This window comes from Xiphias gladius, chromosome 8, assembly GCF_016859285.1.
Source record: "Xiphias gladius isolate SHS-SW01 ecotype Sanya breed wild chromosome 8, ASM1685928v1, whole genome shotgun sequence".
NCBI lineage: Eukaryota > Metazoa > Chordata > Actinopteri > Istiophoriformes > Xiphiidae > Xiphias > Xiphias gladius.
In genome coordinates, this window is record NC_053407.1 from 30,757,424 (window position 1) to 30,829,512 (window position 72,089).

The 72,089-nt window shown below is 43.4% G+C and overlaps 1 protein-coding gene across 9 annotated transcripts; it reads right to left on the bottom strand.

Annotated features, from left to right (window-relative positions):
- Positions 1-6,924: 6,924 nt before the first annotated feature.
- On the bottom strand, positions 6,925-47,990 carry phf21ab (PHD finger protein 21Ab). Of its 9 annotated transcripts, none has more exons than XM_040132342.1 (19): positions 47,878-47,990; positions 38,527-38,566; positions 37,345-37,396; positions 36,879-36,968; positions 34,371-34,403; positions 34,113-34,178; positions 26,936-27,088; positions 26,240-26,476; positions 24,907-25,002; positions 22,814-23,155; positions 18,526-18,639; positions 18,378-18,429; positions 18,190-18,269; positions 16,590-16,650; positions 12,991-13,097; positions 12,395-12,550; positions 11,959-12,034; positions 11,763-11,866; positions 6,925-10,334 (listed from the first exon to the last, which is right to left on the bottom strand). In XM_040132342.1, exons 3-19 carry the CDS (start codon positions 37,384-37,386, stop codon positions 9,525-9,527), a joined length of 2,619 nt encoding a protein of 872 aa, XP_039988276.1. In that variant the 5' UTR covers positions 37,387-37,396; positions 38,527-38,566; positions 47,878-47,990; the 3' UTR covers positions 6,925-9,524. The 9 variants fall into 9 exon arrangements, with proteins under 9 accessions (XP_039988276.1, XP_039988273.1, XP_039988277.1 ...); XM_040132339.1 differs by lacking the exon at positions 47,878-47,990 and adding an exon at positions 47,601-47,839; XM_040132343.1 differs by lacking the exon at positions 47,878-47,990 and adding an exon at positions 47,487-47,522.
- Positions 47,991-72,089: the final 24,099 nt, after the last annotated feature.

Sequence of the window (72,089 nt, forward strand, 5' to 3'; positions counted from 1 at the left end):
ATGTAGTCGGTCCAGAATCGGGGTGCAGCCGACAATCCTTGGCTCTGATTTGACCGAGCTCGGAGACCAGATGCTCCGGTAGAGGCCGTGGTTTCCCCATAGAGGGGGTGGGTCAGCTATCAGTCCAGCCTCTGCGAACCATAGTTCTTCAAAGCCGAGGATTCAGTTTCCCTCCATTTCTGGGGGTTTACTCCCAGTATATCTCGCTGGGGAATGCTGCAGTCGGGGCCTTCGGGGGAAAACCCTGGGTCGAGTAGAGCCTTCTGCTGTTCATCTGGGTTTATGCCTCTTGTTGGTTGCTCCCCTGGTCTCAGGCATCTCACATCTGTCTGAGTCCAGTCCTCCGTGAGGTTAAGTTGCTTATTGGAGGGGTAGGGGTGGTGCGGGGTCGTTTCCTAGGGGTGACTCGGGAATCAGAGGGTAAGGGGGAACGACCTTCAGGGTAACCACGGGGTTGGAATCGGTGGTGTTGCTCTTCCTCTGTGAATTTCCCATCGAGCCGATCCCTTTCAGGCCTCTACGTAATCTTCCAGCAGGACGGTTTCAAGGTTTCCCTCTATGGGGACAGTTGCAGGCTTAGGCACGAGTCCTCCTGCGGGCGGGACAGTGGCCGTTCCGAGGTTGTGGGGGGTCTTCGGCAGAGACGCGATCACGCCCGGCTCGTGTCAGCCTTTCTCCTCCTGGTCCTGTTAGGTCCACTTCACGGGGTTCTGTTCTGGTCGCCCCGGGTCTAACTGAGGTCTGCGCGTAGAGGGGTCGAAACTGCTGCTACATTTTACTGCTAGTTCCACGATACATCCTTCAGTAAAAGAAATCCTGAGCTCCGCAGTTAAGCTGCCTCGTTGAGTTGATCAGTTCGTGTTCACTAGAGAAAACGACACCAACCGCGGGTTTCTCTTCAGCACCAGTTCAGTTTGGAACGATTGTTAGACACTACGTAAAAAATGCGGTAGGTATGATCTGTAAACGACTGGGGAGTCAGCTTTTCAACGGACTTACCAGGAAGTCTTCAACAAATGTGGTCTCCTTATTGCACCGAAAGAATAATAAATAACGACTTTGTGATAAACAAGGACCCTGCCAACTCCTCAGCAGGGAAAACATTTTCTATACTCCAAAAAACAAACAAAAAAGAAGAATGACAGAGGAACAGTGCGAATGGAAAAACTGTCAAAACGCTCAATATATGAGGCCTGAACTGATTTTGTTCCTTAATGTCTTCATGTAAATTGATTCTGTTGTTTTATTTATTTCAGATCAGAATTGTTGCGTTTTGCTTCTTTTCCAAGCCAAATAATATGCACTCATTTAGAGACACGAGAAAAAGATATTTGTCAATAAGGAAGTAAAAAACAACATCAGTCTATCGGTTACAAGAACACGGATAACTGACGGAGCTGTAACAGATGTTCCCCACTCTCCAGATGTTGCCACAGGACATGAGAGCAGGTAAAAGGGAATTTACCCCGCCTGTGCCCCGAGATGTATTCTTCAAAAACCCGTTCCTGGTGACTGTGGAGCTGCACAAACACTGGAGGCCGAACGCCGTCACGACACGACTCTAAAACCTTCCCCTCACACGACGAGCCGCCGCCTTTTCAACAAACCGACGACCATAATGATTTTTATACGAGTGTTCGACTCGTATGCTGAGACGTTTATCTCGGTGAGAAGGAAAATGAATAAAAAGAGGAAAACACTTAGCAGAGGATGGTTTCGATCCATCGACCTCTGGGTTATGGGCCCAGCACGCTTCCGCTGCGCCACTCTGCTGTACGAGGCCAAGGGAGCGGCGGTGGCGCATTTAAGCCTCTCAGTACCCGGGTGATCCTGCCCGACGGAGCTGCACCGCGGAGTCGAACTGCGGTTCGTGGGTTACACACAACCCGGAGGGGATGTTATCGTCATGACTGGTCCACAGACTGGACAAAAAGACTTTGAGTGTTATAATACACCATTCTTTGTCATATATATTCTTTATTTACAGTCTGCGGGCTGGTCCCAGACAGACTTTACTCGACAGTATTCGCCATGATGATGGAAGTACTCGGATACTTTTACCTGAGCAAAAGTACGCGCCCCACAGAGTAGAAGTACTCCGTTACAAGTAAAAGTCCTGCATTCAAACTGTCACTTCAGAAACAGCACGAAAGTATCAGCATCGAAATATTTTGAGAGTACCAAAAGTAAAAGTACTCGTCAGGCAGAATGAACACTGATACCCTCGTGTTCTAAATGTAGAAAGGCAGATTTCCCAAATTGTGCGTTATTGTGTTTTCGTGACCTATGAATCCTATTAGTATTTCAGGTCCCCCCCTCCTCCGGACCAGGGGCCCCCGAGCCCCCTGGGCCCCCGGACCCGTGCCCGGAAGGCCTGTTCAGCAATGGTTTCAAATAGTGCATAATAAATAATGCAGTGAGATGAAGTGGCAATTCATTTTATAATAATACCTGTAAAGCGTCACAGCAGAGGAAAACCAACAGGTGAGACACGGTGCTTTTCACAATTTATTAACAAAATGATAAAATAAATAAATACAAATTGATCAAATGCTCCTAATATCAACTCCTCCCCATGTTCCCTACAGTATTTCCTAAACACTGCATACAAAGAATTCATCACAGAAGAGGCTCAATACAGAGGTAAGAATCCCACCAGACCAGTCACAATGTCAGGCCAACAGAAGACACATCTGGAACAGAAGTCAAAAAAATAAACACATTCCTTTCCAAAATCATTATGAAAAAATACAAACAATTATACAAATATTCAGATTGTGTAATTACCAATTTACACATTATTCAGCACACCAGGTGAACTTTTTCTTTATTCATATCGCTACAATGCATCTCACCAAATGGAAGATAAAAAAAGACTTCTATTATTTTTCACTTTTTTTTTTCTTTTTTTTTTTTGCACTCAACACACCCCCAATGGAATTAGCTGTGGATGAGGTAAGAAGCTTCAGGTGTACAGTTGGGTCCGGACAGGATGGATGGTGAGCAGTAACAACGGACTGATGTCATGTATCGACAAAATACTAGAAGGCCACAATCATGACTTGATTGTTTTAAACCTAAAAACTGAAGAGCTACTTTACAGGATGCTTCCAGCACGATCCACCACAGAGGGAACTGGAGATGAACGTTTTCAATGCATAAAAGAGTTCCTCAGATACAAACTGATCAGCTCTCAGCTGCAGACACGCGCCGCCCTTCCAGCTTGGTGAACGCACACGATGCTGACAGAAGCAGAAATGAATTTCCAAATGATATGCATCGACTACACGAAAGGCTTCCCGACAGAAATGCGCGTTCGCAGTGTTCTTTGGATAAATTCACTTCTTAGAGCTTGACGAGATAGAAACCGAGGACTTTTCTCCAGAAGAGGACAATGACACAATTTAGACGTTAAGACTTGATCGAGCACCCCTCCCCCACCCCACAGCTCTGCTGGCATCCCAACATTCAGCATGGTGCATTAGCCAAGTTCAAATTAAAATCTAAATCCAAATGAGCTGAAACGGTCTCAGCTCCGTCCATAACACACCACGTCAGGAAGAAAGGTTTCCGTTCTAACGTGGGTGGCTACCGCGCTGTCGAACACCTGAACCGCACACCTCTGGCATCAGGATGCCAGAATGGTCAAAGAACAAAAAAGGTGACTTGAGTTTCACAGAAAACTTAAAAAACAAAAAGCAAATGCATATTAAAAAGGTTTGACAAATCTTGTATAAAAATTTGCATAAGAAGGCATGCGTTCCACCAGACTGAGTGGACAGATGTTGCTAATTGGGTCTAAGTCTGCCCATCGTCAGGGTGCAGGTTAGTTTGTTCGTTCCAAATGCACACGGGCTCCAGCTCACACGACCTGATTCAGCAAACTCATCCCTCCTCCCAAAACAGAAGAAGAAGAACCACAGCACAGAGGGAACGATGAACGATTAAAAATAAAACACGACGAGCTCCAGAGTCCAAATACCGGGATCCAGGCAGGACCAAAACGTCTCTGGGAACTCAAATCCGGAGCCAGATTCGTGACTGCAATTTGTGTTGCTGATAGATCCCGTTTTTACACTCCGATATTAATACTGGTCAAACCAAAAGTGCATCACATAACAACTGGCTGTCACGCTGAGCGAGATCTCGTCATCAAAGATCAATCAGTCAATCAATCAATCAATCAAATCAATCTCTCTCTCTCTCTTTGGAGCATTTTATTGACTGACGACGACCCGATATTCACCAGACTACCTCTGACCTTCGCCAGCGTCCGCAGTGATTTTTTTCCCCCCCACAAATGTAAAAGTTAAAATCACGTAAAAAGGAAAATAAAAACACATTTAAGGCAACTCCTATATTAAACGACAACAAAACACTATCTGGTCAATCTAAACGGCATAATATGAAATGTAGTTTCAACTTGCATTGACTACTGGCAGCCTGAGGTGAAGGGACCGGGTTTGTGCTCCGGAGTTTGGGGGAGCTTGGTGGGACGGGACAGACCGAAGGAGGGCGGGTCGGGCGGGAGGATTAGCTGGGTTAGTAAGGTTCTACAAGTCACAGTGCAAGTCAAGAGACAAATATTATCTGCTGTTTGAAGAAAGGCACTCTAGGTACCTACTGTACAGAGGGAAAGGTCCAGTTTGTCTGGAACTCATGTTCGGGCTCTTTCAGAGTAAAACTTGTTGAGTGAAGAGACTGGATGACTACTCTGCTCTATCCATGACTGAACACCGGCTAACATGTTGAAAAAGGAGACGAAGTCAACGTCCACCCGACACACAACAAAACACACAACAAATGGTTTTCGTAGGGAGCTGGGGACATACAGTATTAGTTGCCATTTCCTGTCAGACTTGCAGCTCTGTCCGCTCTTTTCCTTCCGTGTTCGAACGGCTGAACTCTTCGTTAGAGACAAATCACATTTATCAGACAACACTGTGGCCAAACATGTGGAAACGTTGCAGAGACTTTCCTCCGATTCATTTTTCTGGGATCTTCTGAATGAAGGCAGTTTGTACAGCTGATGTCAGAAAATTAGGTGTCAGATATGCTGATTCAGTCACAAGAGTCCATATGATATGAAAAGAGACACCTGTAACGGCATTTGTTGTAGCCGCCCAACAACGTATTCACCCCTGCTCACTTTGCTATCATGGGATGTCACTGTAGGTCTATGCAGAAACTTAGCAATAGAGAAATTCTTGTTTTATGAGGAGCATCACTGTTTCTCATTTAAGAATTCAATCCTGCTCCGTGTCTATCAAATGAGTCTGTAGCCATGCTAGCAGCTCTGAGGCCGTATTAAGTGATAATATCAGCGTGCTAATTAGCAGTAAACACAGTGTCCAACTGAGGCTGATGATAGCCTCAGTGGTTCTGCAGGTATATGTTCAAGAAGCAAAGTATTGGTCAAATTAAAAATGTTGATCTGATGATGGTGCTAGAGGAGAGGTCAGGGTCCCCTGAGTTATTCCGGTTCGTCCTGAGGGGACCGTGAACGTGTGAACCACATTTCGTCACAGGCCGTCTAACAGTTGTTACCGTACCTCTATAAAAACCAAAAATGTGAAACTCATGGTGGCGCTAGAGGAAAAGTCAGAGGGTCAACATAGTATGTAGGATTCATCCTCTGGGGAACATGAATATATGCACAAATGTTTGTGCTAACCAGTGGATGTATAAGATATATTTCACAGGATAAATGAAAATTTAGACCTTTCTGGTGACGATAGCAGAAATATCAGGGAATCACCAAATTTCTTTGGGATTCATCCTCTGGGCACCATGAATATCTGTACTAAAATTTATGCCAATCCATCCAATAGATATTGAGATTTCAGGCTCATGGTGGTGCTAAATAAAAAGTGCAGGGGATAACCAGTCAGTAGGTTTCCTCCTCTGGGACCATGAATGTTTGTACAAAATGTCATGAATTTTCCACCAATAGAATTTGAGATATTTCATTCTGGACCAGTGGTAGTGGACTGACCGACAGATCGACATTAGCATCTTAAGACAAAATGCTGCTAGAATGGCTAAAAAAAATTCATCAATAAAACAGTTAATAAATACTAATAAAAGCATTTCGTAATGATCTTCTACTTAACAAGGGTTGGAGAGTTGAGCCATGAACACCTCCAACACACTTCGGGGCTACTCAGGGGTGAATGCGTTTATGGACAGCTAAAAATTTAAGCAAAAAGCTCCAAAATCGTAAAAACGAAAAAGAACAAACAAACAAACAAACAAACAAAATGTTCCAGCACAACCAGAGGCACCGTTAATGAACAGACCAGAGTTTGTTAATGCCCCGTACCCAACAAGAAGCCAGAAGTCATGATTGGTTCACCAGACAAAGACAGACCCGAACTGACAGCCACCAAGCCAACGAATAACAGCATCACATTTCAGCCCAGACATGCTCCAGAAAGAAAAGAGATGCACTAGTCTAACTGTGAGGGGATGAAGGGGTTTCTGAGACAGCAGAAGCCCGGGCACTCCTCCCGAAAATATGAACTAGACTTGAGCCTAAATGTCAGACAGAGGTTTGTATTTCCTCCTAGAAAAATATTGGCAATGTGGGGATAAGTCACATCACAACAAAGAGATGCATACTCTGTTTAATTCCATATTAACATACAAAAAGCTCTTCAGCACTTCTTTGTAATGCAGCAAGCTTGTGCTTTAATCTCAGGATTTGTGGTATCGTCCTTTGAGATCCATCTGAAGGAGCAGGTTCATACAACAAATCCCTCCATTTCAAGGAAAAATAAGTTCCTTTAATGTTATTGTTTAATAAGCTCTCCTGTCTCAATCTGGGGACTTCCAATTTCTGAAATGGTAGCATCTATATCTTACAACGCCAATGATTTGATCTTTCAATACAGTAAGTGGACTTGTCCCTGCTGAATTTGGATACAACATCATTTTGGCAGTTCAGGATTCAACAGAAATGTACATAATGCAAAGATCACCACTTCAAAAAGAGGATTCCTTTTTGTGTTGATAATGCCAGTCCAGCAGGTTCAGGAACAGAAAGCACTTATTCTGAAGACTAGGAAGACCTGAATATCTTTTCCTATAAAAAAGAAACACAGCCCAGATATAGTTTGTGTGTGTTGACATTGCAATATTGCAATTTCACATTTAGTGCTCACAGTTGACACACTTGACTCACGAATGAAAACTCAATCACTACACTTGACCGACACCACTGAAAACATCTGTTAGGCTACCGCGCCTGTTCGACCTCGTCCTCCGTACCTGCTGAACGCGACGCTCAGCGTCTTTTCTGCCTGAGCTCAGGGATACCGTTGGGGAAGAGATGGATATGGGGAGGGTAACTGGGATTGTGGGTTGGTAGGGGACATTTGGGTCATTGGTCAACTGGGTGAGGGTTGACTCTTCAGTTTATTGGGTTATGGTTGTCAGGGTTCCAGGTGGTCAAATTGGACTGTTGGCAAACTTGAGAAACTAAGTTTGGGTTTTCGTCACTAGGGGAAGCTCATATTTTTATGTTGAATGAACACGATATAAGTTGTAGGCTGATTTGGAAGTTAATGATGTTGGTTTAAAAGGCTTCAAATGCTTCAGACGAAGTGCTTCTTTTATCGTCAAACAGCGTCTGAAACTTCGTCCACACCTTTCCGATGCCAGAACGGTAATGTTCTGTTGGTGTTTGGACGAAACTTTGCATGATCTAGTTTGTCTGAAGCATACTGAACCCCTTTGGGTTTAAGAGGGGGGGGAAGATAAGTTTGGGTTTTAGTCAGTAGGGAAACGGCTATGGCCACTTGTCAGTAGGATATGTTATGGTTTTTTGTTGACTGAGACACTGAGGGAAGTCAGTTTAAGTGTTCAGCCTGGGGAAGGTAATTTCTGGTTTTAGTCACTATGGCCAAATTACTGCTATTGGTTGATAGGAAAGAGTATGTTCTTCTGTTGATTGAAAACGGTTTTAAGTCACTGGTTGATGGGAAAGTTAGGGTTCATCGAGGTCATTTGGGATTTTTGGTTGTCAATTTATTGGGATAGGGTTGATAAGTTAGGTTATTTTGGTTCAGTGAAGAGGTTAGGTTAGATTTTGGTGAACTAGTAAGTTCAGGTTTAGGAACAGTTGTTTTTTTTTGTTGAAAACAGTTTGAGTTGTAGTTTGGTGAGAAGGTCAGGGAAGTCGATTAAATGGCGTCAGTTCGCTTAAAACAAAGTGCTTGTTGGATAGCTGAATGTCTGACGCTGAACTTCCCCAAGACCTTTACAAGTTTGGAATTTGGGGGCAGTGTCCGAGATTTGTAACTTTTTCTAAACCTACAAGTTAGTCAGATTGTGAACAATGGAGTGCAACACCATGAAAGTGTTTGAGAAGAGACTGTCCAAAAGTGAGCTGCGATACCCCCATTTCTAGAATTCATCGCATCTCGCTCCTCTCTACAGTGGCAGGCTTTCTGCCTCCTGGGCATTCGGATGACACAGGTCTGACAACGTTTTAAAAACAGACTATACAACAATATTGCTAACTTCACGCAGCCATTGGCTAGATGTGAAAATGTGTTTTTTACTAGGTGTGCTAGAACTGCGTTCATGGATTAGTTCATACGAAGTGTGCACCGATATCACCATTTCTAGGATTCACCGCATCTCGCTCCCCTTAACCATTGCAGGCTTTTAACCCTGCCTGCGAGTGTGGGCATTCAGGACGACATTTCTTACAAACTAGGTCCTTTGAAGCATGCTGAACTCTTGTGGATTAAAGAGGGAGGTGACATTGGATTGCTGGAGGACTGGGGAAGGCAAGTTTGAATTTTAGTCATGAGGGGAATGTTACGGCTGCTAGTCTGTATGGTTTTTTTTTAGTTAACTGAAGACAGTTTAAGTAGTAGGTTGAGGGGGAAGTTGGTTTAAGATCTGGAGAAGTAGGGGTTCATATTGACAGGGGAGGGTAAGGATTGTGGGCTAAGGTTAGGGTTAATAAAGGTTTAGGGTTGGAGGCTTGAAGATCAGGGTTGTGGGATTGCAGAAGTTAAAGGTTGTTCACATTAAGTTCATTGGGATGAGGGATGAACAGGTTCTCTTTTCAGTACTCTATCACAACACTGCTTTTTAGACCAGTAACCCCTGACAGATGTTTGGTTCCATGTTCTCAGTTATCTTCATAACCGTTTGAACCCATCTCCCCACCCCACAAAAGAACACAGGGGCCACTATAACAGGCACACACTGGTGTGATGATGAATTAAATCTCCCTTTGAGCATTCCCACCATTGACGTCTATCACTAATTGGCATGATGACACTGGTACGTAGGCCTTCCCGTACCCCAGTTCTGTGGGCGAACAGCCTACGTCTTCCCAGAGCCATGTGACCTGGGCTGTATATCTACCATTGACACAGTCTGACAATACAATGCAAACAAACAACATTTATACAGATTGGCAACTTCAGGGCACCGTATGGTGCAAGCAAAAGTCTTTTTTTTTTTAATATATATGTTTGAATTCCCGCAACTCAAGAGACATAGCATTACTTTTTATTGTCCAAACTGCTGACAAGAGCTGGCAAAGAATGCTGGGAGGGTTCTGAGGTTTTGCTGTTGTTGGTGTTGCTGCCGTCACTGTCAGTGACTTCCTCCTGTTTCTTCTCCGCTGCTGTCTCTGGAGGGTTGACGGCAGCCATCTTGTTCTCAGAGTTGGTGGTGGCGTTGGTGGTGCAGTCCCCTGCGGGAATGTGGTCAGGGCAGGCTGACTCAGCTGTACCGTTGGTGGTGGCAACAGTAGTGACCGCTGAGGCGGCGAGAATGTCAACCACCGGAGCCGTTTCAGGCTTGGCCACAACCTCCGACTGTAGACCAGTCCCTGCGTTACCCCCTCCCCCTGCCCCTACACCAGGCTTGGCCTTACCCCCTGCCCCTACACCGGGGCTGGTATCGGCTGCTAGGACTGCGCTGTCTTCCAGGACAGGCTGGCCGTCAGTGTCTCCTGCTGCTGCTGCCGCTGCTGCCGCTGCTGCTGCTGCTGCCGCCGCCGCCGCCGCCTGGTTGCTGCTTGCGGCTCCATGCTGCTCTTGTTTGTCGTTTCCATCAGTGTTGCTGTTTGCTGAGGAGCTCACAGCCTTCACTTTCTCTACAGAGTTGGCCTCTGGTGCAGCTTCAGAGCGGAGTGCGCCTTCAGCACTGTCCTGGACTCTGGCACTGACGTCTCTACCCTCTGTCTCTGCCAGAGCTTGGTTGAAATTGAAGGCTTGGATGAGGCGAATCAGGTGTTTGACTTTGTCCAGGGAAAGCTGCATCTCTTTTTGACGAGCCAGGATGCTGTTTTTGGTCTCCATGCATTTCTGATGGAAGGACAACAGGGTTAGATTTAAGAGAAGATGCCAGATGTTATTTAGGGAACAACCAAAAACAATTTGTTGAGAAATCTCCTAAAGATCCTGTGCCTCCAGATTTTGGGCTAACTAATCTTTATTAACTACCGCCAGTAGTTGATCCCTTTGGAATCCCTTATTAAATCTATTTAGGTTTAGCCTTAAACATTTCAAAGTCACTGAGTTGATAAATCTAGTTATTGAACCAAAAGATTCAACTGAGAGTTGAAAATTTAAATTTTGTGGTCTAAGAAAGGAGAAAATTTTCTGGGGCCAAGTTACGCTTCAACATTCACCACCTGTAGCTACAACTTGAATAGGAGGTCAACAACAGGAGATTTGAAATGCTGATTAAAATGTATCTGACAGTAGTGTTAAGTAGTGTTTCAAGTATTGCCCACCTTGTTTTTCATCAGTTTCTTTCTTCAAAAATCGAAGGTCCTGATTCAGAACTGTTAAGTTAATAAACTGAAATCATTTTTGTGTTTCGCTACAGAAGACTCAGTCGGTCTTGTTGAACTGCAAAAACAGTTCACTTGTGATTGTTAAAACTTCATCCATACACATGTTGACTAACAGTTGAGAAAAGGGTCAAATGTACATGTTATTTCGTACCTCTAGAATTATTTTAAGAACTGTCCCTGTGTATTTATGTAATTACTTTCCTTTCAAAGATACTCACGGCTGTCTAACGAGAGGCAGTTTCAACTCATTTATTATTACTCATTTATTTTCTTTCAAGACTGATGGGTAAAAACACTTTGCTTTATCCTGCAGCTGTTCTGTGGAACAACCTTCCTTTCGGCCTAAAACTGATCCTATCACAGCGCATATTCAAAGTGGCCCTGAAAAGATGGTTTCTCAGCGATTTGTAACCTGATTAACTTGATGAAGTGAGCTCAGAACACGTAGGCCATGCTTCTTCACCACTGTAAGTACTGTTTGTAGTTGTTGGTGTGTATGTATTTATTTTCTGTGTTGTCCTTGTCATGCTGTTTGTTGAATGTGGAGTACAGCAACAGAAATAAGCCTTCAGACTTTTTCCTGTTCTTATCCTTTTATCCTCCTAACTAGTTTTAGTCTGTGTGTTTGAATCATTAAATAAATTCATTCACTGATTTTTAAGGAACTATTATTAATTACCTACTTTTTATACAGTATAATCTGCTGCCAACGATCCTTTCAAACCGCAGCTGTGACGGTCAGAAGCACGCTACGTGAATGTTTTCGAACTCTTTGCTTGTAAAACAAGCGTGGGAGGGACAGAATTGATAAAAGACTAGGCTCTGAGCTCAGCAGGTCCGGGTATTTGGTTCTAAAACGGAACCGGCTACTGAAACCCTGTCAGTGGCCTCTTATTTTCTCAGTGTTGCTGAGCTGTCCAATGGTGTTTCTTACTGTTATGGAGTTGCTGAGCTGTTTGACTCTCTGTTCCAGCTGCTCCCGCTCCAGTTTCAGTTCAGAACTCCACTTCATCAGTTTCTGTTTCTCCTCCTCTTTAGCTGAAACAGAGAACGATAAAACAAAACAGTTAATCTCACTGCCCGCATTTGTCCCAGCAGACGTTGGAGAGAAGAAAATAATCTGACGGCACCTTCTTTGTAAGCGATGTAGGAATGAACAATAGCCAGGGTACCAGGCCAGGGAATGGCTTCTTCTTTTTTCAGGATCTGGAGAGAAAGGCTCTGAGTTGTCACAGATGTTGAGACTTAGAAAAGATTTCAGGAAGACAAATTTAGCCACCACCCTGTGGTGAGGCTGAAAAGGGACAAGCAATGGAGTGGATGGATGTGAGATGCCAATCTTTACTGACACAATGAGTGAGACAGAAGCACAAAAAAACAATACTGCATCATGTATATGCTTACAAAGGATTGAACAGTCCTAAAGTTCAGGACAGTGTGGCAGAAGGCCCATCAGCAGAAGAAGTTTTTACAGTCAAGTACAGCTACCAGCCCTGACTGGCCCTTCTCTGGACTGCGGTACCCCCTTCCCCCTGTCTCAGGATCAGTCTCGGCTGCTGCGGTTACCTGATCTTGACATTTTGGACAGATCCACATGCCTTTAGGAATGGTTTTCAGGGGTGGATCCAGGCAGTCCAGGTGATAAACACGAGAACACGTGTCGCACATGAGCAACTGGCCACTGCGTCTGCACACAGTGCAGAAATCCTCATGGATGTCTCCCTGTGAGGAAGAATTGGACCAATCAGTTTCCCCGCTCAACTGAGCCCCACCAACCATCTGTGGAGAGGCAAGGCAGGGGGAGGCACCGTGATCTGGTTTGGTTTAGTTTACAGTTGGCCTCGTTTTGATGTCTAATGGACATGGTGTGTTAATTTACTGAGCCCACAGAAAAGTTACTTGACATTTGGGGGTTAGGATGTGTTCTGAGTAGTAGTTATTAATAGATGCTCTGGGCTACAGGACACTGTTCACTTTGTAAGGCTGAATCAAAGTAAAAATCAACTGATGACTGATGATTATCACATGGACACAACAAACTAATGGACGTGTTTGTGGAGGTCTTGGGGTGCAAATGACTGACAGAGCTATTGGGCCAATAGGACTGTGTGTGACGGGGTGTCCAACCCTCTGAACTGTCCGTCTCCCCCATCGTTACTTACATCCCCAGAGCTGGGGCTGGGCAGGGGGAGGGGATGGACGGGGCTGGAGGGGGAGGTCGGGGTGAGGCTGCCCAGCTCCGGGACGCTGCTGTATTTGGGTGGGCGACCTGGGTGAAATGAGACAGACAACAAAGACGGAAAACAAAGAAAAAAAGAAAGATGGAGAGGGGGGAAAAAAACAAAAACAAACAGTCTGTATGACATACCTTGGAAAGGGAGTCTTCGTTGGCTAGCATGAGACAGGGGAGCGGTAAGGGAGGAAGAGGAGGAAGAGGAGGAGTCAGAAGCACAGACAGCAGTGTTAGTGCAGGAGACTGGCTCCATGCAAGCTGAAGCCGAGCACGAGTAAAAACCTACTGCAGTCGTCTATGAAGCGCACCACAAATGGACTCGTGTCAGATGTTAACGCACCTCGGGTTTCACTTATTATGGGCTGTCGCCAGCATTTTAGAGACACTGAGGCCAAGCCTTCCCGAGTGCACCCCCCCCCCTCCATTTTACCATACTGGCCAGAATGTAGCACGACCCCGTTTCCTGGTTTTGGAAAAATAGTCCAGTGGGTAAAGTCTTCTCCAGGGTTTCTGCAGGTTCACCAAATTAAATGTAAGACTTTTTTTAATGCCACATAGAAGGAGATTTAGTGCCTGCTACACGTCAAAGACCGAAGGAGGAACCAGCGGTGACGGCACGGCCTAGTATCATTTGTCATCATGTCACATTTTTTCACTACTTTCCAGCAGGATACAACAATAATTCCTAATGATGCGATAGATATTCCGACCTGGAACCGGATGAGCGGCAGAAAACGGAAGGAAGGATTCACCAATTAAATAAGTTAATGGAGGTTTTAGTTAAGATCTGGAGCTTTCCACTGTGAGCTGATGATCTTCCTCCTGCAGCAGCAGCAGTGACAGTGTTTGACTGAACCGCCTCCTGCAGCTCAGTCACTGTCAGTGTGGAGGTGACAGACGCAATGTAATACCTATAACCTAATGAAACTGTCTACAGCAGCAACTGACAAGATTCAACATTTTACATTTTGCACTTTTTGATCACTTCTAAAGCTTCTATGATAAAAGTGAATTCAGTGCTTTTGAAGACTTTTCAAGACCCTGTTTCTCTCTTTGCACGAGGCACTTCCATAAAGCAGGACACAAATCCCACACTTGTGCAACAGACCTCTGAAGTGGTCGGAATGATTTTCTCTGGATGTTTTTTTTTCAATTTTCATTCTTTCTGATCTGCTCATCATAATATTCTGCGATAGCTCTATTTCTTGGCTGTTTAAGAGATGATTTGATCTGTAGTCAAGATGCCGAGAGACACTTTCAGCCGGTTTTCGCATGTCAGGAGCCAGCGCGCTCCGTCAGAACCGCTTGTTTAACAGTCGACCAGCTTCAGAAACCCCGACCCCACACCTCTCCGACGTTGGATTAGAGGGGGCCTGTGTCTGACCATTTCTGTAACTTTCTGACACACTCTGACATCACACCCAGCTCACTCAGTGATTGGTTGACTGTGTGAGAAAGTCGGCGGGGTCTGAACTTTTCTCTCAGCTCTTTTTTTTCTTTTGATACACACCTGTTTCTGTCACTTTTCACGTGAACGACTGAGGACAACACTCTGAATCTCTTCAGGAGAGACCGTCTGAACAAGTGAGAAGTTGTCTCCATATTTAAACCACATCACGTCTCCCCCCAAAGTCCCGGATGAAGTACAGAAGACATGACCTCAGTGTGCTCGACGGTAGCTCCGGCCCTTTGTTGACATCCACATGCTCCATTAAGGCTACTGATGTGCTAAAATCTGACACTGTGAGTTACATTTTCAATTTTTTGCCTCTTCTCTCGAAAAGACTTAAAAGTCAAATGGAGGTTGTGCAGGAATTAATCAGTGTTACATGTTAAACCTCTCAGATTAGTCATTAAAATGGGGATAACACAGGAAGTGGAAGCTCCTGCAAATCAATTTTAGTATTTTGAGGTGTGATATTATAAAAGCCAATTCACGTTAGTCGTGTTATTCCCTACAGCCGTGTTACCATTCGTACAAATCACCACCATTTTATTCTGTTCTTTCCCATATTCTCAAATCGACTTCAAACATCTGACCAATCAGAGCGGCAAAAGAAAACCAGAGAAACTTCTGATGTACCGAAGTAAAAATATAAAACTGCAGGAAAAGGAAAAGACACAACTCATTTAAAAACCTCATTCATACCATTAACTTGTGATGTTGAACAGATGTTTCAGGAGTTAAATCCCGAGGACCCACGTACTTCTGCCTCAGCTAATGTCAACTAGATTTCAACCATTTCAACAGAGAAAACATCAGGTGTGAATGTTGAGCCAGATGTACACTTCTTCATCGAGGTGGTCCAGAGGAGAAAAACAGCCATCACTGTGTTGTTCAGCAACTAATGATTATTTTCATATCCATTAAAAAGCTGATTACTTTTAGATGTAATGATTAATCCATAAAATGTCAAAAATAGTGATGTGCACAAGCCGGTCACACTTCAAAAGCAGGTACGAGTATGTTTACACGGATTTCTACTGGTAGGTTTAATCTAACAGAGCAGCGTTCTGATCCAAAATGTTTGTCAGGGACGTGAACTATTAAATGATTATCTTGCTTAATGTTCTTTCAATTGAATAATCAATTAATCAACAAATTGTTTGTTGTAGCACCAACAAAACTAACAAAAACAAATATCGGGAGGTTTGATTTTATTCCAGAAACCGTAAAACTCGTGAAGGACTTATGGTTTCTCAAGGTCTGTCTTTTAATCTTTACAGCTTCTGTATTTTAAGATTGTTTTTGTGAGTGTGAATGAATTGTTTGCGTGTTTTTATGCTGCATTAAAAACCGCCCCCCTGGAATCAGATGAAGTATTTGGAATTCCCCTGAACATATGGATGGATGTGTTGTGCGTTATCAGAAATCATGTTTACCTTCTTTCATTCACTTTGTGAAACCGACCGCTTTGCTAGTTCACAAAATATAAATCTGGATTACTGAAAAAGAAAAGATTACACTGAGGTTCAGCCTTTCTTCGACCTGATCTCTGTCGTCTTCATTATCTTCAGTCTCTACTGGCAAAAATGAAAACGTAGGAGAAATACGAGCAGCCCAGACTGAAATATCACATTCCTTGTTGCATCTCCAATCTCTGATGTGGATTTTCATTTTTGAGGTGGTTCCTTTCAGCTCTCTGACAAACAAGTATAAATCTGGCTTTAGACATCAAACCTGACTGAAGCGACAGGAAACAGAAAGCAGCAGCAGGAGAGAAGACTTGTTTTACAGTTATTAGTACAGAGCAAGAGATGAATCTCTATTCTACTGCTGTCTACTCTTCTGAGTCTCCACCAGCGTTAACCTTTTCTCATCTCCGCTCTGTTTTCGACCCTATTTACTATTTTCTGTCACACTGCGCTGTTTCGTGTCAATCTCTACCTAATTCTGTTCTCGTGAATCTTTCTCAGTCTCTGTTCTACTAAATCTGAACCAGTCTCTACTGATTCTGTACCAGCCTCTACTCTGTTTCTACCCGTTTACGGGCGTCTTTGACCTGTAGACCGGTATTTCATACGCACCTCTCTTCCTGGTCCCCTGGTGCAGAGGGCTGTTCAGGTAACTCACTGCGCTCTTTTTCCTCTGAAAGAAAAATGGAAAAAAACGCGTTAATGAGGTATTAGTGTGATGTAGTAATTCATTGTTGTTTTGTTTGAAATCACACACTCCTGCAAACTCCAGACTTGACAAGTGGTGAGCTGGAAAATATGCGGGTGAAGTTCAAATCCCAACTGGAAAACTCTAGGAAGTACTGTGTTATTAAAATGCAGACACACTCTGACATCAAACTGAAGGCGTTTTTGGAGAAACGTGACGAAACTAATCGCAGGAAACACGCTTTGTTCTTTCTTCTGGGTTCATCATTTTGCTGAATCAACACAAATCGGTTCTGTAGAGATTGAGGCAAACGGAGGGACCTGAGTGTATGTTCCCATATAAACAAATCTCTCCAGGACAGACAGTTCATCCCGATGAACTTTTGTGGTTCATGACATTTCAGAAAACCACTTTCCGCTGTTAATTTCGTTAATGAAAACTATGACGCAAAATATTCCATGACGACCTTTTTTTGACGATGTAAACGAGACTAAAACTAAATAAGAGAAACCTTTGATACCGAGAACCACGACGAAATGAAATTTACGTTTTCATCAATTAGTAAAAACTAAACGATAATGTGAGAGATGGACGACTGACACATCTTATTCAACAACGTGCATCTGTGGAATCAGACACTGTAGCTCCTGGTCAGTGAAACGGTTTCCTCTGCTGTTCAGAAAGCAATTTTCCTGCTTGACATGATTTGTGAGGTCACAGTGACCTTGACCTTTGACCTTTCACCACCATATTCTAATCATTCAGTCCTCGAGTCCAAGTGAACATTTGCGCCAAATGCGAAGAAATCCCCTCAAGGCGTTCCTGAGATATCACGTTCAGGAGAACGGGACGGACGGACGGACGGACGACCCCGTAAAAAGAGAAGCCGACCAAATATGATCAAAACTCACACGGACTTCTGGACCCAGGGAAACACTACATCTAAAAGCAGCAGACCAAAGGCACATAAGCACAGATTCCTGTTTGGCCAGTCAAGGTCTAAAAATCTTGGGAACTAAATCATTTGTTTAAGTTTGATCGTATAGTTTTTACTTAACAACTGTGAAATACGTACATTTTACTACTGTAAATGCTTGAAAATTACTGGACAAACTGAACAAACCACCCACAGTCTCGGGCCAAAATACACTTCAGCATTTTACATTTGGTTCTATTGTAATTTCTCTTCTTTATATTTCACTTTTTCTGATTCCATTTTTTACTTGTATTCTGCCTTTTTTTTTTAGCGCGGCCTCAAGACTAATCCACTCTGCATTTCATTGCACCTGTGGCAAATAAAACCACTTCATTGATCAAGTGACAAATAAAACCACTGAATCTTTAATCTCTTTTTTATGCTTCTTGTCTGTAATGGCTTGGTTTTGGAAAATGGATGTGAGAAAATATCAGGATATTGAGGAATAACTTTAAAGTTGACAACACTTCTGGAATTGAGGGTTGGAAACAAAGACACCGAGCATGGACATGTTTGAAAATGTAATTTTCTGTGGTCGGTGCGCGTACCTCAGGTTCAAACACGGCTCCGCTGTACACCGGGTTGGCCGTCGTTCTCCTCTTTCGCTCCTGTCTTTTGCTCTGAATTTCTGCAAATTAAAACATCGATGTTTTAATGCAGAGACGTGCACGTGCATGGCAGCAGAAATATGAAGAGAGAGAGGCAGGACCCTCCAGTTGTCCAAGCAATCACTCACCCTCCAAGTGGTCGTGTGTTACAAGCCCCAAAGACACCATGAAGGCCAGTTTCTACGGGGGAAAAATAAAAACAGTTTTATTACCAGAACCGGTCGGTGACGACATACCGGACCCGTCACGTGTCAGTCCTCTGCCGGCAGTTCATACCTCTGGGTTCTCCTCTTTCTTGGGTCTGGGAGCTGGAGACAACGGAGGAGTGGAGGAGGAGGGGAGGCTGACAACGGCCTTCTGCTCAGCTGCACCTCCTGATTTAACAGTCTGCTGAGGGGCAGGTGGAGGAGGGAGGACGAGAAGAAGACAATGGCAGCTCTAAGTATGGAGAACTTACAATATTCAAATCAGAGACAAATTGCAGGGGGCATCCAGCACTCTGCAATCATCCCTGAGCCGTTATTTTCAATTCATTTTAGCTAAAACTTCAAACGCGCGTTTGGTATTTGTCATAAGAGGATGACGTCTCTTTGCCGTACGAGTTTTCTGAGTTCAAGTCCTGGAAAAGAGGATTTCATTCTCCTCTCTCGCCAAAACGACAGGATTGATTCGAAGACGTCATCATTCCTCAGGAGTATCACCACAGGCTGCACAGAACACTATGGCGCGTTTTGTATGACTGTTAGGATGAATTGCGTGTGACCGGGGAAAGAGTCGCACGTGTACCTGTACATTTCATCTGTTTGACAACCTCTTAGGTGGAACCCCTCAGTGTAAAATGACATTCATATCAAATTATCTATATCCTCGTTGATTTTGTCAAACCAAGAGTCCAAAACCCGAAGATATTCAGTTTCCAATGATATAAAACAGAGACAAGCGAAACCAGCAAATGATTTTGTTGATTATGAAAATAGTTGCTGATTCATTTCCTGTTCAGTTAACTCAATTAAATCAAGCAATTCTCAGCTCTCAGGACAATCCAAAAGACAACGATACTAAGTTTATTACTACGTAAGAGAAAGACAACCTGCACTTCACGTCATTTAAGAAGCCGGAACGAGGCAGCGTTTAAGCTTTAATTTCATGCTACTTTATGCTTCTACTCCACTTCTATGTCAAATACTGTACGTTTTGCTGCTCTGCATTTATCTGACAGCTGGACTTATTTTTTCAAACAAAACATATGAGGAGCTTATAAAATGAGTTGCCTTGTTGTAGATTAAACTGCCCATCAGCATATAAAATTAGAGCAGTAATCATTCGTAAATTCATTGGTAAGTCAAAAACTAAAACTACCAAAAATACTAGAACTGCAAAAACACCCAACATTTCATGGCTCCAGCTTTTCCTCATCTTAATCACAGTAAACTGAATAATTTTGAGGTTTGGACAAAACAAACATTGTGAAGGATCCACGTTGGGCTCTGGGTGACGGCATTTCTCTCTATTTTCTTACATTTGACAAACCAAACAATCTAAAGATCAATCAAGAAAATAATCAGCAGATTAATCCATTTTGGAAATAATCAATGTTACGGTCCTATATAAAAAAAGTTAAAAATGACTGCACATGCACCTCAACCAACTATGTTAAAATGCCACTCACACATTAATCCATGGGTAATAATGATCTGATGATATAACATATAATAGTGTAACAGTCATAGGGTTTTTTTTCTGCATTGAGTATTTTTCAATACTTTTAAGGACGTTTCCCTGACTTCTACTCATGACTTTTACTTCTCGGGGAGTATTTTTACAGAGTTGTGGTGGTACTTTTACTTAAGTAAAGGATCTGGATACCTCCCCCACCACTGTTTCTCTCTATCAATACTCTAATCTGTTAATCGACCTGTCGTTTCAACTTTAAACCCAGCCTTGCTGGAGATCAAACAAAGACTCCAGGGCCTAACTGGGTTCATCAAGCCTTCAGTTTCCACCTCATAGCTGCCCCTGAGAGCTGGGCGGCTGTGGCTCAGGGGGTAGAGCAGGTCGTCCACTAACCAGAAGGTCGGTGGTTCGATCCCCGGCTCCTCCAGCCTGCATGCCAAGGTGTCCTTGGGACGACCATGAACCCCAAATTGCCCCTGATGTGTGTGTTTGTGTGTGTGTAGAAAGCGCCATATGTATAGAAAAGAGCAGCAGTGTAAAGCGCGTTGAGTGGTTGCTAAGACTAGAAAAGAGCAGCCATTGATCCTTTACCATCCCGTCATCACACAGTATTAACTCGGTGCGTTACAGTTAATACAGTAAAAGACAAGTGGCCATGACAAACATCTCCCAGCGGGGGACTTACAACCACCCGACGTCATCCATCCACTGCCGTCTTCACCCTCTTTAGTTTGACTATGAGAAACAAGTTGAGCGGGTCTTGACGGATGAAACCCACACCGTCCTGGGTATAATCACAAAACCCTGTGCTCTGTCTGATTTCTCTCCTGCTCTCAGGAAAACTGAAATTCCCGTCCTAGTTTTATGAATCGAGCTCAGGGACTTTTTTCTCTGAACGTCCTGAACTCTTGTCTTTCGTTGTAAAGAAAGACAAAACTCAAGACTCAGGCCTGCAGCCAACATTTTATCCATTAAACCAAAAAAGATGTAGAGCTAAATCTGCTACCCAGGCCTGCGACTAATGATTGTTTCCATTATTGATTACTCTTGACAATGACTGATCTATTTGTTTATAAAATACCAGAAAATAGTGAAAAAAATGCCTGGTGCAATTTCATAAAACCCTTGGTGACGTCTTCATGTTCCTTTAAAAAGGTTCCTATTGTTTTATTTTTCATTCATTTTAATGTCTTGATGCTGTTTTCCTCTTTTTTAACGTTTTCAATCGACCGTGTAAAGGACTTTGAGTTGCCTTTGTGTTTACAAATAAACCTGTTTTGCCTCCTTATTGTCCGACCAACACTCAAAAACCCAAAGATAGTCACTTTCTTATCGTGTATCACGCAGAAAAGCTTCAAATCCTCTCAGGTTTAAAAGCTGCGACCTACAAACGTTGACATTTTTGTTTAAAAAAAATGACAGAAGCGATCATTAATTCGAGTAGTTGCTGATTTCTTTTCCACTGATCAACTAATTAATTGACTGACGAGTCTTGGCAGCTCTACTGCTCCCTGTATAAACATGTGAATAACATGGCCTTGGCCGGCGCGGCGCTGGATGACGCTTCAGCTGGAGAGCTGTTACATTTTCACTGATTAGCTGGTGTCAGGAGCAGAGACAAAGGAGCTTGTTATCGGCACTCAGAGGAGCTCTCTCCACTCTACTCCCACTGTAGACGTGGTGGCACATTTTAAACGTCTACTCACATCAGACTGAATTTTAATGACTGCACCAGTAGAGAAAAGAGTTGCTGAGGTTGGTGACCTTGTCGGTTTGTTTCTTCTTGTCATCAAACCCCCTTGTGCAGACTCAAACCAACGCTGACTGTCTCCTACTAACGAGCGCTGTGATACACGGAGCATTCAGAAAGTTTTCAGACCCCTTCACCTTTTTCAGTTTGTTAGGTTGCAGCTTATTCTAAAATCATTTAAATGTATTTTTCCTCTCATCAATCTACACTCAATGACTCATAATGACAAAGCCAAAACAGAATGTTAGAAATTTTTGCTAATTTATTAAAAAGAAAAAAGTGAAATATCACATTGACAGCTCGGGTGCCTCCCATTTTTACGTGATCATCTTGGAGATGTTCCTGCACCTTGACTGAAGTCCACCTGTGGTAAATTCAGTTGATCGGACATGATTCTGACGGGCACACACGTCTATATACCGTCTCAAGGCCGACAGTGCATATCAGAGCAAAAACCCAGCCACTGAAGGTTCCCAGGAGAACAGCGGCCTCCATGATTCTTGTGGTATTTCAGTTTTTCCTTTTTAATGAATTTGCAAAAAATTCTAATTAATGTCCTATTAATGTTGATTCTGTCAGTAAAAGAACAAAACGAAACTCGTCTGTTGTCTGGACTCGACCAAAGATTGTTTATGAGGGAAGAAGCATCACCCTGTAACAACTGTACAATCAGTGTTTTTGTAGTTCCAAACAAATCTAACAGAGCGAGACGTCTTCTAAAACCATCAGCTGATCTCATGTCAGTTTCAGGAGCCAAATTCCCCTGTTAAGGTTTCACCGTAAAGACCGTACAGCGACGGGTTGTATGTTTTAGTCAGTGCTTTGTGGGAGCGATTTGGATTCGAGTTATTTGAGCTCTATGTTAATGTTTTGGTAAAAATAAAAAATCTGTTATGCTGCCTATTTATAAAGTGCCGATTTATTCAGTTATTACACAAAGGGTACGACCAAAATTGTACTGGTTACGCTGACAAGAGCGTGTACTGAGCTAATGTGTGATTTTGGTAAAAAGCAGTATCAGACTGGATCCCAGTCCACTGCTATTAAAGGTTTAAAAACACCTGGACATCCTTAATAATGAAGTTCTACTTTGTACAGTGTTGTACCCAAACAGACACAGTACTCAGGTAGTACTCTTACCTTGGGCTCAGCGGTCAGACTGCTAATCTGGATCGGCTGGGCAGGAGTCGGGGTGGGGATGGGGGTGGGGTTGGGTGCCTGGGCGGGGCTCGCGAGGCGGGTGGGTGTGGCAGAGACGGGCGTGGTGATGACGATGCCCGTCAGCGGGGTGGAGCCGGTCTTACTGCAGGGCTGTCCGTTCACGATGCGGACCTGGTGGATGGGAGCCGCCGAGGGCAGCGAGGACGACAGCTTTGTGGCCAACATGACGGGCCTCTGGAGCAGCTGGGGGGCCGCCATCATGGGTGGGGGAGGGGCCGGGGCAATGGGGATGTTGGTGGGTGTGGCCGGCTTGGGCCTGACCTGGTGACAACAGACAGCCAATCACAAAACAACACCAAGACGACCCGACACTGCTGAGTGACGCCACTGTGGAGCTCTGCCTCAGCCAGACTGAGCCTACTGCTAATAACAATACTGCTACTACTACTACTACTACTGCTACTACTACTACTACTGCTACTACTGCTGCTACTACTACTACTATTACTGCTGCTGCTACAACTACTACTGCTACTACTACTACTACTACTGCTGCTGCTGCTACTACTACTACTATTACTGCTGCTGCTACTACTATTACTATTACTGCTGCTACTACTATTACTATTACTGCTGCTGCTACTACTATTACTATTACTGCTGCTGCTACTACTACTACTATTACTGCTGCTACTACTACTACTACTGCTACTACTACTGCTATTTACTGCTACTGCTGCTACTACTACTTTTACTGCTGCTACTACTACTTTTACTGCTGCTACTACTACTAATGCTACTGCTGCTGCTACTACTACTACTTTTACTGCTGCTGCTACTACTACTTTTACTGCTGCTGCTACTACTACTTTTACTGCTGCTACTACTACTACTGCTGCTACTACTACTACTGCTACTGCTACTACTACTACTACTGCTACTGCCACTACCGCTACTGCTACTAGTAATACTACTACTACTACTACTGGGGGTAGGGGTCGGGGCACACAGGTATATTAATGGCCGCCAAAGTACTTTTGGTGGCACATTAAAGCGGAATTTTTTTTTTAAATTTTTCGATCGAGGCAATCCGCTATCGATTAACTATTGGAGAGTCTCCCATCGCTCTGCCTGTCTGCTATAGTGAGAAGGGTCTACAGACAGTCACACATGCTCTGCAGAGAAACACAGAGCGAGAGACGTTCTCTGGTCTTACTTTGGAAGACACGGACGTGGTGGATATTTTACAAGCACAGACCAGGTTGTGTTATCGGTCTTTTTGCTCACGCTGTTGATCTTACACTTAGCATAACCGCTCAAACTGCCATGTGTACTATTACTACAAGTCTTGTTGCACTTCATTTACCTCATATTGTCATTCTGTTTCTCCACACTGTGATTTCACTATTTTGATTTCAATCTATTCTGTTGGGTTTGGGTTGAGTTTTTTCAGAATCGAGGCACTAAGGGTGTTACGTGTCGTATAAAACTGTGAAGCCATGTACGGTAAATTTGTGATCTGTGATTTAATGCGAAAACTAACTTGACTACTAATACTTGTACTGCTACTGCTGTTTGGTATTACCAACACTAGAACCACTGCTACTTGTACTACTCTCAAACCAGCCAGAGTTCCCAGTGGCATCACTCAGCACAGGTAAATATCAGCAACATCTTTCCACTTAAAGGGTTAAAACACACCAACAGCCAGGAACACAAAAAACCAAGAAGCTGCAGGAAAACAAGCTCTCACCACAGAAGGTAAACACACACACACTCACACTCACACTCACACTCACACACACACACACACACACATACACAGGCAGGAAACCTTTAAAAAAAACCTGTTCACAGGTCAGTTGGAAAATTAAAAAAAGCACAACGAGAGGAGAAAAGATGAGTAGAGGCAGCACAGAGCAAACAATGTTTTAGTGCCACGGAGCAAGGCATGAGTGTTTGCTTTGGTGCACTCCTGCCCTCTGCTGGAGAGTGAGCGAGTCACCTCAGGTGGGCCACACACACTGATCTGAGGGGGTTAGGGTTTGGAGGCGGGTCTTACAGGGACGCACCTGTGGCTGAAAGGTGGGTCGAGGCGTCAGTCTAGGAGGAGGGACAAACTGAGGAACTTTGATTGGCTGGGCGGTGGTGGTGGTGGTGGCCTGCACCTGAGACAAAACCACAGCAGATTGTGGATCTGTTCTGCTGTTACACTGACATGTCTGCTGATATTTGACTGACATGTCTGCTGCTATTAGTTTACATCTCCAGTATGTACAGGACAGGTTCTGTTCTGGCTTTGACAGCTCTATCAGCCAGTAACAGCACTTAACCAAACGTTTGTGCACAACAACAGAGGCTGGGAGAAAATTGCAAACCTTGCATCTCTTCTGCTTCAGATTATGCACATGTACTTTGCCAACAACACACACTTGAACGGCCAAACATGAACATCTTTGTGTTTTGAAGATGTTTAAAACATTTACTAAGCTAGCCGCTGTCTCTAAAATTACTGCCAGCCTGCCAGCCAGCTGTAGCTCCTTCATCTGGCTGTCAGCTGATAGCGACGGGGACACTAATTATTGCGAGAAAAGTGCGAGATTTCCGATAATATTTCGTACGGTGTCCCGAGTATTTCGTCTGTACGGATCCACTGTGTCATGGAGTGGATTCAGACAGCCTCTCCAGCATTGACTAAATAGAGATTAAATGCAGCTTTTGACCAACAGTAGTGCCTAAAAAGTGTGGTCTTCTCAGACGTGAGCCTCTGTGCTGTCAGGGTAGTTATCTTGACGACTAGAGTACATTTCTTCAGCCAGCTGCCATTGTCACATTGTCACATAACGTCAGACTGTGCTGTCAACCTGTGCTTTAATTAAGCCTGTAAGGATTTGGTTCTAGTGACTAAATCACACACGCTTTGAACTGGTGAATCTTACATTAGGATCACGACACAACAGGTGCAACGGCCTCTCGCAGACTTTAAATGAGTTAATTCATCAATTTATCCCTGAATTCCACCCAACGATATCACTGAAATAAAAAGGATACATCAACAGCATTAGCCCTAGACTTTTACTAGTCCTCCGGGCCGCTCACGGCCTCTGTTGTTTTACACAAAAATGTGGCTACGTGAGATTAACTGGACCCACAGGACTGTATGGCTGCTACAGGGCCACCACTCACACCACAGCCTGCTCGAGCACTTGCCATGTGATTACAGACACATCCTTCACTTAGAGCAGGGACACTTTTTAATTCTCTAAAACCCCACAGGTCTACAGACTGCTGTCAAAATGCTCGTCTACATTCAGTAGCTCTCCCCAGCTCTACAGATCACAACACCGATCGCCGATCGAGGCGACGACGCGCGACCGTACGGCGGCGTGAACCGGAGGGTCTTACCACCATGGCGTTCTTGGATACCAGTCGCACGGGCTCCGAGCTCTGATTGGTCAGCTTGCTGGCCACCTGCAGGTTGATGGGCGCGTTCTGCGAGTCGGGTTTGGTGATAGCTGTGGTTACCATAGCGACAGTGGGCGGGCGTTGCGGCAGGACGGAGCCGGGCAGGGCCGGCGCGGCGGCGGCTTTCAGCACCAGAGGTAGAGTCTTCGTGGTGAGGACCGGCGTGACCGTCAGCGTCTGTTGAGGGAGAATTTGACCCATGAGACGGAGCGGGGTGGGGGGCTCTGGATAAATGTGATGACATCATTAAACATCTGGATCAATAATCAGGTCGGGTGAGCGGACCATGTTCCACATTACCCATGCTTCTCTCTTTGGAAGGTCATGTGTTACCAAGCTGACAGTAGTTCTGTCAGTTGGTTCGGTTTGTTCCACAACAGTTACACCCGCACCTACGTGATAACTAGACCACCAGCTACGGCGTCACTTCTTTTTGTCACTTTCTCTGAGTTGAGTATGTTGTTTCTCTCTTTTTTCTGCGATGAGCAGGTTCTGGAAATCTTTTGGTATTTCAAAGTACATTCTATTCTCATGAACAATCGCCTGCATAAAGCACAACAAAGTAATTCTCTAAGTGTAAAACTTAGGCTATAAAATGCGTGTGTGTGTGTGTGTGTGTGTGTGCGCGCTTCCTACCTGCTGCAGTCCTCCAGGTATCTGCTGGCTCTGCAGCAGGCCGGCAGGCTTGATTTCGCCGCCTACTGGAGGAGTTTGGACCTGCAGCTGCAGCTTGGCCTCTGGCTCTTGCTTCACCAGCAGCTCCTTCCTCAGCTGCTCCACCACCTTTTTCTGAGGGAGGAGAGGAAAGAGGAGGAGGTGAAACAAAAAGGAACTAAGACTAAAGCTTGTTCACAAGAGCAGCAGGATTTCTGCGGCAGAACAGTTTTTGTTTTCATCTCAAACGTTTGCCTGTCATCCATGTCTAATCGATTTTGGAAGAAAACAGCGGAGAGGAGGAGTATTTCTGCTGCTTTCTGCTCTCCTCATGTACAGTCTGGTATCTTTCTCCTTTTTTGTAAATTTACAACACGTGTATATAAATACACCGGGGGACTAGTAGGACAAAAGAAAACTAAATAGAAATAATTTAATAAAAACCTTGCAAAGCCTACAGGTGTTACATGTTCAAACAGCTTTTCCTTAGTACATCCGGCTATAGATGAAATGTGTTGTTTCAAACAAATCTGCTGTGGTTCTCCATCTCTTCTCAGATGACAAGTCTGACCTTTGACCTTTTGCTATCTGTTGTTCAAACTCTTTATCCTGTGCAGGGTCATGGATGAGCTTACGCCTAACCCAGCGTGCGCTGTCCAAAGTCCCTGGACGGGACGTCAGCCTAACACAAAGACAATCATATAACATATTTAGGGCCGCGACTAACGATTCTTTCCATTATCAATACATCTGCCAATTATTTTCTTGAGTAATAGATTGTTTTGGTCATCAAATGTCAGAAAATAGTGCAAAATTCAATTCAGTATCATGTACAACAAAGAAAAGCGTAAAATTCTCACATTTGAGAAGCTGGAGCCAGTGAATATTTTAATGTGTTCCCATAAAAAAACAACTGAAACGATCATTCAAATATGGAACCATCAAATGGAACCAACATTTTTGTTAAATGCAAACACCCAGACTGTAAAGTGACTTAAATGATTAATCATCTAACAAAATACTTGCCAATTATTTTTATTTTGATCGACTAGTTGATTTAATCAAGCAACTGTTGTAGCTCTTATGAACATGTCATAAGAAAAACATTGCGTCTAAAAACACAACCAGTGATGCAAACATGACACTCCCCACAACAGATTTAGACTTCCTGCTCAACCAGTCAGAATCAGAGGATAAACCACAGGAAGTGAGGCTGTTGTTATTCAAAATATTATTATTTCTGACTTCGCTCGTCTGTCTGTGGCTCTCAGCTCTCAGCCCATTGGTTCCTGCTGGAGACGTAACTCTTTAAAAACACGTGACGTATACAGTGGGTATGTGTGATGTGTCTCAAAAAAGGCTCGGTAATTTTCCTAAAACAGCTGCTCACTGTAGTTAAACAAACGGGAGGAAACGGTGCCTTTGTCGGGGACTATTTTCAGCCGCGGATTAATCCACATTTGGTGCTGTAGTGAGTATCTGGGGCAGCAGGACGGTGTGTGTGTGGGACTGAGTCATAATAAAGTACAGTGTGTGTGTGTTCATGAAGGAACATGTCACCCAGAGCAACAGTGTGACTCACTGATGTGTTTCAATAGTTTCTGTATCTGGCTCAGAGGAACCAGATACATCACAGTATCTGTCAGTGGGAGACGGTCAGAGTTGGTTGGAGTCTAAACAAGAAGAAGAATTGAGAATATCACCAATCAGCTTTAAACTCTTTGTGCTGCTGCGGGAGTCGTTAAAATTTCAAGTGTGTAAATATTTAAAATCCATTATTATTTATTTGTTATGCTTTCAAATGTTCCGTCAAAATATGACACCACTTTCTAAACTGCCTGGTGTGTCCTTAACTGAGTCTAATGCATTTTCATTCAGCAATAAATAACCTTCATTTTTATTCTGTGACTTTTATTTTGGCAGGTCAGGTGCATGTTGTGGAAGCTGATGTACTACTGCGGTAAGCCCAGTCCCTCCTGTTTCTACGCGAATACCTGCCCGTACACTGCAGCACTGACAAATCTATATTTTGAAGGCTTCCATGATGAGAACTGCTCCTCAGAACTGCCGCATCAGCCGTTTTTAAAAGACAAACATAAAGTTGGGGAGGAAGCAGGACTGGGCGCCCGACACATCCACAGTCGGAGATAGTTATCAGCGATTCTTCTGTAAAGGTCAATAAACAATAACTGTTGCAGCTGTAACTCTCAGCCCTGCTACAGTCACTGCTCCGATCTGCTACACACCACACTACTGACTGATTATGAGACCGGAGAGATAATAACAAGCAGAAACAGGAACCGCAGTTCACACTGTAATGTAGAACACGGAGGCAGAAGGTCACACCGACAATCAGCACGCGCGCACACGCACGCACAGCTGGCACCGATGTATGAATTCACAATCAAAAGATAAAACCCATCTGTTGCTTAGCAACACTTGATTCTCAAGCAGCAACTTAATGCAGTGACACACGATCATAAAGAGGCCTGAGGAGAAAAACCAGGCTGAAAAGTGCCCGGCTCCGCTTTCAGAGAGCAGTTTGACCTGCAGCCTGCAGTTAATAACATGCACAACTTTATCTGCTCATAACTGCTGCTGAGGGACCTTTTATCATGCAGGATTAGTCTGCTGACTCCCTAACTGCTCTTATCAACTAGTGTTTTTAAAGGTGCGGTTCACCCAAATCACAAAAAACCCCCCCAAAAAAAACAAATAAAGAAAAAACCCACGTTTCCTGTTTAACCTCTGGCAGTATCTCGCCATGCAGGTAATTTAAGTTTTATTTGCACAGGTTTGAGACAGAGTGACCTCCGAGATTTGTTCGCAGTCCCGATACAGTTTGGTCTGCAGAGCTCAAAGGACTGAAAATCACGTTTGAAAAACTAAGCAGGAGTGTTTTTAAGGGAAACCTGTTGGAAACTGTTTTCGCCAGAATATGTCCAAAGTGAGGTGTGTGACTTTTCTACGTTACCAGGAAATTATTTCAGGGGAGAGACGTTGATTGTTAGTTTGAAATGTCATTTTTCAACATTGCGAGCAACACGAGCTAAATGTTACCCCCCTCTCTATTGTTAAACAGCACCAGGCTTCAGTGGAAAAATATGATGATTTGGTGACACGGGTGAACTGACCCTTCCGCAAATTTCCCCTCACATAAAATTAGAACTACTATTTGGAACTGCAGTCCCATAGGATGTATAATGCTGTTACGGATTCAGTGCAGTGAGTTACGCTGCGAGATGTTCTTTTAGCCTGTATTTGTTCACATCTAGTCAACCTGTCCCGTTAAAAGCTGCTGAACCAGCTGTGACCAGCTCCTGTTCTCAGCGTAGCCGTGGACGTACAGACAACTGTCGCTGGGTCACTGTGACACCGAAGGAAACCTAAAAACAGGAAGATTCTGAATGAAGTTCTGCAGGTATATGGAGCATCTTTATTCCATGTTTTCTAAGAGGATTTGCGAACATTTGCGAATGAAGTCCTGAAGTGTAAGTCCCACTGAATCTAAAAATAAGTGTTTCAGGTCTGTGTGTTCAGATTCGACTGGGAGTCAGGACTCTGGGAGGGAGGATGAGTTTCAAGAATCAGACGCTAAAGGTTTTAAAGTGCCTTCCTCTATGATCTGTGTCACAGTTACTGCTGCTGCTTTAACTGCTGACAAACTACAATAACTACCTTCCTGTCCTTTTTAATACCTGCATGCATCTGTCCCTTTCACCTCACACTGTTTCTGACTCCCATCTCTCTCTCTCCAAACCCGCTGCCCTAGGGTATCCGTATCTCTGCCCTGACTACTCCAGCACTGCACCAGTACATATTCAAATTTGTAAAGAGATAAATGGCTCTTTGAATTATATCAACAGACTGTTAGAAGCACATAACTTCCTCGAGCGGAAGTGTTGCGGTTAAACAGTCCGCAGGTATCTGGCCAGTTGAAACTTGTCCCCAGAGAAATATCTCTAAGGCCTCATTTACATTTCCCGGCACCAAGTTTCAGCATGTCCTCCGGGAAGTATTTCACCTCCTTCACCTTTGCACATTTGTGGAGAAAGAACGCGGTCACAATCGCACTGCGTTTGGTCGCAGGAAAAACGGACAATCTGATGGAGATTTCGGCGCTTGGACTACATCTAAATGTTCGGCAACGACCGTTTACTTTCAGCTGGATGACACGCACATCATTTTTCCTGCCGGTGAACAGTCACTACACTAAAGGCGAGTCCCAGTTGAGGGCGGAAGCAAACAAGTCGCCATCAGTGTACGTAGCCCCTCGCATTTAAAACTGCACAATAATACTGTGATGTATGCGATGGTTTCACCTCTTACGCGCTTTTGCCACAAACCCTGTAGAACCATGTTGAACAAAGTCGGTGCATGTTGAAATTATGGTCACTGAAAAACCATTCATATAAAAAGGTTGTAATCCGAAGCACTTGGTTTTCATTTAGTCCAGTTTTCAGAGATGACTAAACTTCCCTTACACCTGCAAATGAACAACACATTTACAATGATAATCAATTATGAAAATTGCTGCAGTTTAATTTACTGTCGATCAACTTATCGATTGATAAACATTTATAATTTCAGCTGTAATTTTGCTGTTTGTTCTCATGAGTAGCCTGGACACGTTACAGTTTTCATCACCACATGTAGGCTGTGTGTCATTTACAAACATTACGGTGGAGAAATTCAAGTTATATGAATGACTTTGTTAACTATTAGTTTGTGCGTACGTGAAATGCCACAAATCCGGTACGCTGGTATTTACCACCTTATTAGTCCTGTAATTCCCACTTCCTCCCGGTGCGGTGGACCACCAAGGAGTACCACAAGGTCTGAGTGAAGAGCTGTTAGCAGCTTGGACTTGTTGAGGTTTTAAGTGACAGATTTCGAGAGTGACTGCTGTAGGGATGGGAGCACCTCCCTGGCAGAAAGCCCTACAGGCCAAGAGCCACGTTTGCAGGCGTGTGACCGTAGACTCACGGCTTCTCCCTAGCCTGTGGTCAGTCTGAGAAAGATCTGCCTCAAACAAAATGAAAGGCGCTGCATTGATCCGGGGGTGGAGGGGTGGTTCCTACAGGTACTTAAAATTAAATACTAACCACAAAGTCCAGTTTGAATTATACATCCACAGATTTAAAGGCTTATCAGACCCTGTGCAGCAGTTTCTACTCATATGAGAGGGGTGTTTCGAGTCTGAAAAGGTATTACTGTTGTAATCATCTTTTCCTCCCTTTCAAAGCTTAGACTTGGTCAGAACAATGCTGCAAGATAAACTCTTGGAGGCTTTCTGCTCTGCCAACACAGTGCTCTTAACGAAACGCATGAGGAGGCCGCTTTTTTTTGACGCAGCACTATTATCTGTCAGACCACTGCTTTGTTTGACAAGAAACAGTCCCAGCACATATCTCTAAAACCACAAACCGTCACATTATTACATTTCTGTTGGTGCACAGATTAAACGTATGAGGTGTAGCGTGTTAATCTGTGAGCTTTAGAGGTGCTGGCAGGTGACAGAGCCAGGTTAGCTGCTTCCCCCTGTTTCCAGTCTATAGGCTAAGCTAAGCTATCCATGTCCCGACTCCTGCTCTGTACTGACACACACCAGATTGAAGTCTCAGAAAGAACGCAAATAAGAATTTCCAAATACGCAGAACTATTCCTTTACGATTTGAGCCCTGAATCTGCTGCCAACCCTCCATAATTCTGCTTCACGTTTTGACTCTTCTTCTTCAGAGAAACATCAGAGCTGCAGGCGACTGCGAGCAGCACTGCTGAGTCAAAAACTACAGCTAACTTTTCATCATTGTAACTCCAGTAACTCAGTGATCAAGGCATCCAACCATTACCACTATTCTCTCCTGCTTTCATTTGCATGTTAACATCAGCAGACAGGAGCAGACAGACAGAGAGCGCAGTGTGAGTGTAGTCTGGTTTTTGCACTGATGTCTGAAAACACCTTGGAATTGTTTGCCATTATGTAAGCAGTCTGGGTTCACAAAAACAAACTCGGCTTTCTATTTTTACCGATAATCTGCCAAACGTATTCCGAGCAAACTTCAAAACAACATTCAGAGACGAACACTTCCAGCCGTACACCTTATAAAACACATTAGTGTTTAAAAGCTTGAAAAGGCTCTCGTTCCTATTCTACAACTAGCTGTTCTAATTCTACACTTATCTCAAAGCAGCACGTACAAAGAGTTTTACAGCCAGACATGAAAACAAATACAGACAATATGCAGGCAGGAGATAAAAATAGGAGGCATGCTGAAAGTGGTTAAAAATAAAAACACGAGACAAAAAAACCTGGGCAACAACAAAAGATCTGGAAAGTGTCTTCAGAAGTGATAAAAGAAGGATGTCTGGATTGACTGGATGTCTGAACACGAGCACTGTGTTTAACCGGTTAAGCTCAGTGCCTCATAGAAGAAAGGCTCTTTCCATGTCAATGCCCATATGTACATTAAAAGCACTATTTCTCGCTCTAACTGTTGCTTCTGTCCCTACTGACCACAAACACTTCGTATCCCTTCTTACAGCTGTTCCACCGCAAGTGGTGGGGACAAGATCAACAGTCCTCCTGTGTAAAAATCAGGGTTTCTGCAGAGGTCATTAAATTCACACTGAACAAGTTTTGGACAAGACCCAAAGACATTCAGTTTCAATATCTCAAAGGACTGGCAGAATGAGATTCGACTTGAGGGCTTGTCGGATGAAGACTTGAATCATCGACACTTAGGGGCAGCCCCAGAGGACACCCTGTTGAAGCAAGCGTAGCTACGCCAGTGACGCGGCTTTCCAACGTGGAAGCATGAGAAACGGAGATCTGTCATCGCGCCCTGCAAACAATCGTGCTGTCAAGTCGCGGTGCAGAGCTCCTCCGCCGTCCTGCTCCTCCGTAGCGCCAAAAAACTCTGCTGCCTGACAGCAGCCTTGGATTCTGCTCCCTCCCTCGCTCTGGATTTGACGTCGTCATTGTGTGTCGCACAATGAAATCCGAGTGTCCGGACTGAGACGAAACTTAAGAAATCCAATGATGTGGATATGCTAAAACTCTGATTTGGGCTGGCAGTCTGAACAAGGCCTTAGAGAAACACCCTGAAAACCAGCGGTGTGTGTGTGTGTGTGTGTGTAACATGGTGAAATAATGTACCTGCTTCTCACTGAGTGCCGTGATCTTCGCTTGAAGTTCGTGGAGCTGCTTCTTCAGATCTGCATTCTGAAAACAAGAGCCAGTTAGTTTGAGCCGAACCAAAACCCTGTGAACCTCTGAAGCGTTTTCATGCATCGGTCTGTTGAGATGAGGAACGCGATCCTTTGATTTAAACTGGCGTAAACTCACTGTGGTGTCCATGGGAATGTACAGTCATGAATACAACTCTGATTAAACATAAACATCCGCTGGGTTTACCTGAGGGTCCTGCTTCATCTGGGCAACCAGTTTCTGTAGAAGACAAAGAGAGTCAGAAAAATACAAATACCAGTGACACCTATTGGTCACCACTAAGAACTACAACCAGATGACTGCACTTGTTTAGTCAGGAAGCAAAACAACACTCGTCTAATGGGCAGAATCACTTTCAGATTATAAAACACACGCTCCTTAGGTATCTATTTCAAAATCAGAATGAATTAATGCATTTGTAGGCGAAATAACACACGTTTTTCGTCAGACCAGAAAGAAAATGTGTTGCAGGCCAACATGCTCATGAAGGGGTAAAGAGGATCAGAAGGGACTGGACGGAGATGCTGTATCAGAGCAGAGCGTCAGTGTCCATCTCCAGGACTCAGCTCAGACCGCTCCAGTCGAGGCGATCTGGCTGATTAACCTCCGTAGTCTGGTCACTGTTTAATATCGCGTCCACCGACAACCTGACATGTGGAGATTGAATACAGTGGCCAGTGACAGCGCATTGGTCTGAAGGCTGGGTTCTGCCTCCAGGAGGCTGAGCAGTAAGACAGGCTAGTCTCGAAGGGTCTTGTTGTCCGGTGGTGCTGATGGGACGTTAGCGGTCGTCGCCTACGTGTTGGGGAGCCCACACTGTGTACTGAGAGTTTTCTCTCTATCCTGTACTGGAAACACCTGCCGCCGACTCTGGTCATGTGACCTTTAAAGTGAAGCGGCGAGAAGATGGCGGCCTGCATTCAGACATGTACTTTGGTGTGTGAGGACTCACACCTGATCAAATCACTTTATCTGACATCATTGTGAACAGCTCAGCTTGAATCTCTACTTGTTAAGAATTTAAAGTGTTTTCATTTAATTACTTTGACGATCACAGATTATTTATTTACATTTTTCCACGTGCAATCGTATCCACCCATTTACTAAAATTCCGCAAAAATGACCAAACAAAACAAAACCCGTAATATGACCAACTACATGCAACTGATGACCCTAATTATCCCGTCTAAGCCTCTTGACCTCATGACTACCCCAGCTAAACTTCTCAAACTAGAAAGTATCCCCAAACCTCAACTGAAGCTCTCCACTCCAACTAAACACAGTAAGTCTGAATGCACTGCTCTGCAGCGGGTCAACATCCACAGCAAACGGAGCACCTGTTCCGCTCGGCCACATTTATGTAACATGTTTCAGGGTGGTTTTTCTCCCACATTTTTGTGTTTTACAAGCAGCTTTGCAGCTCGTTGGGACGGCAAGAGATGTTTTGTGGCTGCCCTTAAACAAAGCAACCTTTTGTCGCTTCTGACTTTCTCCGTGATCGATCATTCACACTGCGAAGCTGTTGTCGTCATAAAGCTGTATTTATGTTTGTTAGACGGCATCGCAGTCATGAAATGATGATGTGATCAGCTCAGCGGCTTGTGAACGATTATTAAACTAGAAGTATTTATGAGCCGCAATTAAATCACTAGTGTCGGTGTCTGACAGCAGAAACAGAGAAACCTGTAAAGGACAACAGCTATACTGAGTTCGGCAGCGTTAAAACACAGTGAAGGTGATTACAGAGCAGGAGGAGTCTCTCTCTCTCTCTCTCTCTCTCTATAACCACAAACAAGAAAAACAAGTTATTAGTTCATTTTTTTTCACCTGCTAATAAAAACGGCGATTTATGTACATTCACAAAAGAGCTTCATGCTTCACAGATGCAAACCGCTGCGGCACAAATAGACCTGCGGTATAAAGACAGCCGAGTGGAGGAAAGAGCCACGAGTGAGGCGCTCAGGTCACAGAGGGGGTTGACTCCGCAGTGTTATACAGTAATCTGATGGAGGTTGATCGGGTTTCAAAACAAGAGGGAAAGTTAAGTAAACATCTACGTCTCACACTGGGATCTGTAGGCTTACGCGGAAAAGTTTCACTTGTACGTTCATTACATAAATATGTGCGGCATTTATTCGTACACAGAAGTTTGGGCATATTCCATATTTAGTAGATTTTGAAGTGAAAAGGAGTAAAAACAGCTCCTGCAACAAACACACATTAAAAACCCGCCTTTCTTCAACCATGACTTAGTACGGAGCCAAAACTTTTTCACACTTCACAATTACCGTTTCCTTTTTCTCTATTTTTAAATTCATGGTATAAAAAGTAACAGAGCATCGACATTTGAAGAAAAAGGCTCATATTCAATGTCTGTTTACTGCAGGAGTTGGATTCACTTCGTTTCGCTTCAAAAATCTACTCATCTGGATTTGCACACCACTGTAATGTATATCATTTGAATACTTCAGTAAACATATTAACACATTGATATCAAAACAGATTGATGACATTGTTGTGTGAAAATCATCATTAATTTCAACCCCTACTCCTTGGTGTATTAAAGCTGTCACACGCAACACAGAATACTGAATTAAAACTAAAATAAATGCGTGCAGTGGGAACTAACTCAGCTTTTCTGAACGGACTAAGTCTCCTAACCCAGTAACCCAGCTTCCTGGAATCTCAGCCTACCTGATGGATCTGGATCTCCACCTTCAGAGCCTCCTGTAACGTCTGTAATTCCATCATGGATCCAGTCAGTCTGCCAGCCGATCGATCAGCCTGAACACACACACACACACACACACACACACACACACACACACACACACACGGGGGAGGGGGGGGGCAGCAGAAAGGTCTAAACAGCCGGTTCAACAAAAATCAGCGGCGTTGGGGCTGGGGTCACGGCTGTTGTCATAGCAACCTGAAGCACAGCCCTATAAGGACTTCCTGTGTGAAGCTGACACTTTGCCATCAAGGTCAAACAAGGTCACAGGAAGACCAGTGAAACAATCACCGCTGTCATATGGTTAGACTGGACCAACGCCAGTACGCACAGTACAACACTGAAACTCCTCGTCTAAAATCACTAATATTTTAAAGTACATACAAGAGTATTATTACTGTAATTAATACTGTGTAACTGGGTTTTTACCTTAACACCGTCTCCAGTAGGAAAACCATCCAACTGAAGCATTAAAGTGCCGCTGGAAACAAAACAAACCAGAAAACATCAACTTTAACTTCAGTTATTTACAATTAATCTGAAATGAAGTAAACACAACCTTTATATTATTATTTACTTACAGTAACTTTAACCGAACCTGTGTTCACAAGGTCCTTTTCATTATCACGAAACTAAAAATGACTGAATTTTGCTGTGTTATTAAACCAAACAGGTTAGAAATTATTTTACTATATTATTATTAATATTAAAGCCAAATCAAACTGTATCATGTTACAAGTAACTTTATTCCATTATTAAAACACATTCAACGTAACTTATTGTTTCTGAAACGAATTACATTAACTTATTAACTCTGAATTATGATGTTTAAATACAAAATAAATAATTATTAACAATTAATTCAAATAACAAAAAGTGTCAGAAACTTAGTTTTACCAAAAATGAGACTAACTATTTGTAAGTAGAACAAAATGTTTCTCCATTTCATAGTAATTAAACTAAAAATAATAAGATCTACTTTTACCTTGTTATTGTTCAGTTGCTTTACTTTATTTCTGACATTACAGTGTTTATCGGTAATTTTTTTTTTTTAAATTAAAATCCATTGTAAGCCACACAAATTTTAGCAACAGGTAAATGTGTCAGTAAAGTAAAATTGGCTATAAGTTACTTTATTATTGTTCAATTACTTAATTACTTACACTTAAATTAGAATTACATTAATACTGACAGTTTACACAGCATAAACTGTGAACTAAACTGTTACTTCATTAGAAGTATCAATCTAGAACTAGAAGAAAAATTAAATCAAATTTTATTCATCATCATATATTTAAAAACTGTTTAACCAAATGATTTAAATGCAACTTTGAACTGAGAGTGTTTAACTGTAACTTTACTCTAAAAACAGATTACATGTAATTTTATTAATAAATTACATGAACAATGATTCATTTTTAACTTGAGCTCTTAAATCATGTTCTTATCAAAATAAAAACAGGTTAAATGTAATATGACACTAGAGGAGGCTCTGTTAAACTGGACAGTCAATAAGAGATTAGTGTGACTGAAGCTGCGTGCAACCTCCGTTACTGTTATTACACGTGACTTCTCCGTTATTATTTTACTAGATCAGGCCTCAGGACTCACCACCTGGCTGTGGGACCGGACTCCACCCCTCTGTGCTGCCCTGTGAACCAAAACAAACACGCACTGTCACAAACCAATTTTTAACAAACAAAAAAAACAAAAAACAAAAAAAAGGACAGTTCTCAACTCTCATAAATTAATTTTAGAAATAGAGACCAACAAATAACAACCTCTTGATTCTGTAAAACAAAACAAAAAAAAAAAACAAAAAAAACTTTATTTAGGTTCCACAAATTCTGATTCCACACTAAAAATAAACTACATGCCACAGTATTTTCTGAATATGAAGTCGGATTTTATGCTACACATCAAGCAACAGAGTATATCTTCTTTTCCATATTATGTTTTTATTCAACCTGTCAACTTAATCATTTGTTTTCTTTCAGAGTTCATTGTAGAAACCTTAAATTAAAAAAAGCCTTAAAACGGTAAAAATTCTTTGTATGACAGTGTTTTCAAGTTCAAAAAATAATTTTAAAAACAAAACAGCAATGAAAAAGTTGATTAACTGATTGACAGAAAAATAATCAGCAACTATTTTGATAATCAATTAGTCGTTTAACTCATTCTTAAAGCGGAAATGCTGTTAACGGACTGCTCAAGTAAAACAAGCAATTTGGGTAAATCACCTTGGGCTGTCAATATTATGACGAGCTTTTCTTTACTGTTTTCTGACATTTTATTCACAAAACAATCCATCAAGAAATTAATCTGGAGATTAATAATGAGATAATGATTACTTTTTTGTAAATTCATATAAGAATTCAGATTTTATTTATCCTGTATAATTGTCACATAAAGATTTAATAACTGGTTCATTTATCCTGTATAATCAGAATATAAAGACGTAATAACTGGTTCATTTATCTGTGTAATCAGAATATAAAGACTTAATAACTGGTTTATTTTTCCTGTATAATCAGAATATAAAGACGTTATAACTGGTTTATTTATCTGTATAATCAGAATATAAAGACGTTATAACTGGTTTATTTATCCTGTATAATCAGAATATAAAGACGTAATAACTGGTTTATTTATCCTGTATAATCAGAATATAAAGACGTAATAACTGGTTTATTTATCTGTATAATCAGAATATAAAGACGTTATAACTGGTTTATTTATCCTGTATAATCAGAATATAAAGACGTAATAACTGGTTTATTTATCTGTATAATCAGAATATAAAGACGTAATAACTGGTTCATTAATCCTGTATAATCAGAAAATAAAGACGTAATAACTGGTTTATTTATCCTGTATAATCAGAATATAAAGACGTAATAACTGGTTTATTTATCCTGTATAATCAGAATATAAAGACGTAATAACTGGTTTATTTATCCTGTATAATCAGAATATAAAGACGTAATAACTGGTTTATTTATCCTGTATAATCAGAATATAAAGACGTAATAACTGGTTTATTTATCCTGTATAATCAGAATATAAAGACGTAATAACTGGTTTATTTATCCTGTATAATCAGAATATAAAGACGTTATAACTGGTGTATTTATCCTGTATAATCAGAGTATAAAGACGTAATAACTGGTTTATTTATCCTATATAATCAGAATATAAAGACGTAATAACTGGTTTATTTATCCTGTATAATCACAATATAAAGACGTTATAACTGGTGTATTTATCCTGTATAATCAGAATATAAAGAAGTAATAACTGGTTTATTTATCCTGTATAATCAGAATATAAAGACGTTATAACTGGTTCATTTATCTGTGTAATCAGAATATAAAGACGTTATAACTGGTTTATTTTTCCTGTATAATCAGAATATAAAGACGTTATAACTGGTTTATTTATCCTGTATAATCAGAATATAAAGACGTAATAACTGGTTTATTTATCCTGTATAATCAGAATATAAAGACGTAATAACTGGTTTATTTATCTGTATAATCAGAATATAAAGACGTTATAACTGGTTTATTTATCCTGTATAATCAGAGTATAAAGACGTAATAACTGGTTTATTTATCCTGTATAATCAGAATATAAAGACGTTATAACTGGTTCATTAATCCTGTATAATCAGAATATAAAGACGTAATAACTGGTTCATTAATCCTGTATAATCAGAATATAAAGACGTAATAACTGGTTTATTTATCCTGTATAATCAGAATATAAAGACGTAATAACTGGTTTATTTATCCTGTATAATCAGAATATAAAGACGTAATAACTGGTTTATTTATCCTGTATAATCAGAATATAAAGACGAAATAACTGGTTTATTTATCCTGTATAATCAGAATATAAAGACGTAACAACTGGTTTATTTATCCTGTATAATCAGAATATAAAGACGTTATAACTGGTGTATTTATCCTGTATAATCAGAGTATAAAGACGTAATAACTGGTTTATTTATCCTGTATAATCAGAATATAAAGACGTAATAACTGGTTTATTTATCCTGTATAATCAGAGTATAAAGACGTAATAACTGGTTTATTTATCCTGTATAATCAGAATATAAAGACGTAATAACTGGTTTATTTATCCTGTATAATCACAATATAAAGACGTTATAACTGGTGTATTTATCCTGTATAATCAGAATATAAAGACGTTATAACTGGTTTATTTATCCTGTATAATCAGAATATAAAGACGTAATAACTGGTTTATTTATCTGTATAATCAGAATTTTAAAGACGTAATAACTGGTTTATTTATCCTGTATAATCAGAGTATAAAGACGTAATAACTGGTTTATTTATCTGTATAATCAGAATATAAAGACAAAATAACTGGTTTATTTTTCCTGTATAATCAGAATATAAAGACGTTATAACTGGTTTATTTATCCTGTATAAATCAGAATATAAAGACGTAATAACTGGTTTATTTATCCTGTATAATCAGAATATAAAGACGAAATAACTGGTTTATTTATCCTGTATAATCGGAATATAAAGACGTGATAACTGGTTTCTAACAGACTCTGATGCAGCTGTGACCAGATCTCAGTGTTTATCAGCGTCTCTGTTACCAGCTCTAACTCCTCCTGTGGACACACGTCAACATAGTAAACAGCTGGAATAATATAAAATATGCAACATAAATTATATTTCAAGATAGGGGCACTTTGTTAAGCATTCCCATTTTGTAAAATTTTATACTTCCACTTTAATATAAATTTCATACTTTGTACTCCAATACAGTATCTGAAAGTATTTTGCTTATTATTTCTTAAGTATAATAAGCTCACAAAACAAATTTGAATCATTCCTAAAGTTAAACCACCACAAAGTGCATGAAGTCGTCAATCACATTTACATTAAAATACTTATGCATCAGTTATTTGGTGCTGAGTAGATTTTACTCTTGATACTTCTACGCTTTTATTTCAGTAGAATGTACAGTACAGATGTTGCACTTTTTTTGCTTTAAAATAAGCAGCTTTGCTTCGGCATACTGGCACATTTGTTTAAGGATTTATACGCTTAAAGAGTATTGTAGTCTGCTATCAACTATATGTTATTTATTCAATGTTTAGATACTGATCGTAAATGAAAAATAAAGGGGGTTAAAGTAAAGTTTTAGCAACTATTTTAGTTTTTCAGGTTCATCTTTTTTCTTCCCTAAGACGACTAGTGGAAGAAAAATTCAGATTCTGTACTAAAGTAAAAGTACAAATACATTAATGAAAAAATTCTCAATTTCAAGTAGCGGACCTGGGGGGCTAGCTAGTAAAAATGATTGTGGTTTTTACAGCTGTTGCAGCTGCTGTTTGGTCAATTAAAAGACGGAGCTTAGACATGAAGTTTATAACCTGATTTCACAACCACCACAACTTGAAGAAAAACCGTCACAAGGTCATTTTGATTCAGCTTGTGTCATTTTCAGTGAGTTTGTCATCTGCCACCTTCTCAGGCGACATAATAAAGCGAAGTCAATGATGGAAAGTAACTAAGTATATTTACTCAGGTACTGTACTTAAGTACAATTTTGGAGGTACTTGTACTTTACTTGAGTGTTTCCAGTTGATGCTACTTTATACTTCCAGTCCAGTCTATTCTACCACATTTAGGCAGTAGTGTAAAGTACTTAGTCACTTTACATTACTGCCTAGGACTGACCTAATGGGCCTATAGTCTACATATAGTATTGGCTGATATCAGTCAATTCCAGTTTGTATAAAATAGGCATTCAAGAACAGGTTAAACTAAATTGGACTGTGAGTCTAGCAATGTTAATACGCTGGCAGAACCAGTATCAGCTTTAGACACACACACACACACACACACACACACACACACACACACACACACACACACACACACACACACACACACACAGACTTCGACCTCTTTGACTAACTCCACATGTAACAGAAGATTTGTCTCCACTCAGCTGAATTCAAACTACTCTTAAAAACAGCATCACAGAAGCTGCCCCCTACCAGTCATGTAAGAAGTACTCGACACCTTTACTTCAGCAAAAATACCATTAAAGTGATGCTGAAATACTCCATTACAAGTAAAAGTCCTTCATTCCAACTCCTACTTAAGTAAAAGAGCAGAGGTTTTATCAAAACAATGTACTTAAAGTATCAAAAGGAACCTTTACTTTTCATATTAAGATTTTGCATTAAACACATATTATAAGTTTAGAAAACACAGCACAGTTAGAGATTGAACCAGGGTTTCCAACCTTCTGGTGTGTGATCACTTGTAAAAACCTCTGATCCACAAAACATCAGCGAGTAGCTGTGTCTCCTGGTCCCAGGTTTCAGACTCTGTTGTTTTCTGTTCCACCAAAGAGACGTTTCTCCTCTAAACGTCTCACGTGTCCTTTCAGTCACCGTTAGAAATGATCCAATATTTCACTGGAAATCAAAGATCAGAGAAAAGTCCAGGAACTGAATCCGGATCAGCGAATCAGAACCGACGACCCCTCGGGTTCACCCGGCGACCCTCCGGAGGGGCCCGACCCCCGGGTTGGGAACCGGTGGACTAAACTAAAAGCGGCTCCACCGGTAAAACGCCGCCGAGGCCTCCGTGACTCAGGATCAATGATCTGATCACGTCAGAGAGAATCAGAGACCAGTCACAGGAGACAGGTCCCTGCACAATGAAGTACTTTTACTGTGATACTGGGACTACAGGAAGTACTTTTACTGTGATACTGTGACTACAGGAAGTACTTTTACTGTGATACTGGAACTACAGGAAGTACTTTTACTGTGATACTGGAACTACAGGAAGTACTTTTACTGGGATACTGGAACTACAGGGAGTACTTTTACTGGGATACTGGGACTACAGGAGGTACTTTTACTGTGATACTGTGACTACAGGAAGTACTTTTACTGTGATACTGTGACTACATGAAGTACTTTTACTGTGAAAGTGTGACTACATGAAGTACTTTTACTGTGATACTGGAACTACATGAGGTACTTTTACTGTGATACTGTGACTACATGAGGCACTTTTACTGTGATACTGTGACTACATGAAGTACTTTTACTGTGATACTGTGACTACATGAAGTACTTTTACTGTGATACTGTGACTACAGGAAGTACTTTTACTGTGATACTGTGACTACAGGAAGTACTTTTACTGGGATACTGGAACTACAGGGAGTACTTTTACTGGGATACTGGAACTACAGGGAGTACTTTTACTGGGATACTGGGACTACAGGAGGTACTTTTACTGGGATACTGGGACTACAGGAGGTACTTTTACTGTGATACTGTGACTACAGGAAGTACTTTTACTGTGATACTGGAACTACATGAAGTACTTTTACTGTGATACTGTGACTACAGGAAGTACTTTTACTGTGATACTGGAACTACAGGAGGTACTTTTACTGTGATACTGTGACTACAGGAGGTACTTTTACTTTGATACTGTGAATACATGAAGTACTTTTACTGTGATACTGGAACTACAGGAAGTACTTTTACTGTGACTACAGGAACGACTTTTACTGTGATACTGGAACTACATGAAGTACTTTTACTGTGATACTGAAACTACATGAAGTACTTTTACTGTAATACTGTGACAACAGGAAGTACTTTTACTGTAATACTGTGACAACAGGAAGTACTTTTACTGTGATACTGGAACTACAATGCAGACAATGGAAATACTCACGTAAAGTACAAGTACCTCAAAATAGTATTCAAATTATGTCCATTATTTGAGTGAATGTTCTCAGTTACTTAGTTGCCTTCCACCACTGTTGATGGGACGCATGAAACAAACAAAAAAAATGTTCTAGTGCACAAATCTGTTTTCAGTTTGTGGACATTTTTGTTTTTCACTCTTTTTGTGAAAAAAAATTGGATAATTTTACCAATTTGGGCCTTGAACGCTTATTTAAATGAAATCACTGTTCAGAGAAAGTACTAAAAATTCAGCGACATCTGAATTGTGGCATCTTGTCACAACACAAAATGGATGGAAACCACTGGTTTAATCTCTAGCAATTCAAATTATTATATAATGTATGAAGTCTTGGACTGAAAAGTAACTAGTAACTATATTCTACAGATAAATGTTTTGGAGTAAAAAGTATATTTGCCTCTGAAATATAGTAAGTATAAAGTAGCAGAAAATGGAAATAATAAAGCATAGTAGAAGTACAGTAGTTGAGTACATGTACTTAGTTACTTTCTACCACTCAGTTCTTGTGGGTTTTGGGATACGTTTCAATGGGTTTATCCCGATTTAATAACAAATTTTAACTATTACTCAGTTACATTCCTCCACTGGTTAATTAATTTATTAATTAGTAAGGCAGACATCCTGATTGTCACTGAGACAGACGGTGATTCCAGCAGACACAGCACAATATTTGCCGTACACAATACAATAACTCGGGGAAAGTGCTGATTACCTGAGTACCTCAGAACTGTACCCACTAATGTAAGTACAATTACTGACTACTGTAATGGAGTAAAAAGTACAAGATTTCCCACTGAAATGTGGAGGAGTAGAAGCGTAAAGTAGCAGAAAATGGAGATACTGAAGTAAAGTACAGTTACTTCAAAATTTTACTTAAGTCCAGTACTTGAGTAAATGTACTTAGTCACCAGCAGTATTTAAAGGCTGGGGGGTAATTGCAGTAATTTGACCCTGGGTGGGACATGAAGTTTTCTGGATAAACTTCCTTCAAATCTGAATACTTCTTCCACCACTGAGTACCTCAGAATAAAAACAATTACTTAAATTGCTCCAAAGTAACGAGTAACTACATCTGTCAGACAAATGTAGTGGAGTACAAAAAAAAAAAAAAAAAAAAGTAGTGGGGTAGAAGTATAGAGTTTTTCATTGGCGTAGTTGTACTTTTCCTTAAGTAAAAGATCTGAGCACATCTTCCCTCACCACTGAGTACATTTACTCAACTACTGTACTCGGGTACAATGTTTTGGTTCTAACACTTTTCTTCAACGCATCCATTTTCTGCTACTTTCTGCTTCTACTCCGCCACATTTCAGAGGGAATTATCGTACTTTTTGCTCCACTACATTTATCTGACAGCTGTAGTTACTAGTTACTTCACAGATTAAGAAACCAAAACATGATAATCGTTCAAAACACAATACAAAACCTCTTAGAAAATAAATCAGTGTCTGGCTGTGGCTCCTTATCATGTAACACTGGACTTGAGGACAGTGATTTTCCACCTCTGGTTACGTGCAGTGTTTGGTATTTTCTTTTTGTTTACTGCTTTTTACTGCTCTTTAGAGTTTTGGGATACATCTCAACAGGTTTATCCTGATTTAATAATACATTTGACTTCTACTTTGTTACATTCCTCCACTGATTTGTTTATTTGAGGACACCCTGGCTGAACCGAGGCAGTACTACTTCTACAACCGAGTACCTCAAAATCGTGGTTAGTAATGCAAGTACAATCGCTTAAGGTTACTCCCGAAAAGTAACTAGTAACTACAGCTGTCAGATAAACGCGGTGGAGTAAAAAGTACAACAATTCCCTCAGTGGAGTAGAAGCAGAAAGTAGCAGATAATGGAAATACTCATGTAAAGTACAAGTACCTCAAAGCTGTACTTGAGTCCAGTGCTTGACTAATACTACTGCTGCTGCTGCTGCCAGTGCTGCTGCTGCTGCTGATGCTACTGATGCTATTACTATTCCTACTACTGCTACTTAGTCACCAGCAGTATTTAAAGGCTGGCGGTTAATTGCAGTAATTGCTCCCTGGGTGGGACGTGAAGTTTTCTGGATAAACTTCCATCAGCATCACATGCCGCTGCAGAGGGCCCGAAAAGGGAAGAAATGAAGCTAAAATGGAGGTTTTCAAGATGAAAGCCGTTAAGTGCTTCTGCTGCGGGAGTTGAAACACCGAAAAAGTGTTTTTTGTTTCGGCGGCGAGATAAATGTTTTATAACCTCCCGATTAACCCGCCGTGGCCGTCTGGACGCTCCGCTTATACATTCACCCGACCCGCCTCGGCACATCCTCGCTAACTGTCATGTTTTGGGGGGAATTGTGTGGCTCCCCAGCGAGTCGGGCAGCTGTGGAAATTATCCGAACCGATCCTCTCTCAGCCGACATTGCTCCGTGAGAGGCTGGGAGACGTTAGAGAGAACAAGTGGATAACGTTAGCCGTAGCCGCTAATGCTAACCATCCTGTTAGCTGCGCTGGCTAACGCTGCCAGCCACGCTGATAACTTACACCGAAGATGAATAATAACCGCGGGCCGCGATGTGAAGGGAAAAGGGACGGAGCAGGCGAAGAAATCCGCCCGGGAACAGCCCCAAAAGACGCTATCTCTCCGGCATTATGACACCGAGCAGGCGTCGGTGGGTCTAAGTTATATCGGCCCCTTGTCCTCCAGAATATCAACTCCTAGAATAAGAAACACAGCAGCTAAACACACAGAAACACACAGGAGCAGCGCTGAATGCAGACAAACACCGCCTGCCAGCTCACACACCTGCACGCAGACACCCTCCGACACACCGGTACAGGCGGACAGCAGAGGACAGGTAAAGTTTGACAACAGAGAAAATTAAAGTTATGAAATTAAAAAGACCCAATGTGCACTTACTCAGCAGCAGTCCTCCTCTAGATTAATTAAATATATATCTATAAGAAGCCGATCCACGGTGGAATAACAGCGTACAAACAGCCCGGCTGACTCCTTCCCGCAGAGCCTGGTTTTGTTGCCGTATTTTATATTTAGTTTTAGTAAAATTTGTGTAAAAACAGAGAAACTGAAGCTACAAAACAAGAAGAACTCTTCTTCAATCTCATTCAGCTCAGCCTCAGCACAGCACAGATCCCTGCGCTCCGGAGCTGGAGGAAGGGGGACAAAAACTACTTACCCGCCCACCTAATGCTCGTTTATCCGCGACAAAGCGTTTGATATTTGCGTGTGTTGTTGTTAAAGTTGGTTAAATCGAGCCGATCAGCGAAGCGAGGTGACGGGAAAATGTGTTCGAAAAGCGGACTACTTTTTGTGTCGGTTCTGCGAATTTATTTCACTTTGCCTAAGGAACGGTGGTGCTACGGCTCCCATTGCCTAGGGAAAAAACCCGGATGTAAACTCAGTGAAACTCTATGGAGAGAAAGTCAGCACACACACGCGCGCACGCACGCACACACACACACACACACACACACACACGCCATGCAACTCAGCAGAGCAGCAGGGCAGTTTGTTGTGTTGCTTTTTGTGAAGCTGACCGACTGTGTCCGCAGTCATGTGTCTCCTCCGCGGACTCGGAGCCGGGCCGTCCGCTCTCAGCCTGCCGCCGTTCAGGCTCCAGGTTCGGCTGCTCGCTGCTGGAGCTACCGGACTGTTGCACTTTGTGGAGGAGGAGGAGGAGGAGGAGGAGGAGGAGGACAGGTGGCGCGGCCTTTTCTCCTGCTCCTCTGTGTCTGCTAGAGATACTGTCTGTCTCAGGCCGTCTGCAGCACTGATAAAGAAATAAATAAGTGGAGGAATGTAACCGAGTAAAAGTCACATTTATTTATTATTTCAGGAATAATCGCTTGAGATGTTTCCCCAAAACTCACAACAACAAACATTAAACAAAAATCAAGCAAAACACAAAAACACATAACCAGTGGTGGAAAGTAACTAAGTACTGTTGTAGCCTACTTGTACATTACTCGAGTATTTCCATTTTCTGCTACTTTATACTTTTACTCCACCTCATTTCATTACTATATTTTTGCTTATAAATTATAATGCAGTCTTTTACAATATATACAATATAATATTCAATATATAGTATTAATAATATAACACTGGGAGGAGTATTTATTAATAATGAGTTCTTTTAATTTTAATAAACGACGTAAATTATTCCGGTCAGTTCATTTAGAGAAGTACTGTACTTCAGTTCCATTTTGAGATACTTCCCTTGAGTATTTCCTTTTTCTGCTATTTTATACTCCTCCACTACATTCAGGTGGAAAATACTCTACTGTTTCTAGTAGAATTACTGCGTCGGTGAATTCAGGGTTTCTACCTGACACCTGAATAAATAAATAAGTGGAGGAATGTAACTAAGTAAACAAAAAATACAAAACGCCACACATAACCAGTGGTGGAAAGTAACATGCCGTAGTGTACTTCAGTACAATGTTCAAGTACTTGTACTGCGCTTAAGTATTTTTTACTGTATATTACTTCATACTCATACTCCATCACATTTCAGAGGGAAATACTTTACTTTTTGCTCCACTATGTGACACTTATAGTTGCTTTTTTCTGATTACTATTTTAAATGTAAAACATTTACTATTGACAAATTACAACATTAAGTAATAAAGTATATAAAATATACACATATTAGCTGCTCAATGCTCCACCGTGTCCACCAGCTGGTCTCTGACTGGGTCCGTCTGCTGGTTGCTGCTGAGCAGGTAGCGGACGCTGGCTTTTTACAGCTGTTTCTCTGAAAACATCTGCCTGCTGTGGCCGAACATGGCGCTATGAGAGCGGTGAGAGTGAACCGGAGCAGTAAAGCTGTGGTCCTTAAAGGTGCTATGTCTACGTTTTTTGCTATCGCTACGTAGGCAACGTTACAAGACAAGAGGTTGGAATACGTCCTCTGAGCAGAGCTAGCAATAGAAGCGTACAGGTGTGAACGCACCAGAGACCCATCGAGATCCGATCAGTCGGACCACATTCGAGGGTGGACTGGCCACATTCTTTTAGCGGTGTGAACGCGAACGTGTCCCGGACCGCACTGAAGGACCGCCTACTCAACTGACGTCCTCTGTGTCATAAGAAACACAGGTTGTACAAATCCCGTAAACTGGCTCTGAAAAGCCCATAGAGATATTACAAGTGCGTCAAACATCTTGGGCGATTTGGTTTGTCTGGGACACACGGGGAATAAACTCAGGCTGTATTGTTCGGATTTCTTCCGCTTCTTCTTTTAATTTCCCGCGGAGTAGGCACAGGAAGTGCATTGCTGCCTCCTGTTAAAAACAGCAACGCATCGGGTCTTAAATAAAAGACTTGAGTGGCTGGACTTTGTATTTTTAACATATTCTTATTTTAGATATTAGAGGAAACGAGGAGCTAGAGATGGGGAACCAGGTGGACACAGCAGCAGCCTGTGGTGCAGAAAACCAAGTGAAAGTAACTTTACATACTGCACATGTATAACAAGACTGTTACACAGAGGAGAGGGGTTCATAGGAAACGCATGACTGTAGACAAACAGTTACAGTCCAAGAAAATGTTTCTAAACAGGTGAGCCAGCTAGAGGGAACTGATTATAAACTCTGAATCGAGACAAAGAGAAGCAGACATGAAAAACCTCGTAAACTCAGGTGGATCCACCGTAGAGAGGACAAACACCCCTCTGAGGTCCACTAGCAGATAACGGTGGGTTTTGAATGGACTTTTTCAGGAACTCTCAGGATCCGCGGGCTGGCCTCCTCACCTCTCATAATAGAAGTGTCAGAACAAAGATTGGCCAGACACGGAGCCACCTTTCTCCACCCGAAGAGGCCGATGTGTTGGCATGATAATAAAATCAACGGCGGGATGTGAAACCACTTTGCGACCTTTCGGGGTCATCTCGGCTGTGGATCCCAGAAAAAGAACAGATAAGGTGAAAACGCTCACGGAGACTAATGTTTCCCTCAAATCAGCAATTAAACCCAAAATGATCTGCAGTTTCTCTCTCTCTCTCTCTCACACACACACACACACACACACACACACACACACACACACACACACATCCCCGCGCTCCCTCCCTCTCTCACACCCCGAGTGACCTCTGAGATAAGAAAGCTGCCCTGCTCCTGTTATGAATTGGAAATGCTGTCGCGCAGTGACATAACCGTCACATTAAAGCTGCTGCGCAGAGCCTTTGTCTCCCCCTTCTGGCAGCGAGAGAGTCATTCAAAGGCCAACCTCATCCCCCTGTTCGATCCTGACCTCTTCCTCGTGTCTTCATTATTAACGCTTGCTCAGTTGCTTATAGACATTTCGCTATAAATAAATATCCTCATGTATTACCGAGTCGTGGTCTTGTGTGTTCCCTGAATTGAGAGATTACTACCGTCGATTATGAGACGGATTCATTTGGATTTGCCAATTTCCCTTCACTCGAAGCTGGTGACAAAAGTCAGTATGTCAATATCATTTAAACAGCCCAAAGTCACTAATTACATATATGCCCTGAAGGCAGTGGTGGAAAGTAACTAAGTACATTTACCCAAGTACTGCACTTCATTACATTTTTGAGGTGCTTGTACTTTACTTGATTACTTCCATTTTCTGCTACTTTCTGCGTCTACTCTGCCAAATTTCAGAGGTAATTATCGTACTTTTTGCTCCACTACATTTATCTGACAGCTGTAGTTACTAGTTACTGTACAGGTAAGACTTTACATTGAATAAGAAAATGCTGGGCTTATAGAATAAAGCGTATTGAATCATTAGTTTCAATATTTCCAGCATTTCTGGCTTGTGAGCCCTCACAAAACAGGAAGAGACGTTTCTCCTCTAAACTTCTCAGGTGTACTTTTACATGAGTACATGAGGTACTTTTACTGTGATACTGGAACTACAGGAAGTACTTTTACTGTGACTACAGGAAGTACTTTTACTGTGATACTGGAAATACATGAAGTACTTTTACTGTGATACTATGACTACAGGAAGTACTTTTACTGTGATACTGTGACTTCATGAAGTACTTTTACTGTGATGCTTTAACTACATGAAGCGGATAAAACTACTATTACTTAAGTAGGATTTTAAATATAATGTAGTATTTGTACATTGTGGTATCAGTACTTGTTCTTCACTAAAGGACCTGAGTACTTCATTCGTCACTGCTCCGAGGGTTTTACAGTCTGTCGACTTCGGTATACGACAGCCTGCATCGTCGGACCCTCAATCCGGATGAGCAAAAAGTCCCCACGAAGCCTTTAACGGGGAAAATCAGAACAACAATATCAGAAGCAGTCTTGTACTCACTCATCTGCGCTCGTTTAAAATAGATCTGCGTATCTGCAGGATTCCCGGTTGGGACCCGTCATGTCCTCGGTCTCATCGCCAGAGGGCTCCACAAAGTGACGACATGAAGGAAGGTCAACGTGTTAAACGTTAAGACACGGGACACCTCAGGCCTCGAAACGTCCTCTGTAGAACACACTGCGTTCATTGTTCCACACCGCAGTCCATACGAATGAATTACTATTTGTGTCTGGCACGATCCTTCCCTCGTGGGAATATTTAGTCGTATTACTCAACAATAAACCAAACACTGATACTTAAACCCGCCACCATCTAACAGCACAATACACTGACCTCACAAATTTCAACAGCATACACGTCAGTGTCCCAGGAGACCTCGGCAGTAGAAATTAAACAAATATACACACATTATGAAGATAAAGATACAAACAACCTACAAACAATCACCCACACAAAACCAATCTACATTTCTGCATTGGATTTAGTTCAAGACTAAATAGTCTTTAATCCATGTCGATTTTATCCGTCATGAGTTATTTTTCTCCTCCTGCTTCATGCTGTAGAAATATATTCTTTATTCTGAACATATTTATAATCTCAGCAATAAGTTCTCGGTTGTGGCCGGTTGACAGGTTTCCTCTGCCCACTTGTGAACGCGTTTACTCCTTCATTTACGCCCGAATGCCTGGATATGGATTTACTGCCGTTCTCAGAACACTGATTTCATTAGCTAGCGAACCCCATTGTTGTGTTGCTGGTGGTTCATATGCACCGGAAGTATTGAAACGTGAGGTGTGTTGCAGGGAGAAAGACGACACGAATTCGGTTTTCGTGGGGAAAATAAAAAGTACCACTGTCCTCTACGTGTGAGGTGAGAGAGTCAGCAGCACTCACATCCTGTCCACTGAACTTTGTTCATGTGTAGAGACAGTCAGGTGAGTCAGCCTCTGAATTAAAGGTAAACCGGGTCAGATTTCAGAAGTGGTTAAAATCTAAAAGACCAAATCTACACATGTGATGTAGTATCCCAGGGGCCACGGGTGTCTTTATACACCTGTGGCCCCCCACTCGGGTGCCTTGACTCACGGCACCTGCTCGGACATTTTCTCTGAACTCTGTGGGCGTGTGCGGACGCCGTTTGACTGACAGCTCCCTCACTCTCCCCTCGGCTCTGCTGCGCCCGTCACCGAGGGACAGTGGGAGGCTCGCTCTAAGCCAAAGTGCTGCAGCGGGGCTGGCTCCCCAACCGCGGACCCCCAGGGGCCCCCAGAGCCCCAGGTTCATCTTGTGGCCTGGTCTAGTTTTAGTATGTTGGTATATTTTATAATACACTGTTTAAAAATGTTGTATATGATCTGAAAATACTTCTGAATGTCAGATAGTGTTAACATTTGTTTTTGGTACAGCCGCAGAAAAGGCGTTTTTTTTATCTTTGTTCGATTCTATTTTCTTCTCTACTCTGGGTTCTGCTCTGGCGGCGGACACAGTGACTGACAGGAACCACCGGAGGGCGATATACTACAGTATACAACAGTACAAACAATGCTCTCAGTCACTTTGCTTTGTTTGTGTCCTGCTGTTTGCCACTGTTCCCATATCGAAGGATGCTAATCCTTTCTGGTCCTGCAGTGCAGTGTGAAACTACAAACACTGGATCAGACTTCGGGCCGGTTTGGGTCAGTACAGCACCGGTGCTACGTTGGGTTAACTTCACCCAGGACCAGTGGGTAGCCTCGACCCAGTTATTGTTAGAGTTACTTTTATAAAACTGCTGGACTATTTTCCCAAACTAAATGTTGGTGCTTTTGATCCAACGAGATCAACTCTCACAGATTTGTTTTAGTTTTACAAAACGATGTGCATGTGACGTTTGGAACCGCAACCGCCGTATTCTAGTCTGGGTAATAACCCAACAGTAATAACAAATGACACGAACACCGGGTCTAAAGAACTGGTTTTATAAGTTCTGGGTGAAGTTAGCCCAGGACTGTGTTGGTGCTATATGGGCCCAATGTTTTTTAGTGTGTTTCTGGGTAAATAGTAGGAAACTGGCATCTGTAAATAAAGCGTTACACAAATTCATCTTCTCATCATTTTCCAGGAGCAGTCGGCAGAGTCAGAGGAACTCATGTTTATACGTTCTCAAGTCTGAAAATTTTAAGTTGAATTAACTTGAAATGATCAAACCTTCTATATTTACATTACGTTAAGTGAATGAGAAAATATGAGTCGCTTCCACTAAATTCCTGTGTGACTTTTACTGCGTAGAAACTTGTCGAAGGAGGTCAGCAACAGATATCCCTTTATACCAAACTCAGTTTCCTGTTTTTGTGAAGGGACCTCCTCCGGGAGGCCGCTGAGTCCGGACCAATCAGCGGGGTCCGTCCCGTGACTGACGGGCGTGCGTGGTGAGTCGTCCGATCCTGGGCCTTTAACCTGATCACAGAGCAGTGGATCCATCATCTGCTGGATAATAACTTCCTGGCCTCATTAGAGGCTGCTAACCACATTAACGTCCCCACGCTCTCTTCAGCTCTGCGTGGTGATTCGTTTTCCTGCTGCGTCTGCTCCCCTTTGAAAAGGGGCTCTGGCTTTTTACTCTCAGGAGCTTCTCCTCAGATGTAAGATCACGTCTGAATTTGAACACGTTAAACCGATCAGGAGGCTTTCATGTCTGTCTGTCATCTGAGACGAGGCCAGACTCGACCTGCTGGAGGTGAAAACTGCAGCCGAAGAGGAAAACACTTCAAAGTAAAAGGAACAAAGACGCCGGATCTGGTTCAGATGCTCTCAAGTTGTCTCGGGATTCACACGCAAACATCCGAAACTCACTTCAGGTGCATGGGACCATAGGACACTGGGAACTTTTTTATTCATTAAAGCTCATTTTAGCCAAGTTAAGAACAGGACGGTGGAGTCGCTCTGCTGGTCCAAACATCTGCACCAACTGTTGGGTGAACTGTGAGGAAATCTGGTTCAGACGTTCACGGTCCCCTCAGGATGAACTGGAATCACTGTGCTGACCCTCTGACCTTTCATCTAGCGCCACCATCAGGGCAAACATTTGTTCTTGACCCCCACTGTACATGCCCAACCAGCGCTCTAGAGCAAAAGCGATTAGTTGATTAATTCATTCGTCAACAGAAAATTCACTGACAGCCATTTTGATAACTGATAACTTGTTTTTTTCTTTAAACAAAGATGCCAGGAATTCCCTGGGACCGGTTTCCTTAATGTGAATATTTCCCTTCTTTTCTCCGACAGTGAACTCGGCATTTTTGTGTTTTTGACTGTTGCTCAGACAAAACAGGACAGAATATGTTCATTGGGTCTAAAGAAAATATTGACAAACCTTTCTCAAACCCTTTTTCTGACATTTTATAGACAGAAACAGGATGTTTTGAAATGCTTGTTGGTCGCAGCCTTTCGACGCTTGGATGCATTTCACGTCAGTGTAGTTATTTGCCTCGTTGGTTGTCCCGTAGTTCGGTGGCGTGACGGCGTTCAGTGCGGCAGTAACGTCTTCCTATTCAAACCCTCCTGTTTGTTCGGAGCTGAGAAGTCACAGAAGACACTGTGGGTACATTTGTAGAAGAAGTTTTCTCTGAAGTGTGTGAAGGAAATGCACCGGTGTCTCAACCTTTCCTGTCCCACCCTTACTGCAGAGAGTGTGTGTGTGTGTGTGTGTGCAGCTACAGTCCTCTGTGACACGCTGCTCTCGGCTCAGCTTTGTTTGACATGTAAAGCTTCTGGAAGTCAAAGAAAAGGAATAAAGTTCAGGTGGAGGAGAGCTGGTCAACGCTGATCAACTGCTCTTTTCAGGTGCTTCTTTCAAAAGAAATCCTCTTTTTTCTCGCTCCATTCGCTTATTATTGGAAACTTTATTCTTCATTTACGCTGAATTCTTTGCTCTTTTGTGGACAGGTTTCACATCTTGCATGTTCAGCTCACCTGCTGAGCATTTAGCAATAACCGGAGTCCACAGAGAGACCCCGCTCTGCTTTACCTGCAATTCCACCGCATTACGTGGTTGTTTCCAGGAAACATCTGAGGATATTATTTGGAAATAAATTGGAATCTACAGACCAGTAAATGAAAGCGTTACCCGACATATTCATTGTGTTGTAGTGTTATGTATGTTTGTATTTGAAAATGACATATTACAACTTTATCTATCCCTCTAAGCAGCAGCTCAGCACAGAGATCAACAGATACAGTTCATATACAACGCTGTTAATCACATTACTAAAAACAATCCAAACCATCACAAGCCCTAAAACTATGTGTGGAGTTGGCGATAAATACATGATTAAATAACTGCAAATATATAAGTAAAACAATCTTAAAAGCTCCACAAGGTAAGGAGGCTGTAGAGAAGCATAAAATGAAATAAAAATGTTCCTTTCAAGTGCAAAGTGAAAAAGCAAAATGGCACTAAAGAGTACTAGAGCCCAGCCCACGGTACTCTTGAATACTCTCACTGCTGCATTACTACAGCTTGTGAAATTCGGTGGGTGCAGTGAAATATTGGCCTCCGATGACATAATCGCAGCTCCTCTGTTACTTTTTCCAGCCTGGGTGGAAGTGACTCATGACCGGGCTCGTATGAATCAAAGCAGAGTGCTGCCTGCGTTTCGTAAGGCTCTTTACGTAAGGGAGGGCAGCAGTGTTTCGGGGGTGGAAGTGAAGCCTCTGTACCTGCCCGCCCCCGCTCCGCGGCGCCGCTCCTCCGGGGTTAGCTTCAGATCGGTAACGGCAGCAGGACTCGGGCATCCAGGCAGGATTAGTGGACAATCCCACCGGACAGGGTCACCTGGAACGTGTCACTGAAAGAGACGCCAAGGGCCCACAAAGAGATGCCAAACGTTTTGCGTCTGGGGGGACCGGGGGAACAAACGCTGGCCCCAGGTCCATGGCCACGGACGCCGGCCTGTCCACTCCCAGGGTTCGTGTTTGACCCTCATGCAGAATCCGGTAAATACTTGCAATGAAGTATTAATTCCGTGAAACACCACAGCTGCTTTGGGGGTAAATGGAAAAGTCCTGGAGGCCCGAGAGAGAAAAAAACCGTAGCTACAGATTTAAATGTGTGACTAAGTAAATCAGCGTTTGACATCAAGACACCGAAGGGCTTCTAACCAGTGTGGGGCAAGTTACTTTGCTTGTTACGTTACTGTCATTACTCAGCTCCCAGCTCACGGCAGCCAGGCACACCAGCAGAGACGGCCCTTCATACCTGGGCGGGGGAAAGGGAGATTCTTGCTCTAGTGGAACTGCTTTTCAAACAATACATTTCACTTTGGATACTGAGACAGTTTTTCATTGTAGCATGATTCTTTGGAAATGTTCTGCGAGTTTTCAGCAGGTCAGTATCTGCAACGTACTCACTGAAGATCTCACAACAGTGAATTATGCTCCTGTGATACTGGGGAAAGAAATGAGATTACAGTAACCGCCAGACTCTGTGTGTTATTACAGCCATACCAACCAGCAGCAGCAGCAGCAGCAGCAGCAGCAGCAGCAGGTGGAGCAGGCGGAGCAGAGAGGCCATCAGCCTGAAAACAGCCGGGCTGATGTGATTATGTAGAGTGAGGCCAGGCTCTGTGCTGGAGGACATGTTTTCTGTCATATTCATCATTTAATCATTTATTCCTCCACAGTTAACCCCTCAGCTCTTAACCAAGACCACCACGCACGTCGGTGCGTCGTATGCGTCGTCTGGATCAGGAAACACAGGAAATGTGAGAGTTTGCTGGCTGAGATGACCTGAAGTGGACCAACAGTCTCTTCCACCAGCTGGACCAGAGACTCAGAAACCTGATCCACCAGGTCCTGACTCAGGGCTCAGCTGGGGAGGGAGGGAAGGTGGAATATATTTGCTCCGATTTCGCCAGGTTGACAGGCGTTTGCTCGGAAATGGAGCTGGACCTGTTTCACTTGTCCCCCTTTTCACTGCTCACAGGCAAAACAGCCTCTTGGCCTCAGTGTGAAAACCTGCGCCGGCTGCTGCTGTGACGCCGACGCTTGGTGCAGCGGCTCCGTTTCCGCCTGCTTTTTGTTTCTGCGCTGATGAATTCACGGCGGTTGAGCAGCAGTTTGTCTTGACAGTTCAAGCTCTGTAATGGACTTCGTGGGTCTCTGTCAATGAAAAGGCTGTTTTAAGAACCGATTCTGGTCTAGTGACTAAGTAGACTCTATTTAACCATGAAACAGTGGTGTAAAGTAACAACAGTAAAGTAATCATAAGTAATTACAAATAAAAAATCGGTTTCTAAACTTGAAATATGATGCGTTATTACAGATTCAGGGCCCGAGCAGCCCCACAGGTAGGAGACCTCATAGCAGTGGATGAAGCAGAAAGTCTGGTGTCAGTGGGACAAAAACTAGTCTAGTCTGCTTCCGCTGTACCTACCTGACAGCACCAGGGGGAAACGGGCAGTTACTTTTGCCCGTTACTGTCCGGTGCCGGTAAAACCTGAATGTTGAAGACGTACATGCGCAGACACACGTAAATACGTCGGGTACGGCTGTGCAGAGATCGTTGACGTCAGTCAGCGTTTCTAAACATGGACAACACCTGCAGACGTGCGTCTGTGTCCTCTCACTAGATGGAGCCCAACGCTCTCGGCAGTCTTGCAGTCCGGTCTGATCTGGAAACCTTTGTCATTCCCGGAGAGAGCGGTGCGTCCTAGTCCCTCGACTCTGTGTCGCAGTTTGGGCTTTTAGAGCAGCACGTCCCAAACGATTTCTTCTCCAGTTTCCCAGCATGCTTTTGAACAACTTTCCGAGGATGTGTGTGAACTTGTTCCCCCTGCTGGTCCCGTGTGTGTGTGGGGGGGGCAGAGGAGCAGTGATGGTGAAGCGGGAGAAAGTTTCTCTCCTCTTTCACTCTGGTTTGATGAGGATTCGGGTCCCAACGGCCCCAGAAGGTCGAATTACATGAGCAATGGCTTAACAGTAGCAGCCCAGCAAGTAGCCCCCCCCCCGGCGAGACAGTCCCAAGATCAAATGGAGGGATCACAAGAGAATTAAAGGGACAAGACAAAAGTCAAACCCAGAGTGTCCTGCTGCTGACTTCACCTTCATCTGCTGATTCTCACCTTAAATCTCAGTTTAACACCTGCTCAACACATCACAACTAGAGTGGAGCCAATCAGAGTCCAGTATGTGAAACCTCCAGGTCTGAGAATGGACGCTACACTGAGGTAGGAGACGTCTGCTGTCCAGCTGTTGCATTGCCATCATTTTTTTGACTAATAACCAGGTCACTGAACTCCTTCTGGGGAAACTGTATCAGATGCTACTTATTGCTCCAGGCAGCGTATTTTTATATTCCTGAACAAACGGGGGGGTAAAGTAAAGTATGACACAACCTGATCAGTACGACGCACACATCCAGTTTTGTGACGGTGAAATCTGACACCTCTGTAAATCAAACCGACTCCCACGAGCCCCTGACACAGCCCGAGTCCAAACTCGCAGTCCTTCTTCTCCGAGACATAACTCGGTCGAATCCAATCACACGGACGTGACACCTGAAGGTCGACACTTGGCAGAGATAAAGATCCATCAACCTGCTCAGGAATCATAGAAGAACAGACTCCTTTTCACTGCAGAAGTTGCCTGAGAATCATCAGGTTTTCAAGTTTTCTTCAGGATCCTTTTGTCCTGTCAGTTGGGTTTTTACTTACACATGGTTGCATGTGTACATGCACACACCATCTCACAGAGTTTTGAATGGCTTAAATCTTTCCTCGTGGATGAACGGCCGTCTTTGAGCAAGTTTAGTTCAGTGATTCGCTTGTGTGCTGATGCCATTTCTGGGTGACTTCACCCTGCAAAAAACAATGTATGACACCTGGGAGAATGAGCTCAGGACATGATTTCCTGCTCTTGTCTTGTAAAACCAGAAACTATCCGACATTTTAAATATAGTGTATTGATTTGAAATCCTTCAGTAACAAGTAACATTCACTAGGGTCAGTCCAGACATTCAGCAGGACAAAGATCGTCATCACCACAGCCTCAAAACTCTATATTACTATAGTGGTTGAGTAAGTGTAAGTAGCTACTGTCCCTTTTCTTCTGTGGTGCAGTTGACTTGACTGCAGATTATTTATTTGCATTTTGCCTTTATCTGACCGTGTGTGCAGCGATAGACAGGAAACGGACTGCGGGCGCCGCGTTGCGTGGTGCGCGCCCCAACCGCTGGGCCCCGGGGAACCCGGTCACGGTCCAGAGGGAAACTGACTGACCTCGGCCCCCAGAGGTCGGCTCACAGTAAAACGCAGCTATGGGTCGTGACGAGCTGCCGCTCTGACCACGTACGGGCCCGTTTTTCACCGGACGACAGTCTCCGCAGTTACTGGTTACTTTATCAGGCTCGTGCTAGAAACTTATGATTATGATTAAACTGTCCAGCCGTAGATTCCTTTGTTAAAATCCTTTACCGGCAGCAACACTCCAGTTGAGCACAGTGAACACGCTAATGGATCAGTCATATGAAATATGTAATTCTGAAGTGAGCCTCTCTGGAGAATGAGCACTTTCACTCCGGGCCCTGTAGGATTATTTGGATGTTGGGATTTCCGTACGTTTACATCAGTCGGATTTTGCCTGCAGGACTTTTGCTTGTGTCCGAGTATTTCTACACTCTGGTATTACTGCTCCTACCGGAGGGAAGGATCTGAGTCCTTCTCCCTCCACTGGTGTCCAGCAGTTAAACCTCTGAACAAATATCTACCGATCTTCTTTACATCTTCATAGATTCAGGATTCTGGAGGAGACGTCATTTAATTATTAAGCTTCCATTAAACTTTTTGCGTGCAGAGCAGTGTGTGTTTTATTTGTTTTAAAACCTGTGTGGATCTTTCTAAGGGAAAGGACTCGTTCTCGGCCTCTTGCCCGCTGCACCTCCGTTTTAATTGGCTGTCAAAAATAACCCCGGCTCATCCTTCAGTTCCTCCTCGAGCGGGAACCCAGGGGATGAAGCCGCCACGTGCACATGGTGAAGAACTCTGCGTGGGTCTCACTGCGGCCGTGCGACCTCTGCTTCACTGCAGTACGCTCTCTCTCTCTCTCTCTCTCTGTCAGTGTGGGCTGGTTCTCCATCTTTATGTAAAACCTATGTGGGAGGGGAGCACATTGCAGAGTGGGGCTTCAGAAATGTGATCCAAGTGAGAGGCAGGCTGCGGTTTCCACAGCGAGGAATGCTCCCATGTTCACAGTGGTAATTCTGTTCTATTTGACACCTCGAAGCCGCTACTCCTCCTCCTCCTCCTCCTCTTCTTCTTTAGGGGGACGGTCTCTTGACCCCAGATGTGTCCTGCTTCGCCGTAAAGTCCGGTCTCAGAGTTGGTGACCCGGAGGCTTCAGGTTTCCACATCACACTGAGTCAGTTTCGTGCCGGACCCCGATTGGCTCCGGTCTAGTCGTGGTCTCATAAATCCCGCATGTGCGTCCAGGTGTTAAACTGAGATTTGAGGTGAGAACGGAGAAACTTTTCTCCTTCAGCAGATGAAGGTGAAAACAAACTCAGCACAGTGACGTCAACAAGCAGAAACTCTGCGTGTGTGTGTTGAACATTCCCACTTATTCCACTTTCGGGTTCCTCCGATGCCGCCGCTCTCCCCTTCTCTCCTGGCGCCAGCCGCCCTGCCACGGTCACACTCGCTGAGATCCCCTTTTTTTTTGGTGTGGACGTGGACCGAAGCTCCTGACCTGGATCTGCAGGATTTCATGCCCTGCGCTGCTGCCACATGAGCGGCTGGTTGGATCATTGCCCGAATAAGGAGGCGAACAGGTGTTCCTCATAAGGAGCTCGGTGTCTTGTATTATGAGCTTCTGTGCTGCATCTTTTGAATAACGGTGTCCTGCACGATGTTCTCTACCGACAGCAATATCCCCTTTTCTTTTCTTTTCTTTTTTTGCCGTGCAGACTCATTTTAATCTTGTGTTCTGTTCTTTAGGATGAGAAAGTGCATTGTCCCTGTTAAACCCACCAATCAGCAAATCTAAATATTGTATATAATATATTGTTCTGAAAATGCTACACAAAGTTCTCATCTGTATCTATATATAGATGTAGGCAGAGACCTCGCTTGCTTCTTTGCCTCTCGTAAGTCTGCCGTGTCCTTAGGTGCTGCCGCTCCGGCTCTGGAAAATTAGTTCATTTCCTCCTCTTTTTTTAGCCTCCCCAGCAGCTGCACGGTCTCAGAAGCACCAGCAGGTGGCAAAGCGCGCACCTCTCCCTCTCAGCCAATCAGAGCCGGAGCAGCCGGGGGTGGGCGGGACAGAGGAAAAAAGAGAGGGAGAGAGATGAGATAAAAGTAAGGAGGGAACAGAGCAGCAGAGAAACACGACCCCGAGCCCAGAAAGTGAGAGCGTGAAGCGCAGGAGCAACAGGTAGAGGGAGAGCAGGCGGGAGAAGGAGCCTGCTGCTGCGGGACTTTGCTCTTTCAGTGTCAGGGCTTCAGACTTCCTGGATTTTTCTGCTGCTGTGTGCCGAGAGCCTGAGGAGGAGAGAGGCTTGCTCAGGCTGGGAGGGTTAGGAGAGGGAAGGAAGCAAGGGAGCCAGTTCAGAGAGCAGCACCGCCACCTCCACCTCCACCTCCGGGCTGCTCCTCGCTGCCTTGGCTGTAAGTCACAGAGAAGAGTGGCTCTTGCCGCTGCCGCTGCTGCTGCTTCCTGGTGCGAAGTGGAGCTGACACTCGGCTGCATTTCCTGTGTCTGAGACTTGAAGTTGCCAGAGCAAGGTGAAGCAGCTGCAGAGGAGCGGAGCTGTCAGAATGGCCGGCCGCCGCTCGGACCGCGCGAGCTCTGCGCTGACCTCAGCCCAGCTGTGAGAGGAGAGGCAGCAGACGGGCAGGGAGGGGGAGCCGACTGAGGCGGCCATGGATCAGCAGCAGCTGCTGCAGCAGCAGCCCGAGGAGGAGCGGCCGGCCCAGCGCAGCACCTCTCTGCAGGAAGGAGCAGGGGAGCCCTTCACCTCCGCCTCTGTCGCGTGCTCCTCGTCCTCCTCGGCGGCCCCGGCCCCCCGCTGCCACCACGCCGGCAGGACCTTCACCGGCCTGAGGATCTTCTGCAGGAGGTCAGTGTCCGCTCACACCGCGGCTCGGTCGGGGTCACCTTAAAATACATTTCGCAACTTTCTCAACAGCGAGCCGCGCTTAGAGTCTGCGGATCGCCGGCTCCTCTTCTGCTGCACAGGAAGTGATGTGTCGCGGGGCTCGTGTCCGGCCGGGGTAGAGATCCGAGCCGCCGTGTCTTCCCGTTGCCGTTGGAACGGACTCGGTCAGAGGAAGTGAAATGCGTGTTGTTTTTCAGAAAGCCGTCATTCAGCAGAACTCCTGAGGTGGACCTGGGCTGCCACTAACGGTTATTTTCATGATCGATCAATCCGCCAATTACTTCCTAGATTTATCAGTTCATTGTTTTGTCTTTAAGATGAGAACTGTTCCTTATGGTTCCCCACAGACCAAGTGACGTCTCGAAGCGTCTCGTTGTGTCTGCCTGACCAGACACTTTCAGTTTACTGTCACGTGGGTCAAAGAAATCGATTTATTCCATTATCAAAATAGACTTTTCTGACTGATCGATTCAGATCTAGTTGGGGCAAAGCTTGGTCATTAAGACAAAACGGTTTCCTACAGGAAGCTTTTACTAATTTTTTTTCGGCGCGAAACGTGACACAGGCTTTTTGAACATGCATGTCCAGCCCTGAGTTCGTTACTTCTCGGTGGTATTGTTGTGTCACGTGCACTAGCTGGGATGGACCGTTCTAACAGTATGACATGAAAATAAAAAAATCCATTCGTTCATTTCTTTTGTTCCGGCAGCAGCAACCGGTTCGTTGGAACAGAAAAGAAGAATGAGTCGATTAGTCAGCGACCGTGCGATCGGCCCTCGAGTGTCACAGTGAAATGAATCTCGACCCTTTTGGTTTGTGAGTGTTGGTCGGACTTGGGATGAATTTGGGTTCTAGGACACCGTCTCCTGATGTTCTAATCAATAATCTGCAGTTTAATTGATAAGGAATCTAATCATCAGTTGCAGCTCTACGACCAGACTCCCTTTATATTTTAAAGGTTTTTGCGGTTCGACCCTCCGATGCTTTGACACTGTGGAGCTCTTTAGCTGTTTGTCCCGGTCTGACCTTTTATTGTCAGTTGAACATTTTTGGGTTTTGGTCCGTTGGTCGATTATGTCGGGTTCTGGGATGGTGTGATGGGTATTTTTCACTGTTTTCTGATGTTTTACAGATCAAATAATCCAAATAATGGACAGATTAATCAATGAGAAAAATGAAACATTTTTGGTTTTGACCGGTTGGTCGGACGAAACGTGACACGCGGTTCCGTCCCCTCGGGCTCCATGTACGTTGCAGTGGGTGTTTTCACTGTTTTCTTACGTTTTCTAGACTAAACGATGAGTTGATACTGACAGTAATCGTTAGCTGCAGCCCCGATGGAGTGGTTTTTAGTGACGCCTCTGGTGATCTTGAAAGGAAAACACTTCGGGATGAGGAAAAACTGTGGATCGGTGAGTTTTCGTCGTTTCTGAGCCTCGGAATCAAATCAATCTCTATTTATCACATTATACAAATACAACGTGTAGTGAAATGCAACATCACCATTAGGTCCTAGATTGTGCAACAGCAATGATTTACAAAATTTTGTATTAGTATGAATGAATAAGAACAATTTTAAAAAGATAATATTAAATGTAGACGTGTTTTTAAACGAAAATTGAAATTAAAATTAAGCTGAAAATAAAATAAATAATCAATAAATAGCTAAATCTCAGTTTATATTTACTTCAGATTCGTGGTCCAGCTGTTTGATCTACAGCACTAAACCACAAAAACAGCAAAAATATGAAGGGAGTTTGGAAGCAACTAATGAATGGCTAGAAACGTCCGTCGCAGGTCACTGACATTCGGTCTAGTTTACGAGAAGAAAAGCAGCAAATTCTCACATTTGAGAACCTGAAAGTCCAGAAATATCTGGGATTTTGACCTGAAAAGGTGTTTGCACGTGGACAGTCATTCAAATATTAGTTGATTAATCGATCTGTCGATGGCAGTAACAGACTGAGTCACTTCCCTTTCCTCCGGACCGAGCGGGGGTCCTGAAGTTCCGAACTAAGCTCATTCCCGGTCGCCTCGGTGTCGTTGGGCTGACGCGTCTTTGGCCCGGTTGCCGTCTCCGTCATTTCCCAGTCGTCACCTGTGCGTTATCGGCCGTGGGGCGTCCTGCTGCGGCATCACACGTCACCGATCTGATCTGGTTCAACCTCGGCCGCGCTCGGCAGCGAGCTGGCCGGGAAAGTCTTGATCTAAGGGCAGATAAAGAGCGATGGATAAAAACTGCAGCTGGTATTTAATTTTGTCATTTGTTACTCAAGTGCGCTGTGAAACGGTGGATGAGGGGAGGATGGACAGGTGATGTGCTGGAGGGCTATTTATTCGATTTACTCGGTTTTTATTTAATGGTGTCATTGTAGTGAATTATAATCACATCACATCACGTGGTTGGTTTTGTAAAGTGGTTTTTTCATCGTTTTAAATCTGAATATCATTCGTGGTTGTTTGTCGACATGAGAAGCGTCGAGATTGTGTTGTAGTTTTCTTTCTTTTTCTTCATCGCAGATCCCAGCGATGGTGTCTTTCATTTTTATGGCTCAGTCTATTTCCTGAAAACGTCCACTTTAGCCGGAGAAACCGAGCATGGAGTTGATGTGTGCTTCGCTGAGCCGTTCACTGAAGAAGCTTCAAAAAGACAAAATGAAGCTTGGTGGCAAAACACAACAAGTGTGGTTAAGGACGAGTGTGACGCCATCGCTTCGTCTCAACCGACAGACGGACGCCGACCACCTGTTCTACACATCAGCCAATCAGAATCGGGGGCTGACTCTGGGACGGGGGTCACGCTTTCAAAGCGCCGGACCTCCGCAGTAATAAACGGTTCTGTTCATCAGCACAGTCCTTTATTCAGCCTTATGGAGGAATAAACAATGCTAGATATTCTAATATGATTCTAATAATGTTGATTCGATATCCTCTGGACCCCCCCACACAGGAGCAGCACCCCCAGACTGAGGGTCTCCGTGGCTGTGTCTGCCCCTTTTGTTTTGATGTCTCGGTATTCGTTTTTATATCTGTGGTGGTTTCAAGTCTCTGTGGTGGTTTTGAGTCTTTGTAGTCGTTTTGAGTCTTTCTGGTCGTTGTTTGTGTCTTTGTGGTGGTTTTGAGTTTCTTTGGCGGTTTTTGAGTCTTTGTGGTCGTTTTGAGTCTTTGTGGTCGTTGTTTGTGTCTTTGTGGTGGTTTTGAGTTTCTGTGGCGGTTTTTGAGTCTTTGTGGTCGTTTTGAGTCTTTCTGGTCGTTTTGAGTCTTTGTGGCGGTTTTTGAGTCTTTGTGGCTGTTTTTGTGTCTTTTTAGTTGTTTTGAGTCTTTGGGGCAGTTTTTGAGTCTTTGTAGTCGTTTTGAGTCTCTGTGGCGGTTTTTGAGTCTTTGTGGTCGTTTTGAGTCTTTGTGGTCGTTTTGAGTCTCTGTGGAGGTTTTTGAGTCTTTGTGGCGGTTTTTGAGTCTTTGTGGTCGTTTCGAGTCTTTTTGGCGGTTTTTGAGTCTCTGTGGCGGTTTTTGAGTCTTTGTGGTCGTTTTGTGTCTCTGTGGCGGTTTTTGAGTCTTTCTGGTGGTTTTTGAGTCTTTGTGGTCGTTTCGAGTCTTTCTGGTCGTTTTTGAGTCTTTGTGGTCGTTTCGAGTCTTTGTGGCGGTTTTTGAGTCTTTGTAGCGGTTTGTGAGTCTTTGTGGTCGTTTTGAGTCTTTGTGGCGGTTTTTGAGTCTTTGTGGTCGTTTTGAGTCTTTGTGGCGGTTTTTGAGTCTTTGTGGCGGTTTTTGAGTCTTTGTGGTCGTTTTGTGTCTTTGTGGTCGTTTTGAGTCTCTGTGGCGGTTTTTGAGTCTTTGTGGTCGTTTTGTGTCTTTGTTGTCGTTTTGAGTCTCCGTGGCGGTTTTTGAGTCTTTGTGGCGGTTTTTGAGTCTTTGTGGTCGTTTTGTGTCTTTGTGGTCGTTCTGAGTCTCCGTGGCGGTTTTTGAGTCTTTGTGGTGGTTTTGAGTCTTTGCGACACACACTGCATAAACACGCCGTACCCGAACACACTGTAGACGTACGCGGCTCAGAGGACGCTCAGCATCAGTGTGTCCAGTTTGACTTCCCCTCCGACCCACTGTGATCTCTGAGTAACACATCAGCGTGTGTGTTAGTCAGTGCTGCTCACATGAAGCCGAGAACAGGCGTCCGCTGCCTCACCATCAACAGCACAGCTGGAAAATATCGACCACTCTGCTCAAGTCGCTAGGGTTTTGCGTTGCTTCTACTTTACAAGGGTATTTCCGTTACTTCTGCTCCACTATGTTTTTTTTTTTTTTTTACTGCACTAAATTTATCTGACAGCTGCAGTTACCAGCTACCGGCTCACAAAATGCGATGCATTGTTTTAGACAAAGCTATTAAAGTAGCCCCACCCTGACATGATACAATGCAATTCAACAGCTGAGAATCCTTCAGACTGTGAATGCAGGACGTTTACTGGGAACGGAGCATTTTTACACTGTTCCACAGATACTTTTACTGCGGTAGAGGATCTGAGTACTTTTCGTGTGCTACAGTATAAAATGACTTAAAGTACACGGTCAGATCCCGGATATCCTCCGCTGTGAATAACAAGGTAACAAGTGCAACTTCAGGTTCAGTCAGGTGGTTCGTTTAATCTCCCAGTGATCTCCCATGGACCTCTAATTATAGCCGCTATTAATGGACTGGCAGGGCAAATAATTAAAAGCGGTCATTTTTGGGGCCTGGTGGGAATGTTTCACTCAGGAGAAGAGGATTCAATCTGCAGACCTCGGAGGACGGACTCAGCTCCTCCTCCTCCTCCTCTAGAAACAGTCAAGGGCTTTAAAGGATAACACTGGTGTCATTTTATTACTCTGCTATTATCAAAAAGGAAATCGTGTCCAAAACCTGCTGATGCTTTCCGCGGACTGGAAGTCGCAGGCTGCCAATGTCTTAAAAAATCTCGTAAAAACAGCTCAGGGGGACCTGCTGTCCTGCCAAACTTGATCATCCAATGATATCGTTAATGAATAGACGCTGTAGGAGACCTCAAGGACAACCACTGGCCAGATTCCCGTTGGATTTTCTGTGGATACTCATGCTGCCTGGGGATAATAAATAATAATTCCTTAATAAATCTGATGGCCGTCCCCTAACCGAGCGTCACCGTTCGGTCCCGATTTCCAACTGTACACAAGAATGAGCAAATCTGTTCATCTCCAGAGACCAGGGCTCACATCCCGCGTCCGGTCTGTGGTTAGTGACGGGTCCACGTTGTGTTTCGTGCTGTGGACTTTTTCTGCATTTCCCAAACTCAACCATGAAGACTGTTAATCACGTTCCGGCTGCTTAAAGGGAAACAAATGAAAATCGTCATGAAAACTTCATTGATTTCCGGAGGGGAACGCAGTGACGATGCGAACGTGCAGCGTCACATTCAAACGAGCTCGTGTTCCAGGATCGGGACATTTTTATTACCTGTGTGAGTGTGTGTGTGTGTATGAAATCAACTTTTCTCATGTTGGATGTATAGTGTTTTTTTTTCTGCCCCTATTTTCCAAGTGAAGCACTTTGTAATAAACATTATTATTATTATTATTCCAGAGACATTACTGATGCTCAGGAGCCTGTCCAGCCACCAAATTAAAAAAGAATTCCAGCACAATAGATTAGTAAATAAATGAAAGGCAGATCGTAACAGGCAATCTACCGTATATGAGAAGAGGCCTTGAAAATGATGTTAAAGACGCAACTCCTGCCTCAGAAAACGGGCCAAAACCACGTGCCATCCATCCGTTCCACAGCTGCGAGCACAAAAGCTGTCGTGACTGATTCTGTGAAGCCTCAGGGCGTCTGTAACCATCACTCGACAGGGTTTTTTAAAAACGGAAAACACAACTACTAGGTCTGGTTTCTCGTAAACGAGGGCGATGCAAATATGACGTCTATTTCTACTCTCGTTAATAAAGATCCAACTGTGTTTGCTGAGCAGCTCGTGACCGACGGGATCAGATCAGATCTGTTCACCGGCGTTGAAACCGGACCGAACGTGTTAGAGTCAGCTCTGCTGTGGAGAACCAGGCTGGTGTAATACCTCTGTCATAATTACCGCATACTGTACCGGCACAACACTCATATTGTCACATTCAAATACAGTATCTGTCCAAGTGTGACCAAACTGCTCACACTTCCTCCAGATGAGCAGCTTCCAGCAGCGTTTGTCAGGTGCAGCGCCAGCTGAACCAAACCTCACTCATGAAAAGTCTCTTTGAGCAGTTTCTCTACCTTTTTCTGTTTATTATCTGAAGAGAAAACAATGATGTCAAGTGCTTTCTTCTCTTTCTTCCTTTGCTTGGGAATAAAAACACACTGATTTTCTCTCAACTCCACAATGACAAGATGAAAGAAGATATTTCATTCAGGACTTCTCGGACTGAGAGGTATTTCGTGAGTCCGGCTGCAGGTTGAAATCAGCTCACACTGTTCACACTGGTAACATCTCATTCTCAAAGGCCATGGGAGCGAGACTGATACCGTCACATGATGGTGCAACATGAAAACGGTTCATAGTAATGGATGAAGTCATCCCCGTATTATTATACTTTGTCTTTGTTTAGTAACCGTGCTCTGGAACTACAGCTCCCGTGAAGCTCGTGGGGATGTCAACAGGAAGTTGAATGTTGCTGTGGGTTTGGTGATTTACCCTGTGAGCTACAACTGGAGCCCCGTTATTATTGTTTTATTGATTTTTTTAGTTGTGTTTCTTCACATCTAGTCAAACTGTCCCGTTAAAAGCCGCTGAACCAGCGGAGACCAACTCCTGTTCTCAGTGTTTCCTTGGATGTTCAGACAACTGTCGATGGATCGCTGTGACACCGAAGGAAACCTAAAAACAGGAGGATTCTGAATGAAGTTCTGCAGCCTCTTTTTCCTCTGGGTTCTGGGTGAATTTCTGGAGCTTTATTTACAATGGACATCAGACGTGGTGGCATCTGTGGAAAGTGTAAGTCACACTGAATCTAAAACTGTGATCAGACTCAGTTATGACTCTGAGAAGCAGAAGTACCAATGTTTACACATATTCTGGCTTTGTGGCGCCCCAGGGTCTTATTTGGGTAAGAGAGAGAAGTTCCTCAGTAGGACCCGGTGAGGACGGTCCGGTCCGGTCCGGTCCAGCTCCTGATTGATCTGAAATTTATTGCACATTCATTAAGTCATAAAGAAACTAAACCAACTGAAATGTGTTTTGCAGGAAGTAATGGACTATGAAAACTGCAAATTAGGCGAAGATTGAATGAATTCCTTCTCATTTATTGTTAAATTATGGGCAGTGCAGTAATTGAGCATTAGCTCGCACTGTAACACATGAAATTTCATGTCACTGACTTTAATGATATGGCTGCCAGATATTTGTAGAAAGTATAATGATGATGATGATGATGATAGTAATACGTAATTTCACACAGAATTAGTCAACGAATCATTAGTAGAGTGACAGAAAATTAACCTACAAATACTCTAATAATCGATTAACGATTCCAGTCTTTTCTTGGTCTTATGTGACAATAAACTGAATATCTTCAGGTTTTCACCGTTTGTCAGACAATCAGAGCAATTTCAAGCCGTCAGCTTTGGCTTCGGGAAACTCTGATGGACTTTTTTTCTCATTTTGGAAATAATCCTCAGTTGCAGCACCAGATGAATCCGCCGGCTGTTTCGGCCAGAGCCCACCAACCCTTGAACTCGCTCCGGATCCTTCAACACCGTTTGCTTCTGTCCTTTTACTTGAGTCAGAGTTTGGTTGCAGGACTCTTTGTAGTGGAGTATTTGAAACTGCGGTACTGTCTCTTCAGTGAAGGATGTGAGTTCTCCTTGTGTTGCGTGGTCCTGGAATCGCAGCCGGACGAGGTCAACAACCTCTGGACTGAAGAAACTGCTGCTCAGACTCGGTAGTTTATTTGCAGTTAATTATATTATTTTCATCTCAGTCGGATGGTGGTAATGTCTGAGCTTGATCATGTGTGTGTGTGTGTGTGTGTGTGTGTCATCTCCTTCTCTTATTGGACCAGAAAACACTAAACGGTTTTGCTTGAAACGAACTAGGATGTGCGACGTGTTGTCAGACCAGGTGTAAATGCGAGAGGGGTTTTACCTGCTTCTGACCCCACCTGAATGTGGGCTGAAGAGCCGGCTGCCTCCCGGCGTGTCCCCGACCTCTCTCCACCGACTCTGAGTCTTTGTTGTCCCGGTGAAATGACTCGGACAGATGCGGAGACGGGTGCACATCTGCAGACAGTCTCTCCTGGAAGCCGCTTAGTGTTGTGGAGGAGGAGGAGATCAGGTTTTGAAAATGTCCATGATGGGTATTTAGATGAAGCCAGTGAGAAAGGAGTCTGTGCTTCGTTGCTCAGCACAGGTGTGTTATTAAACATGTGGACGCTATGTTGTTGGTGGGGTATCGGGGGATGTTTAGTAAATGTAACATCTGTGGTGTTGACACACAGAGGAGTGTGTGGGTGGGGGTGTTGTGAACTGTGGAGGTGACAGATTTAATGTTTTACTTGGTTGCTAAAAGGGTCAGTTCACCATTTTATTTTATTTGGTTTCAACTCTGCAGTCGCACTGGTGCAAACTTGCCTGAAAATACTGGAAAATGACCATGTTTTTGAGTCACGTGTTTACGTACTGACGGGGTGGTATTGTATAAAGAAAATGTTTGCCCCGCATTCTTCATTTGAGAGATGAGACTGTAATGTAGCAAGCAGATCTACGGACGCGTTCAAGTGTCTACTATGTCCAGTCTTTGTTCTACACGTTTTTATATTATTCCAGCTGTGTTCTACTACGTTGTCGTTCAACATCTGTTCATCCAGCAGCCTCCACTGACGAGTGTCCACAGGTGGAGTTAGAGCTGGTAACAGAGACGTTGATAAACACTGAGATCTGGTCACAGCTGCATCAGAGTCTGTTA

Coding starts and splice junctions, on each gene's coding strand:
- phf21ab (XM_040132336.1), bottom strand. CDS start 43,261: ATGTTTTGTGGATCAGAGGTTTTTACAAGTGATCACACACCAGAAG. Junction 18,270..18,377: donor AACACACGACCACTTGGAGG/GTGAGTGATTGC, acceptor TTTAATTTGCAG/AAATTCAGAGCAAAAGACAG. Junction 10,335..11,762: donor AGCTCAGCAACTCCATAACA/GTAAGAAACACC, acceptor TCCTTCCATCAG/AAATGCATGGAGACCAAAAA.